The sequence below is a fragment of the Camellia sinensis genome, chromosome 1, assembly GCF_055761805.1.
Source record: "Camellia sinensis isolate YWXY chromosome 1, ASM5576180v1, whole genome shotgun sequence".
Taxonomy (NCBI): domain Eukaryota; kingdom Viridiplantae; phylum Streptophyta; class Magnoliopsida; order Ericales; family Theaceae; genus Camellia; species Camellia sinensis.
Window position 1 is genome coordinate 93,098,437 of NC_138961.1, and position 72,089 is coordinate 93,170,525.

General features: G+C 35.6%; 2 protein-coding genes across 8 annotated transcripts; both read right to left on the reverse strand.

The window, feature by feature from the left end:
* Positions 1-15,138: 15,138 nt before the first annotated feature.
* LOC114288779 (uncharacterized) lies at positions 15,139-19,683 on the reverse strand. The gene is made up of 4 exons (XM_028232367.2): positions 19,215-19,683; positions 19,034-19,140; positions 17,638-18,810; positions 15,139-16,221 (listed from the first exon to the last, which is right to left on the reverse strand). The coding sequence occupies exons 1-4, from the start codon at positions 19,441-19,443 to the stop codon at positions 15,451-15,453; spliced, it is 2,280 nt and encodes a 759-aa protein (XP_028088168.2). The 5' UTR covers positions 19,444-19,683; the 3' UTR covers positions 15,139-15,450.
* A 5,774-nt stretch (positions 19,684-25,457) lies between these two features.
* LOC145795919 (cytochrome c-type biogenesis ccda-like chloroplastic protein 2) lies at positions 25,458-34,035 on the reverse strand. Of its 7 annotated transcripts, XR_014336765.1 has the most exons (15): positions 33,844-34,035; positions 32,253-33,643; positions 32,030-32,130; positions 31,440-31,532; positions 31,076-31,122; positions 30,865-30,988; positions 30,720-30,760; positions 29,065-29,136; positions 28,847-28,951; positions 27,907-27,987; positions 27,189-27,256; positions 27,024-27,095; positions 26,848-26,919; positions 26,564-26,629; positions 25,458-25,826 (listed from the first exon to the last, which is right to left on the reverse strand). XR_014336765.1 is itself a non-coding variant. In XM_082880859.1 (14 exons), the coding sequence occupies exons 9-13, from the start codon at positions 27,949-27,951 to the stop codon at positions 26,605-26,607; spliced, it is 282 nt and encodes a 93-aa protein (XP_082736985.1). In that variant the 5' UTR covers positions 27,952-27,987; positions 28,847-28,951; positions 29,065-29,136; positions 30,720-30,760; positions 30,865-30,988; positions 31,076-31,122; positions 31,440-31,532; positions 32,030-32,130; positions 32,253-33,977; the 3' UTR covers positions 25,458-25,826; positions 26,564-26,604. The 7 variants fall into 6 exon arrangements, 6 of the variants coding, with proteins under 6 accessions (XP_082736985.1, XP_082736991.1, XP_082736997.1 ...); XM_082880859.1 differs by having other exon boundaries at positions 32,253-33,977; XM_082880871.1 differs by having other exon boundaries at positions 27,189-27,824; positions 32,253-33,977.
* Between the last annotated feature and the right edge of the window lie 38,054 nt (positions 34,036-72,089).

The following is a 72,089-nucleotide window of genomic DNA, read 5'->3' on the forward strand; positions in this document are numbered from 1 at the left end:
TGCAATGCAACAAGGGAAATAATGTGCAATGCACCAAACATGCAAAAACATGCAAACCATATACTCAATGGACTTAAACCGAAATGGGCAAACCTCAGTCATGCCAAAACAGTGGCCATAATGCTAAAATGAAGGCACCGAAAACACGTACAAGAATGGATGCCAATTGGCTCACCAACTAAGGCACTAAGGTGCAACTCTCAAGAACACTTAAAGAGTGAAAAGCATGGAAGTGTAGCAACACTAAGTGCACTGAAATTAGACAAGAAATGATGCCAAATCACTTAATCAACACAAGCATGGCATGCAATGGTCCTTAAAGCTTAAGACAAGCAAAGATGACTACACATGAGGCATGCAATACATGGCACAAATGCATGAACTAAGCATTGACAGAGCTCAAGTAGGTCAAAATAAGGACCTAAACATGCTGAGATAGGGACTCAAAGGCCTAAGCATGCAAGCATACGAGCTAAGGCATAAACTAGGCAACAATGCATAACACTCAAAGGAACTTAAAGCAAGATTGAGGTAGGAACATGGCAATGCGAAATGCTCTGAAATGTCATGTTAAGTGATGCCAAATCATGTACACAACACAAGTGAAGCATGCAATGGTGCTCAAAGCTTGAGGCAAGCAAGAGCATTTATACTACAAGTATACAAAACATGAAGCATGTGACCAAGGCAACCCAAAACAGTCCTAGAACATGTTAAAATAAGTCTAAAACATGCATGGAAGGAAACCAAAACAAGCTATGATGAAGGGCATAAGACATGATGCATACAAGGCAAATAAGGTGGATTACACTACACCTATTAAGACCAAGCATGGAATGACTTAACCAATAAAAATTAGCGTTATATCATAGCATAATAACCCCAAAAACACACTGAAATGAGAGCTCGCAAGCTATGGCATGAAGGCATACGCAATGGTTCATGTTAAGGCATAAAGGGGCCAACCCTCCAACGCATTGAATGAGTGACAAATGTGAATGCATGGTCATAAAACATGGACTGAAATTACATAATAAATGGTGCTAAATCATTGAATTAGTCCAAGTAATGCATGTTAGAGGACTCAACACACAAAGCTAACAAGCTAGGTTGGACCATAGCTATACAAAGCAAGTCATGCATGGCCAAGACAACACAAATCAGACCTTAAACATGCTAAAACATGAACAAAGTCTTCTCAGAGCTAAGCCAAAAGGATTCTAAAATGACATGTTACAACATGATGCACGTTAGGCTATTTCATGGAACTACACTACAAGTGTATGGAGCATACAAGGGCCAACCAAACCAAACCAAGACAGAGGTATGACCTTGTATAACATCACCTAAAACATGCTGAAATGGACTCAAATCAAGCTAGAATGACATGCTACCTCATGAAGCATACAAAGCTAGTTTAAGAGATTTACACTACAAGTGTATTAACGATGCATGGAGTGACCAAACTAAGCAAAAACAGTGGTATGCCTCAGCGAAATGACCACAGATAAATGCTAAGAACAAGCCAACACAAGCTTAACAAAGGTGCTCAAACATGAGGCATATGAAGCTAGTATACACAATACAAGGAGAGGGGATGACCCTCTCCTATTTAGAACCTCAAAACACCATCTCCATCACTGAAATACCTCTGGATTTCAGTGGTGAGAAGGCCAAAACAAGGTGGTCCCAAAGCTCACAAAAAGGGTACAAAAACAAGGCCAAACAAGGCCTAAGAGGGGGTAAACAACCCCAAACACAAAAGTGACCTTAAACAAAGATCAAAAGAATGCAAAAATAGAACTTTTATCAGTTAAGAGTTAAGCTTAAAACAGCATGCAAGATAGGATAAAAGCTTAAGCATGAAAGGAGGATTTAAGAGATAGAAACTCACACTTGAAGACCTTCTTAATAACTGCAACTCCAGCAGGTTTTCCAAGCTCAAAGCCACCCAAGAACACCAAAACTTGGCCCTAAGCACCTCAGTAGCAAAAAGGAGGTGTTTGAGTGTGTGTTTGTGTGTTAAAGTAAAACAAAACAACACTTTAAGGCACAAAAATGAAGCAAACAACGCAATATAGATACAAAGCTATATCTATCTCTCTAGCCTCAAGATTCTGAACCTGGAGGAGGGAGGAGGAGCCTTCCTCTTATAGAAGTGGAAAGGCAAAGCTTCTAGGAGAAGCTAAGCACCAAGGCAATCCCTCCATACATTTGAATAGAGGATGGCCCTATTGTCCTCCAACTGTGCTAGTTGGAGGAAAATATCTCCAAAAAGGTGTCAAAAAGCAGCCAACCACTTGAAGTGGTCGGCCTGCTACTTAAAGTGGTCGGCCGACCACTTCAAGTGGTCTCTGACAGCAAAAACTAGTCGGCCATGGTGAGAGAGAGTCCAGGGCATGAAAACAATGCAGTGGTGTGGTGGCCGACCAGAAAAGATGCCCCAAAGACCAAGAAAGCCAGTTGTCTGACCAGAAAACTGGCTGGCAGAGGAAGAAGTTGTTGGCCAGGAGAAATACTGGTCTCCCATCCTTGTACCACCTTCCGAACAAGGAAAACAAGGTGTGTACCAAAAACAAACCAAAATGGGTGCAAGACGAGAGATCGGGAGGCAAAGCACATGGCCGAAAGCCCCGAAAACTAGCTGATGAGCACCAAAAGTGGTATGCAACCACAAAAGTGGTCTCCCAGACCACAGTGTTCCTCTAGGAAGAGGCAACATGGTGTGGTTCAAAAACCAAGCCAAACGGAGAACGTTAAGCGGTCCTGAACCAAGGCGCACGGCCAAAGGCTCCAAAAACTAGAAACTAGTTTCCAAACGGAAAAAGTGGTCTACGACCACAAAGAGATGGTCTACAAGACCTCTCCCTCCCTCCGGGAAGAGCAAACAAAATTTGGTCCACAAACTGAGCTGAAGCACAAAAGAGTTCAGTGGCCCGGAGGCAAGGCTCTCAGCCAAAACTTCGGAGACTCTAAATGAGCACAACATGCACCATCACCGAGCACTCAATCGATGACGTCTGAGTCTTAAGGTCGGTCAAAAATGAAGCGTCTACAGTGCGCTGTTTTCAGTCGTAGGCTCAATACTCGGTCAAGAACTCTTTTTTCAATTTCAAATTGTTTTGTGCTCAGGAATGCTGTGCCATTCCCCATAATTGTGCAAAACAGGATTTGTTATTTCATAAAACTGTAGGGTTCAACCCAGGTCATGTGAGAACAGTAAAAACCAGGACCTATCTGAAGCTGTATAGGTTCCAAGCTGCAAAGCAAAAGAAAAGAGAGAAAATTTGGAGCATCTAATTTTGTTTCAACTTCTGCAAGTTCCGTCACTACATCCAGTATGTTCAGAATGAGCTGTACGTTCAAAGTGAGCAGTGTGTTGTATGAGCCATGTGCAGAATAAACTGAGTACTATGTTATGAGCTGTGTGTTCAGAGTGAGCAGTACCACGTGAGCTATGCGCCAAATAAACCAAGTATTGTGTTATGAGCTGTGCGTTCAGAATGAGCAGTGTACCGTACAAGCTGTGTATTCGAAGTGAATAGAATACTGTGTTGACTATTTTCATGCCAGAATGGCAATCAGAAGTGCTCTCCTGGAGTACCAATTCCTGCCAGAAGCATCTTGGTTGTGTTTGCAATGAGTTCCTAGGAGATCAATTGCGATGGTGGAGACTAGAGTTCGAATGGTTGTTGCCTAGAACACAAAGGTTTGGAATTTCCGAGACTAAAGTCTGGTTTGAATATCCAGGGGTATATCCCCAGCTTAAAATCTATATGGAAGCCCCATAGGTCGAGGTCGCGGGTATGCATCTCGATTCTGGATACTGATCCAACCTAGTCTGTCACCCCGTTGAAGAATAGGGAAAGTTGTGAGTATGATCAGGGAGAAAAGCGGCATCCATGGTTTCCCCAACAGATGTCGCTCCTTGTCAGCATTTCAGCACTTTTGTACTGTGAGTTGAAGATAAGTGTTCGAGGAACGCAAGGGGGGGATCCCCGTCAGAGTAGAGCGGTTTATCGCCACTCACCCCGTGAGGTGCTTGCTGAAGCGCCGCTTTGTTTGTTTATTGCATTCCTTAAACATCATGCATTGTGTTGCATTTTTACCTATCTAGTTTCTTTCCTGTTCTTGCACGGTATTGTATGTATTGTTCACCCAGGGACGTTCCGGTTTAGTTTAAGTGATACCTTTCTCCTCTCGTATTTGGCATGCGTTTGGACCTATCTTTCTCCTCTCGCATTTGACACGCGTTTGGATGACTGCGCTTTCTTGCGCAGTCTTTTCCTCTCTTGCGTGTGATACGCTGAGAGGTTTTCTCTTCCCTCTCTTGCGTTTGATACGCTGAAAGGTTTTCCTTCTTTCCGAAACACGGGGATATGTCCCTACGTTTCTCCTTCTTTCCGAAACATGGGGATGTCTCCCTATGTTTCTTGTTTTCTAGTTTAGAGCATTTGGAATACGTTCCAATGCCCGTACCATTCGGAAACATGGGGATATGTCCTTATGTTTCCTTCTTTTTCCGAAACAGCGGAGATATGTCCCTATGTTTCTCTCTGCCCCCTTTCCTTACACGTTTTCAGCGTGTTTGGAATTTATCTCAGGTTGCATTTTGAACACACCTGGGCAGGTTGTTTTGGACCTCCTCTCACGATTTCAACGTGGTTCGAGTGTCCCTTTCCTCACACGATTTCAGCATGTTTGGAATTTGACTCAGGTTGCGTTGTATACACGCCACATTGTTTGTTTTTCCTCCTCTCATGATTCTATCATGGTTGGAGTATGTCACCCTTTTTGTATCTACTATACTATCATTTCATCGCATTGTTTTGTGCACTTTACCTGCATTTTGCATGCACATCATTCGCGCTATTTTGCGCATCGCACTGTTTTGTGCACCTTACTTGCATTTTGCATGCATTGCATTTCATTCGCGCTATCTTGCGCACCTCATATGCACCTGTTAGTGCATTGCGTTTCATTCGCGCTATTTTGTGCATCGCGCTATTTTGCGCATCGCACTGTTTTGTGCACCTTACTTGCATTTTGCATGCATTGCATTTCATTCACGCTATTTTACGCATCGCGCTATCTTACGCACCTCATATGCACCTGTTAGTGCATTGCATTTCATTCGGGCTATTTTGCGCATCGCGCTATTTTGCGCACCTCATACGCACCTGTTAGTGCATTGCATTTTGCATCATTCGCGCTATTTTGCGCATCGTACTATTTTGTGCACCTTACTTGCATTTTGCATGCATTCCATTTCATTCGCGCTATCTTACGCATCGCACTATTTTGTGCATTGCATCGCGCTATTTTGCGCACCTCATCTGCACCTGTTAGTGCATTGCATTTCATTCGCGCTATTTTACATATCCCGCTATTTTGCGCACCTTTCCTGCACCTATTAGTGCATTGATTGCACTGTTTTGTGCACCTTACTTGCATTTTGCCCTTGCCCGCAGGCACATATCTTGCTATCTTGTATGCTTGTCTAAGTCTTTGGCCTTGTCAAAAATGGGTCATTTCTGGGCTTTGACATTCACTCCCATCATTTTTATAACTTTCGAGTTCTGTCAAAGAGGGGCAACTGTAGACACCCCATTTTTGACCGTCCTCAAGACTTGGACGTCATCGTTTGAACACTCGATGATCATCCATGCTCATGTTCGTTTTGAGTTCTTGGGGGTCTCAGTCGCGCACCTTGCCTCAAAATCTCTCAACCTGTCTATTTTGTGCTTGGTTGTGGACCAAGCACTTGTGTTTTTGCTTCTGAGGGAAGAGGGTGGCTTGTTGGCCATCCCCCCAACCCATCGGCCAAGGCATGAAGCCATCGGCCTTGCTTCTTGCCATCGGCCAAAAGTGTTGGCCGATCGGCACTTTTTTTGGTCGGTCGGCACTTATGTTGGTCGATCAGCCATATTTTCTGGCCGAGCCCTATTCATCTACTTTATGCAGATATTTTATGCCAACTGTCATAGCTGGCCTGCACAATTCACATCCTCCATACACGTGTATGGGGGGATTTGATTCAATTGCTTAGCTTGCTCAACAAGCTTAGGAATTGAACTTCTGTAAAGAGGGAGCTCCTTCTCCTTTTCCAGAGGTTCAGAAAATTAGGGTTAGAGTGATAGATGTAGTTTTGTATCTATCTTGCCTTGATTCTTCATTTTGTGCCTCAAAAGTGTCATTTTGTTTTACTATTGTACACAAACACACACTAGAACACCATCCTCTTGGAGCTAAGGTCCCTTGAGGGTGATTTTAGTGTTCTTGGGCTGGTTTTGATCAGAGAAGGCTGCTGGAGCATTGTTCTTGAAGGTGGTCTTCAAGGGTGAGTTCCTTGCTTTTAAACCCCCATTCTTGTTTTAGCTTTTAGACCTACTTTCTTATTGTTTTAAGCTTAACTCTTAACTGATAAAAGTTTTGTTTTTTTATGCTTTAGATCTTTGTTTAAGGTCATTTTGAGGTTGGGGGTGATCTACCCCCCTCTTAGGCCTTGTTAGGCCTTGCTTTAGGCCATCCCTTTTGGCCCTTGTTCTTGGCTTTGCATGACCTTTCTAACACTGAAATCTAGAGGATTTTTAGTGGTGGAAAGGTAGTTTTGAGGTCTTAAATAGAAGAGGGTCATCCCCTCTCCTTGTTGTTTTGTATGCTTGCATAAGGGGGTTATATTGGTAGCATGTTGGCTTAGCTTATTGTAGCTTCATTTCAGTATGTATTAGGCTTTGTTTTTCCATGATACAACACTATTTTTGCTTGGTTTTGTCATTCCATGCATACCTAATACACTTGTAGTATAAATCACACAAACTAGTCTTATATGCTTCGTGTTTGAGCATGTCTTTCTAGCTTATGTTGACTCCATTGCAGTGGGTTTTTGGTATTGTTTTAGCATGCCATGACTCTATTTTGGGTGGGTTTAGTTGGCTCTTACATGCTTCATGTACTTGTCTTGCAATCCTCTCATTTGCCTTAACATGCATCATACCTTAACATGTCATTCTAGCATGCTTTTGGCTTAACTTCAAGAAGCTTTTGTCCATGTTTTAGCATGATCTAGCTCTAATTTAAGTTGTTTTAGGCATGCATGACTTGCTTTGTATAGCCATGGTTCAATCTAACTTGTTAGCTTTGAGTATTGAGTCCTCTAGCATGCATTACTTGGCTCATTTCAATGATTTGGCATCATTTGTTATGTTATTTCAGTCCATGTTTCATGCTCATACACTTGCACTTATCACTCCTTTTATGTTTTAAAGAGTTGGTGTTTTATGCCTCATGAATGGACCATTGTGTATGCCTCCATGCTTAGGTCTTTGGGATGCCATCTAAGTGGGTTTTGGGGCTTATTTTGATATGCCATAACTTTATTTCTCATTGGATAATTCATGCCATGTTTGGTTTTGATAGGTGTAGTGTAACACCCCTTTGTAGCCTTGCATGCCTCATGCCTTTTGGAGTTGTATTCTAGCTTGTGTTGGCTAGTTTCGAGCATGTTTTTGGTCTTGTCTTGACCTGCCTTGGGACTGTTTTGAGTGCCCTTGGCCCTTTGGGGCTTGATTCTTGTGCCCATGGTTTGAGTCCCTTGGCTAGCCTTAAGCTTTGGACTTTCTTGTATGCTTTGCTTGCGTTGTTTGGTTGGTTTGACACCTTTCCATGCATGATTTCAGAGTTTATAATGTTTGTCACATGTCCATATTTGTCCCCTTTTAAGTGCTCTTGAAAGTTGCCCTCCTATGCCTAGGTGTTGGACCATTTACATGTGCATGATTGTTTTGCATTTTCATGCTTCCAATTCATAACTTTGGCCACTGATTTTGGGCATGGCTGAGGTCTGTCCATCTTTAGTTTGAGTCCATTTACCACGCTGTTCAAAGTTGCTACTTTACATCATGCTTGTTGCATGCTTGTCATATTGCATGTTATCACATGCTCGCTAATTGACATGTTGTTGCATGCTCATCTATCTTGCCTTGCATGTTGTCGCATGCTTGTTACATATTTAGTACATTACATGTTGTTGCATATTAGTTCCATTGCATGCTTGCTTGTATGCTTAGTTTGCATAGCATTATGTGTGCATTGCCTTGCCTCTTGATCACACATGATAGAGGTTAAGGTCCCTTATGTGTTTTGTGCATTTCATTTGATATTGAATTGCACACTTGACTCTTTTGGCCATCATGCATTGAAATACGCGATTGATGGTCCGAGGGTCGAGAAATACACTCCTTTGAGTCTTAAACATGATAAGGGGTGTAGTTGCAAACATTGTCATGTAAATGCATTGCCATACTCTGTTTGTCCTCTGCTGCAGCAAAAGAGCATTTTATAGGAAGGGATGGCCGATTGGCCATCTTCAGTGCCGGTCGGCTACAAGTGTTTGGCCGATGGCTTCATATTTGGTCGATGACCTGTTTATCTTAGCTGATGACCATGATTTTTGGCCAATGGCCTCCCACAGTGCCCATGGGGTGAATCAGAAGTGTGTTGGGAATTTTCACACTTTGCAAAGATACATAGCAATGCAAATAGAGGTAACATGAGGCATGGCAATGGATTTCAAAACGAAGCCGACCGAGCATGCATTTGTCCCTCTCCCCGAGGCCTCTTTACTGTTTTTTTTTTCGTAGCTTAATTAATTTGTTAAATATTTAAGTGTTGTAATAATTAGTTGTAGCTAGTTATTCATTTGGTTGTGTAATAATTAATTAGCTTGTTAGTTAGTTAATTAGATGGTTTGTATTATTCTTTCGGTCTCTCCCTCAAGAGAGCCAATTGGTGTAATAAGCGTGCGTGTGTGTGATGCATGTCTTTCAACCCCCATTTCTTTCTTCCTTTTACTTAACCGCTTACGATGGTTAGTTTTAGGGCATATTTTATTTAGCATACCTTATGCTCGCATGTTTGCATCCATTCATCTGTATTGCATGCACCAGGCTCGGCCCATCATACTAACTGCATTGTATTTCAATTCCTACTTGAATGCATGTATCAAATTGTCGCATCTCATATACCATCTTAGAATAGCCGAGCCTATTTCTAGTTACATTTTGCATGTGTTGCATTAGCCACCTTAAACATAGCTAGGATCACCCATGATTACTAACTAGCTATTGTTTTGGCTCGGAGTACTAGGTAAGTGTTTATACTTTAGCATCCTTGCATGTGTGTAAGTGTTTCCATGATAGCATGCTTGCCATGAGGCTATTTGATTATGTGATATAACTGCCTGAATGCTTGTGGATGAAGGTTAGATTGCTTGAATTGGAACAATTCATTGAATCATCGATTTAGCCTACTTGCGAGTAGCAAACTTCAAATTGTTTTTTGAACAACAAATATGCAGTGCTCTGTTCCAAATTAGGCGATCTAGTCTATACTTGTGTTTTGTGCGCATCACATAGTAATTCTAGCTTATAACTGGAATAAGAATGCACGCGTTTTCAAAAACAAGATATCATGCTTAGTAAAGGCCGATCTTTAATCGGGCGAGTAGGGGTGCTCATTGCATGACCTTCCCCTCTCGTACCTAAGTTCCCGAACCGAGGCAACTTTGGTGATGACAGACACGTGGCCTTAGGCACGAGTCAGGGTTTCCTAAATTTTGCCAAAATAAAATATTTAGGTGGCGACTCTGTATCTAGCAAAGCAGTCCATGTTTGGCACTTCTTTACAAAAATCAATTTTCCAAAACGATTTGCCAAATTTGGACTCTTTAGTGATTTATCGGTCTTGCATTGCACATTGCGAGATTAGATTCAGAACCGTGACATTGAGTCCGAATTGTAGTAGCTAGAGAACAAACGAGATTTTGCGCCTTCGCAAGCGCGGAGCTTCGGGAGTCCTCGGGGCGCGTCTACACGTGATTATTATATGGCTAAATAAGACTTAAAACATGTTGTTCTAATGGCATAGAAGAAACATGCATAAAAAGGGGCGAGAAATTTAATGAAATAATGGAACTACATGATAGAATGACGAACTAACAACCTAGCATGGATAAGAATTGAAAAATAAAACAAGAAAATATGGAAATACGGAAAGGTAAAGGAGTTTTACTTGCTGATTTGATTAAACTGAAGAACACACTAAGAAATAGCATGAAAAGTCAAGTTTCTTGTTTGCAAGCCTCTCTCAAGCTTAGGTTTCTGAAGTAGTTCAGGTTCTTCACACCTTAGGATGATTTTTAGAAGTTCAGAGCTACTGTGAATGGAGAAATTTTGTGTCTAAGGCTAAGGGAGAGGAGGGGAGTGTTTGGCTCTTAAAACTCTGTAAAAACTCAAGATTTCTTAACCCCTTGAAAGGGAGGGGGAAGGGCTTTATTTATAGGTAAATAGGAAGGTTCTAAAACCCCTTCTAGGGTTCCATCACTTTCTCACTTCGCCTCCCATAAAAAATGCACTAAGAATTAGGAGAATTGAAGCTATTTTCTTATCCATTGCATTGAGCATTGTTTTATATTTAATACATTTGAAAACATTGTTGTTTTGAGAAAAATGGGTGAATAACTTGGTGAATATGGGCAGGAGTGTAGTTGTGATATTAAGTTAGCATGTGTGTCCTTGGTAAAAGATCAGAAACCCACACGATTAGGTGATGAGCCTTTCGGTTAATACCGTAAAATGACAATTTGATAGTACTTGTAGCCTATTTGCAGACATGTCCTAGAGATTCACAGTGTTATATTCATTACCCTGTTTTCTTTTGTAAAGGAAATGATATCATGATTTGAGATATAAGCTTTGCATTGCACGGTTTTTGACAAAAGAAATGAGAACGTTTTGGCACGAGCATTGCATATACATTCATCTTATAACTTTGTTAAGATTCATAAACTGTGTTGTGGTATCTCTAATGGGTTTTGACTCACCTTATGTGGAAAACCATTTTCAGGTGCTGATGATATGTCTCCGCCAAGACAATAGTTTGGGAGGACTTGGAGCAAGAGCTTCATTTTGTTTACGTGTTGTAATTATTTTGTACAAGCCTAAGGCTTTACCTGTATTGAGTTTAAAACTCACTTTTGTTGTAACCAAGTATTGTCTTGGAAAGTTGTAAGCCTTTAGGGTATTTCTTATTAGTTTTAACTCTTATTTCATATCTTTAACTTGTATCACATTCTATAGATTTAGAGTTAGGACTTGTGAATATATAATTGCATGTGCTACCTTTTGTATCATGGAATCATATGAAATGGAAGGGATGTTGTATTCAGAATGGTATGATTATTTATTAATATTACGAATGGTTTATTGTCCCTGATTTCGGGGCGTTACATCAAGTGACTATGGTAAGAGTCAAAGTACTACAATATATATATATATATATATATATATAACCAATTAAGAGTTCATTGAATTATAATTAGCATAAAGATTCAATATATTCAAAATATTTAAAACAATTGCATACAATGCATTGACTGAAAGAAAAAACTATTTGACCCAAAAATGGCTTTAGTTAAAAAAATAATATCTTTTGTGCATACAATTCAAAGAAAATACTATTTAGTGCATACAATAGTATCTTTAGTTCAAAAATATCAAAAATGGCTTCCCATATCAAAAGTGTCAAGAAAATAATCATGACATGATAAAATGAGTAAAGCATAAGCAAATGTGAGCTGTTTGGTCACTAAAAAAGTAAAGGAAAATAAGAGAAATCTAAAGAGAAGATAGCGAATGGAGGAAAAGAGAATGAAAAAAAATAAATAAATGAAAATTTGCATTTCTCATTCTTCTTAAAAGTTGCTGGGTAGTGTTTGGCTTCACAAATAATCATGTTTGGAGTTGATTTTCGATATCCTAGGTTAGGTTTAATTTAGGGAGATGTTTGGCTCCATATATTGCTTGGGTTATTACACCCACTACCAACCACTACCAACCACTACCTCTGACACCACTGTCACTGCCTCCGACAACCAACCCGCATCTCCTGTCTCATTGACGACCACCCTCTCTGCTATGTTTGACCAATTCAACCTCATCATTTTCTTCTTATTCTTCTTCATTTTTCAAGCTCTTCTTCTCTTCTTCTTCTCTTCTTCTTTATTTTTTCCAAATCGATTTGCAGATCTAGACCAAATCTCTCTCTCACGCGCTCGTTTTCATAGTAGAGAGAGGCATTAACGTCGATGAATCTGATAAAACCCTAGAAGACAACTCTCTCTAACTCACTGATCTCCCTTGTCACACTCCACCTCCTTCGACTCTTACTCAGTCCGACGCTAGCTTCATCACGACCTTCCCGATACAATCCCTCACCAATCTTCTGATGATTCATCTCAACCCTCCGATCTACCTCCAAAATCCTCAAAAACGTTGTTTGAGTACTGGGACGAAGATGAATTCAAAGGCCTCCTTGGGTTTGAAAAGCGTAATAGGAGAGGGGACAAGGGACATGGCACGGTCAACAGGGCAGAAAATGAGAGAAAGGACAACCATGAGCAACCAGGGGAAGGGTTCGCTGTTTGAGGAATGAAAATCACCAATTGCTTTTGGCACCAGAGGTAATGGAAGTGACAAAGGGGCTCATCGAGGTCACAACTGCAGTTGTAGTGGTTGCCGGAGAGATTGGGCTAAAAAATTAGAATTAGGTCTTGAAGGTTGTTTTGTTAATTTTGGAAAGAGATAAAAGTGTAATGACGTTTTTCTTGAAAATTTGGGATGTAATGAGGTCTTTCAATTGTGTAAATATTAAAAAAAAAAAATTCTTGAAAAATCCAACACATACAACTATTACCAAAATATCTTTACTAACTAATTTAATATTTTAAACTTTAAAATAATATAACTTTTTATTTAGATGTCATTTTTTAATAAAATTAACATTTTTGGAATCATTTCGTTAAGAACTATCAAATAAGATTCATATTGGTTATGATTTTTTTTTTTGAAATAGTAAAATTTTTCTGGTTGAAATTTACATCAATCATAAAAGTTTACTCTATCTAACACTAAAAATTTTACTATGTCATTTTCACTAAAAATAGGCTCAATAATGGGATTTTGGCCAAATAATCCTATTATGTAATCCAATTTTTTTTTTTTTTCTAGGATATAAAAGGGAAATTACCCATAGGTCCCACAGGAAAGATGTGATCTCCATTTAATCCCATAACTTTTTCACTACACCCAAAAGTCCTTTCCTCTCTCTCTGCTTTTTGCTTCCCTTCCTCTCTCGTTTTTTTTTCTACATTTTTCTATCACCGTGTTTGTCATGGAAGAGGACCACCGGTGATCATATCTTTCTCCATTGATCGGGGTTCATTGATAACCACCAAGCATTGAAATCAACTCCGACGAAGAAGATGGTATATTTTCCGACGAAGAAGATGAATGGATCTACTTAGATCTGATATAGATCTACTCAGATCTACATCAGATCTGAGTAGATCTACACAGATTTGGTTAGACATCCGTCTTTCCCCTTCGATCTCTTTTTTTTTTTCTCTCTCTGCTATACACTTCTGTTTTTCTGTTCTAATGGAGAAAATTTTCGAATTCTGAACAAGCAATTTTCGAGTTTTAGTTACAGGCGGTGAAAACTGTAAAATTTTGTAGTTTCAATTTTTTTTTTTTTGGTGCTGGAATGAATCATGGTTTAAAACTGTAAAATTTTGCAGTTTTATAACATTCTTTAGAACTGTAAAATTTTACAGTTTCATAACATGTTTTTTAATTTTTTTTTCCCGGCAATATTCTAGACATTCCGGTGAGTCTCCGGCGACCGTTAAACGGAAGTCCTACGGTAGTAAGATGTGAACAGTGTCCATAAATTAAAAAAAAAAAAAAAGTTTTTTTGGTAACAATTAAAAATGTGTTGGACTAATTGGTGCAAGTATTTTGTTTTGGGATTAGTTGGGTTTTGAACTTGTTACATGGGACTTATCAGTAAGTTTCCCAATAAAAGTCAACGGGCCTAATGGGTGCAACTTGGGGCCATAGGTTTTACTCCATCCATATCTCAGGTTCAACTCCTACTAGGTGCTATCAACTCATTAGGACTATATCCGTAGGTTCTACTCAAGATTTGTTCAATCAACTTAGAGAGATCACTTCACGTGAATATCAAAATTAATCGAGTTATCCGTAAATTGACCTAAACACCCATCATAAGAAAAGCTAACCCAAGTTTTTATTGTTTCCATGTTTTTGGGTGCATTTGGACATGCACGATCATTATATTTCCTGCAAAGAGTAAACTATATATATGTTTGAATTTAGCCGGCCAGTCTGCCACTAAATACATCCATTCTGAGAAAAATACAAACAGAGCATTAATGACTGGTTGGTTTAACGGTATGAGATAAATCTTGAGAACCGAATGGAGACAAATCAAGAATCCTAGATTGGAACAATGCGTAACATTTTACCCACTCGATACAAGATTGTCAATTTTTTTAACAGTATTATTAATTTATTTAATAAAATTATAATTTTTTCATAATACTATTTTTTTTAAAAAAATTTAAAAACAATATTTGTGAGACTTACCTTATTTATTTATTTGTTTTCAATCTCAAGAGAAGTTATTTTAGTGTACCCTAAAACACATATTACACACACAGATCGTTTAGTAGCAAAACAAAATTACCAACGAGGTCATAGCGCTCTCAATTCTTAGCGCAGCCCAATGGTTATTAGAGCGAGTTCAGATTAAGAATTTAAGTGAAGAAACAAAAGAAAAAATGAAATGATTTATCAATTAGAATTTTTTTTTTTTTTAAAAAAAAATTATCTTCTCTTTTCACACCATAAATATTTGAGTATTGCTATTTAAATCCAAAAAAATTAAACCAACCTTTTAAATTCAATAAGGTGATAATTAAACTCTCTTCTCTTCCCCTCCCCTTTATTGATTGTTCCTTTGCTCCTCATTGTTATAATCCATAAAATTTTCTTTGCCGGTCAAAAAAATAAAAAATAAATAGAATATCTAAATCAACTTTCTGTTTCATATATTTTTTAATTATCAGTCAATTATTTCTTTTACATATCATTAAATTTAAAAAATAAATTTATATATCATCTTCTTAAACTTTTTTTATCAAATTTTTTATCCAAATGATGCCTAAAAATAAGATGATAGAAGGGTGATTAAAATAATCAAATGAGAAAAAGAGCATTGTCGGCCAAAGACTTCATATCTCATTAAAATTAAAAGTAAAATAAAATTAAAAACGAGTCCATTCTCTTTACAGAAGTCCCACGTGTAGGGCTGTAACCTGTCTTTACAAAGTTCCCAATCATTCTTGGGAAAAGTGGTCCAAACCCAAACCCACATCCACACCACCGACCGAATGGTATCTCATCACATGAACCACGCATGTGACCTCCGTCGGACCCTCTCTCTCCCTCTGTTCACACTATTTCCTGCTCTTCTCTCTCTCTCTCTCTCTCTCTCTCTCTCTCTCGCTCTTTTACACACACACATATCTCACCACCTCCCAAACACTACTTCCTCAGCCATTTCATGCACCAGCGTCTCCACAATCTCACGCTCCACCTCTGCTACTATCTCCTCCCCTTCCTCTTCAAACTCCACCAATCCCCTTAGTTGTTGCGATCCATACAAATCTTGATCGATCAACGCATCAATATCTTCCAGGACTCTGCAATCCGCCAAAGGAAAACTTTGAATTTTCGAGCACAGCGTGTCAATTAATTGTGATCCGCACATATCATATTGAAATGAAGAAGCTGCTGGAGATAGCCACGGCTTCAAATTTATGTGAGGTTTCAAAATTGGCACTAGAAGTTCATCGATTAGCTCGAATACCAGCTTTCTGTTGCAGCGATGGCTCAGTTCTTGCTGTTGTTGTGAGTCTTCGATGGCAGTGGCGGTGGCGGTGGCGGTGGCTGTGGCAGTGGCGGTGAGGAAGGAGAGTTCAAGGTGGTGGAAGATTGAAGGGTGGAGGGGGTGAGAAGGAGAGTAGCAGTAAGGGGTGAAGGAGGAGAGAGGGGTATTCAAGTGGATGCCACTACATTTTAGTATTTGTGTGATGTACTGAAATTGGGCACCACCACCACCAGCAGTACCTCCAGCGTTAGTGGTGGTGTGGTAGTAAAAGTAGCCATTTTGGACGGTCAGAGTTTGCGGATGAGACGGTTGTTGTTGCTGCTTGTGCTTGTGCTTGATGTACGGTTGGCTCCAACAACTAGATAACTGCGTGCTGCTTTTCGATAAAACAGCATCTGATACCTGTCCCTGTTTTTACCAATTACATCACACATACGATAACAAACATTATTGTAATATGTAAAATAAAATATCATATGAATTAAAAAATTTATATTGAAATTTCATCACGTCAATGATGTGATTTTTAGATCTGTTTCTTTTTTTCACATAAAGTTGAAACACAATGATGTGATTTTTTTTTCAACTTTTCATTTTAAATTAAAATATAATTATTTGTCACAGAAAACAAATGTTAGAATGAGTTTTATGTATTTATTAATTATTTTTTTATGAGAAGATAAATGGATACTAATTTTAAATATGAAAATGATTATAAAATTCTTTCAAAATGTTGTAATTTTTGAAATTACGCGTGATGATGATGAGTGTTTTTATATGAACAAAAAAAAAAAAAAAAAATAGACAACCTTATCATTTTGTGTAAAAAAAATAGTAGTTTATTTTTTAATGATATTTGTTAACTTCAAAGGATTAAAACATTATACATTCTTTAATGAATGTATTTTTATACAAAATGTATAGTTTTTTTGAGGGATTATATTTTCGCAAGTTGATCATTCAATTTCAGAGAGCATTGGGGTTTGGTGAGTCCATTTTGGGACCGACCTCGGTAATTTAAACCGTTCACTTGTTAGGACTTGTTGAGTGGAAATTCATGTAAAAAATTAAGATGATCAGACATTGATAGTTATATGTTTGAATCATATTTGTTTTTTGTTTTTTTTTTAAACAGAAGACTATTATAATTTCCAGAATAGTCATATATTTTTTTATAATACAAATGTTATTTACATATATAATTACTGATATCTGATCATTTAAATTATTTACATAAATATTCTAGTTAGCGAGTATTGAAAAGTGAATTGTTCGAATTATCGAAATCAACCCCAAAATAGGCTTACCAAGTCTGAACGCTCTCTCAGATTAAAAAGACCAACTTGACATAATCTAAATCATTTTTTTTTATATAAATATCTTAGCATATGTCTTTAAGAGTATGTATATTCATAAAATACCAATAAAATGAGATTGAGGAGACCAAGATCAAAAAAGAATATTTAAAAAGAAATTAAAAAAAATAATGGTATACAAATAATATTAAAAATTAGAATTTTTTATATAACATTTCAAGATTCAGTTCAATTTTTTTTTAAAATGTATCATAATAATTTGAAAATTTTAAAAATTGACATACCATTTTTTAATGACAATTCTGCATAAAAATTACAAGAATGCTATATAAACCCATAAATATTATTTAAAAATATTATTGTGTGACTCAAATTTATCTAACACATAGACTCCACAATATAGTAATTAATTTCAACCATAATCACGGTTCTAGGTAGATTTAGTGGCAATTTTTGTAGGTACTGGTTTTATACTAATGGGGCAAATGGAGAGGGCAATGTTGAATACCTGTTTTTGAGGCAATTTTGTTGTTGAAGATGAAGTATCTTTCTTGACTGGAAAAAGTGAACTTGGGACATTGATGTTGAGTAGCTCACTTGACAATGGCGTTTTCTTGCATTTCTTCTCCGAGTGGTTCACTCTATTTGTTGCAGATGATCGAACAAACGACTCCTCCTGCTTGTTCCGAAATACATCAGAAGTCAGCGGAGGCTTTTTGAGACGCGAACCGTAACGCTCGGTTTCAATTTTCTTGCATTTCTGGCTCGAATTCAGCTGCTGCTGCTGCTGTTTTTGCTCTTGCATTGGTGCTTGAGGCTTGGGCGGCTTCGAAGAAACTTTACCCGATTTTAGTTGAGTTTGAGTATTATCGACCGATGATGACAAGGGTGATGCTGACAATTTTGGAGACTGAACAAGCTGATGATTCTTGTTCTTGACTTCCAAGAACCTGACCCTCGGCGAACAAGAAGGCGTTGTTGATTGTTGATGTTTACTCGGGCTCGACTCATCACCAATTAAAACTAAACCCTTGGATGGTTTCTTTGCTTTGAGTAAAACAACTTGATCGTCTCTTCTTCCTTGCTCTCTGTTTCTGATTGTGTTGGTTATCTCCATACCAACTCTCCTGCTAACACTTTCTTTAACTTGTTTGGCAATCTGCCTTGCGTAGTGGCCTGGACTTTTGCTATCGTCTTCTTGCCTAATTTCTCTTCTTCGACCCATCTTGGTCGCTAAATAGCCTGAGAATTCGAATTCTTCGCCTCCAACAATATTTTCTTTGCTTATTTGAAGGGAAAGCCGGTGGTCCACATCTGACCTTCTGGCTGATGAAATTCTTGGAGTTTCTGGCAATGAACGACTACCGATGACATCGGTGTCAAAGAAACTTTTGTTGCCTGTTGACCGGCTTTGACTCAGATGTCGATGATGCCGGATTTCTTGTTTTAGATTTTGAAGTTGAGGATGTGGAAGTGGATGTAACTTTGATGTTGAGTGATTTGAGGAAGATGATGAGGGAGAGCAGCTATCAGGAAGAAGATCAAGACCCATTAGTCTGGCCACTAGATTTGGGGTCTTGGCTCCTGGAGAGCTACTAGTTTCTGAAGATAAATCATCTGTTCTTGCCTTTGGAGTTCCAACTTTTGATCCAACTACACTTGTTTTGATTTGAATACCCATCTGGATTTTCAAAACCAATAACAATACAGATTAATGATCCAACATATATATATATATATATATACATCATATCATATCATTATTATCATCATCATTACCTCCTTTATGAAAACAACTTTTTTATTTTTAAAATTTTTAAACTTGGGAAATATAAAAATACATATTATAAAAATTTTGAAAAAGAGAAATGATAGTAACTAACACACAACAACAAATATCTTACGGGAATATTTAAAGTTTCTTCCTCTTTCATTGTTGATGGAAATGAAGCAGCTTCCCTGAAATGCTCATCCTGATCCATCTCCAAGCTGTTCCTTGGTGCCTCTACCCCTGCATTTGCACAATACCCATAACTCAAATCTTCTTCTTCTTGCTCTTCAAGAGAGAGAGAGAGAGAGCCTTACCTTTGAGGAGAGTGGGTTCTTCAGGAAGAAAAGAGTCAACGTCAGGCTTAAAAGGGGGTACTTGTTGGTGCAATGCAAACTGAAACTGATGGAAATCAAAGAGTTGAAAAACAGCACTCATGCATCCAGACCCAGACGCTGTCTCTCTCTCTCCTCCTCCTCCTCCTAATCTTCCTCCCTTTGTGGATCTACCACTACCACCACCCCGGTACAACCACTCTTTGCCCATTATCTGGCTAGAGAGAGACAGAGAGAGAGAGAGTTTTCCTTTTGGTCTAGCTTTCTAATCAAGGAGACAAGTAGAGATGAGGGAAGAAAAGCTTGCAGCGACGGAAGAATCAGAATGAAAATGACAGAAGTAGCTGTAATAGTGTTAAACAGTCTGAGAAGTCTTTAGTTTAGCCCACTCAGAGAGAGAGAGAGAAAAAAAAAAAAAAAAAAGCGAGAGAGAGAGAGAGAGAGAGAGAGCGGGGGATTTGAGGTAATAGGAAAAGGAAAGCTCAAAAAGGCTGAGGAATGCTCTGATGGTGAGGGAGCGGAAAAAGCGGATCCATGAAGCATAATTCAGTCAAATTTTTTGATTTTTGGGAGATAATTTTTTAACTTGAACAAATGGTGAGCCAGTGACTGAGTATAGTAACAGTATAGTAGTTATCATATTTCTTTCTCTCTCTCTCTCACTATCTATCATCTCTACTATTTTATCATATTTTTTTAATCTGGAGTGTCTCTCTCACTCACTCCCAAGTTTCAACAGATCTAGGCCAGAGAACCCAACTCTGCACTGCCCTCTCTCTCTCTTTCTTTTTATCTCTCTCTCTCTCTCTGTATCTATTAGTTATTGGGAATTGATAAATGGGAAGAAATGCAGGAGACGACGATATGACCACGATACACACAAACACTCTCTTTCATCCTAATTGCTATATATGTATATATAGATTTGTATAAATCGCATATTAATATAAGAAATTTGATATAAAAAAATTGATAATTTTAAATAATTTATTAAATTTTTTATAGAAGTGTAAGACTCATATATATATATATATATATATATATATATATATATTTTTGTACAAATCACACATTAATATAAGAAATTTAATAAAAAAATTAATAAATTATTTAAAATTTATATATAAGGTGCTCGGGTCACGATGCAATGACGACCACATCACCTCTCCTCAGGGAAGGAAGAGAGGGTGGTGGTTTATTGGGGATCTCTGCATCTGCAATGTAACACCCCCACCCTTTTGTTTTAAATCATATGATGTATTTTATTCTCCACTCTTCTACTACTACTACTAACTAACTAATCATGGTTAACTATTACTGTGTTATTTGTAGACTGTAACTCGATTTGCAATTGCAAGTCACCCAACCCAACTCAAAATTTCTTACCTCAGTTAAATTAAAATTAAAAATCTAGGCTCCCAAAAACAAGAATTCGGCCAGAATTTGAAAGGAAGGGAATCCCTTTCGGTTTAGATTTTGGATTATATGGCACGTGGAGCTCATCAAGAATTTCGTTTTAATGATTCAAATCATTTATTTTGTTAAGTATTTTGTGTATTTTATCACACAATAATTAAGTCAATTCAATAACTGTAACTTGCTTAATTTATCACGTTTTTAACCAAAAATGTTTGTGTTTTTAAAAATAAATCATAAATTTTTTTTGGTTAAAAACATTTTAAATTGAACAAATTACAATTAGAGCTGCAAACGAGCTGAACCGAGCCAAATTTTAGTATGTTTGGGCTTATTTATTAAGATTTTAATGAGTTCAAGCTCAATAAAAATTTAACGAATTGAACTCGAGCTAAGTTCGCTTAGACTTGACTCGAACTCGAGCCTGTTCACGAGCTTTAATGAGTTAAAAATATATAAATTCGTACTTGCATATGATACTAAAGTTACAATTAAAATTTTGATTACATAATTATATATACAATATATATAAACATACTAAAAAACAGTCAATATTTGATCAAAATAATAACATCTATCACCACTATTATATAAATATAATATCTATAATTAACTATTATTTATATTTATAGTTTTTAAATATATAAATAACATACTTATCTTATTTTTTATACATATTTTAATATTATTTAATATATAAATAAAAAATATTAAACGAGTTAGCTAATGAGCTGAGCTTATGAACTGAGTTTTAGTATCTTTGGATTTGTTTATTAAAAATTTAACGTGCTCGAACTTGAACGAAAAAAAAAATTACGAACCGAGTTCGAGCGTGCTCTTACCGAGCCGAGTTTGAAGTTGTTCACGAACGGTTCTGTTCAATTGCAGCCCTAGTTACAGCTATTGAATCAGCTAAATTTTTTGTATGGATGAAATACACAAAATATCCGACAAAATAAACGGTTCATTTATTGAAACAGAGCTCATGCGTGGTGAGCCCCACGGACTTAAACAACATCGTCCAGTCGAAAATTTCGACTAAAGGCGATCCTCCTCCAATTTGAGAGTATGGCTAAGATTGAGTTGTTGTGATGTGAAATTTGTACATAGATGAATCTGGATCATATGTTGGATGTTTTTAGGTACAATTTTAGATAAAAATTTATGATTTTGTATTATTACTGGTAATAAAAATAATGGTTGGATTTTCTCAAGTTCAAATTTAGCTTTTTGTGCTCACCACGGTCCTGTTTCAGTCATCTATATCTTCTTTTTTTTCCTTTTCTTTATTTTTCTTTTTTATTTTTGTAAAATCCTTTGTGTATATCATCTATGAAAAAAAAAGTTGGTCGGATAATCATAATCTGCTACTTTTTATTGTGTTTGGTTTCAAGAAAATAAATTATCTATTTTAAAAAACATACTTTTCATTCATTTTTTTGAAATCACATGTGATAAAATAAAAATATTACGATTATTGAATCAAATTAATTTTTATCAAAAATGACATATATTAAAAGTCTTACAAAATAAATAATGCTAATAGTCAAAATGGAATATATGATAGGCCCCACTAGTCGGTCAGATTCTCTCACGTTCATATAACACCACCAAAAACTAATGCATCAACAATTCAGAATGAAAATATTATTTTCCATCTTATTTATTTTGTAGAAGAGATTTGAAACTCTTAAAATATGACTTTTAATCCATCATTGACTTGATTTGTTAGATTTAGTTCGATTGTTGTGCGCTGACATTAGACATGTTTTGATAATCTAAATTGTTCATATTATTTTAACCACAAACAATCTATTTATTTTTTCTATACAAAATATATTTTAATAAAATGACTATCAATACCTAATCAATTTAATTTTAATATAAATAATATTCTCAATAAGCTTCACAAATAAACAATTTGAACTGTTGAGAAGAGCGCAACGTACACCCACAATGGGCCACATCTTCGGTCAGATCAAAGACTGAATGGGAGCTGCTCTACTTTATCCATGTGGACTAATTAAATGTAAATTATTAATATTCACCCCAAAAAAAATGTAAATTATTAATTGGTTTGAAAATCAACTGTTTTAGACTATCATTTTTTAATTTAGAAGTCAAAAAATTATTTAAAAATTCAAAAAAAAACCAATAACGTATACTAAAACGTCAAATATTTTTATTTTTTTTTTACTTTTTGCACTTTTTTTCATAAAAAATTTAAAAATTATTCCAAACATATTAGTTTTTTGGATAAATTACACTTACACCCCCTGAGGTTTAGGTTTAATACATATCACCCCTGACATTTGAAAAATTACACTAACTCCCCTGTCATTGTAATTATTTAGACGGAATGAAAACATTGAACTCATACACTCTCTCTTTTCATGCTTTACTTTACTTCCTCGGTTTTTTTTTTCCCCTTTTCCTTTGCTTTACTTTTTTTGTCAATATAATTTTCTCTGTTTTTCTATTAAGAGTTGTTGTCTTTTATATAAGTAAGGGAGTTTGTGAAATGAGACAATTAACCACAAGGGTAGGAACGTAATTTCCAAAACGTCAAGGGGTGGAATGTAATTGGACCAAACCTCAGGAGGGGTCAGTGTAATTTACCCTAATTTTTTTTTACATCATATTATAATTTAGTGTAATATATTAGGTATGTTTTACGTCTAAAAAAAATTGAAAAGGCTCAAACTAACTTAAAATAAATTTACCCAATCAAAAATTGAAAGGCCCATTCAAAAAAATCAGTATTATTATCCATTGACAACAGACCCAAAAAAAGGCCCCCTCCTATTATAATTTAGTGTAATATATTAGGTATGTTTTAAGTCCAAAAAAAAAAATAAGGAAGAGCCAAACTAATTTAAAATAAATTGACTCATTAAAAAAATTGAAAGGCCCATTTAAAATAATTTGCATTGTTATCCATTGAAATGATTTTGCAAAAAAAAATTAGATTATGCAAGTATGATTAATTTATTTGCTTCTAAAAATGCAAGAAGAACGATAATCAAGCGATACTTATTAAATGTTGTAATGTAATGCTAAGTATTTTTTTTAATTTTGACACAAATCTTTTGCCCTGTACCTTCAAAAAAAAAAAAATTTCATTCAATGAAAAAAAAATGTAAAAGGCCCCAATAATTTATCAGTTGATTATCGGCTTTGAGTCCCGGAAATATCAGGACTGGGCCTGAGTAGCGGCAGCGGTAGTGATGGTGGTGGTGATAGTGATAGCATGGCGGTGGCATAATGGTGGTAGTAGTAATAGTGGTGGTGGCATGGTGGTAGTGATTGTGATAACAATAATAATGGTGATAGTGGTACTAGTGGAGGTGATGGTTGTGTTGGTAGCGATAGCGGTAGCGGTAGTGGTGGTGGTGGTGGTGGTGGTGATAGTGGTGGTGAATTTATAATAATATATATTGATTCTTATGTTTACTATTTATAAATTCAATCAGAATTAAGTAAGCTTTATATGACTTAAAATTATTTAAAATTTTAGCCTATATTTTAAAAGGTACTTAAATTTGTAAATGATATCACTTATGATTATTAAACGGACTTAATTAAATATCACTTAATCAATTCAATCTTAAGTACTGAATCATATTATCAAATACCCCTTTCTTAATTGAAATGATGAATTAAACTTTTAACCTCTTATTATTATGTCTACAACTATCACTCCACCAATATCACTCAACTACCATCACCAACACAACCAATACCACCACCATCAGCATCACTAATACAACCATCACTATCACATCAGTAAAGGTGTTCAATAAAATTGTCAAATTGCCAAACCAAACAAACTCAACTAAGGGTTTGAGAACGTGAGCGGTTTGGTTTAGGTTATCTGATAAAAATTGACGGGTTTAGTGGCTTGTGGATTACAAATTGACCCAATTAACCTATATGCATATGAAAAATTATATTGCACTTTTTTGTTTTTCATATTGCACTTGCCTACACATATTCTCTTCCTATCCCTAATATCATATAGCACTCACTCACCCCTCATTTTTGTTGCATTTTTTATTTTTTATTTTTAATTTGATAGCTTTGTATATTAATATGCCAAACATGAGTTTGAATGATATCATACATTTGATTAATTTATAAGTTTTGGGTCATATTTTAAAATAAATAATAACAAAATAAGTTGTATGTTTGTTGATTTTTTTTTTTTTCCCTTCCCTATTTCTGATCCGCTGAAATGTTGATTTGAAACTATTGAAGTATACAACTAACTTATCAGTTTTGAAGATAGAGGGGTTCACAAGAAGTTGCAAAATTCTCCATATGCAAAAGGTGATTTAATTTATGATTTTCTCTCAAAACCAACTAGTTCACACCTTAATTACCACCACCACACTCTAACACACCACCACCACCCACTGCTGGAAATTAGGTTTTTAGTGGCGTTTAAAAAACGCCGCTATAGCTATCAAAAACGCCGCTAATTGTTTTCGTGACGTTTAATACCAAACGTCGAAGATGCGGCCGTCGCTATAACTTTATGACGCTTTCAAAACGTCGCTATATTTAATATAGGCGGCGTTTTAAAAAACGCCGCTAAATATGCTGCATAACGGTACAATGACGTCATGCAATATTTAGCGACGTTTTGAAAACGTCGTAGTAGATCTTTTTTATTTTAAAAATGTTACCATTGACATCATCTATAGTGACGTTTTGAAAACGCCGTCATAGCTTCATTTTTTTTTTTTTTTTTTTTAAATTGTGCTAATTCTATGAAATTTAACGAAAACAAATTACCTGTAATAAAGATGAAAAATATTCAATATATTAACTAAATTTAGGTAAACATAATACTAGATCAATTTATGCTTCTCAATATACAAAAATATTTCAATTTCAAGATGAAATAAAGTTAAACTAGTGCCTAGTGATAAGTTGAAAGTTATTACAAAACAAATCAAACACAAAAAAAAAAAGATCAATCATGTACCCTTTACAGCTCGGCACAAAAAAAATCAAGATATTTAAATTGCATGGATGAATGTCTAGCATAAAAAGAAGGGGGAGGGGGGGGAATCAACTGTATGCTATACAACATAGTTGCAAGACCAATCATGTACTCTTTACAGCATTGGGAAGCAAGTTGAAGGCTTCATCCTCTTCTTCCAACTTCTTTTCCTGTTGACAAAAAAAAAATCCCAAGACTTAGTAAGTACTGATGGTGATAAAATAGTATCCAAATTCACATGTTTTGAGTTCCTATGCTGCCTTGAAAAATTCACACTGCAGCTATGATGTGGTCAAATAGCTATACCTCTGGATGATTTGTTATGACATCAATTGGTCCAACAGTTTAAAGTATAAAAATACTGAAGCTCAAATTCTAGCAAAGTTATAGTTTGCTTTTGAATTTGAGCCCTATCAAATTCTCGTCAGATCAATACAGCCAGTGCCTAGCCTTAACACTGAACAGATTTTAGGTAGGCATGCCAAACCAGCCATTTAACTAATTTATCTGAAAAGAAGAAAAATAGACATTCAAAGACTTTAATATATATATATATATATATATATCTAGAACTTATTACTTGTGTTAATTTTCAGTTCAATGAGTTAAGGAGGCAACCTGAATCAAAACCTATTATGTTCAAAAGTGAGTAGAAGATTACTTGAATGCGGCATCCAAAAAAAAGGTCAAACTACATGCTTACTTCAGGCAATTTTGCAGGTATAAAATAGTATTGCCAGCTAAACATAAATTCAATCCCACAATAGATACTGCTGCTGCCATTCACACAAATCTAGCACATCACAAAAGTGACCAAAATGGCAATTCGGCTTCATTGTTCAACGCCTACGCAAAATGCATTTACACCCAAAAGGTTGAAATAATGAACTAGCATAAATGACCTTACCTTTTCCTCAGCTGAGTGCTGCAAGATCTCCAGCATTGCATCTACATTGATAGTTGCTTGTCTTGACTGAAAAAGCAGAAAGAAGACTTGTTTTAGTATGCTAAGATTTTCAGCAGAATATTCAATCAACAAGCAGAAAGAAGATTGACTTTATTCCAGGAAAATCAATTCACTGTGATGGAAGCATACCTTCTCACAAATAAAACTCCATAAAGGTCCCCTCAAATAAATTCAATTTTGTGAAAAATACCAGATTGAGGAAACAGCAAAATTAAAGCACTTACAACACAGCAAGTGCCCGCATCAAGCCAATCACCGATGGGATTTGTCCTGAGAGTTGATTACCTTGCAAAGATCTAGCATGCAAAATAAAATTCAGAGCAATTTTTTAAGTAAATAAGTCATAAAAATGCCAATATGGAAAAGATAACTGAGAAAATGGAAGGAGAAGTGTACTCACAGATATTGCAAAACTTCATTCCAGTATATAAGCCTAGGTATTTCCCCACTCAGTGTATTCTGTGCAAGGTCTCTAGAATACATATATTGAAGCATATGCATCTCAGTCATCATTCTAAAATTAGATAGAAATTAAATGAGAAGAGAATGGAGAAAGAGGACTTACAAGAGTTTTAAATTTGGAATTTGGGACAAGGTTGAGGAGACCCAATTAACTGATTGTTTTTCAAAATTCTGGGGAGACCCATTCCAAAGAAGGGAAGAAAAAAATTATACAAGACAGAATTAGCGCCATAATCAAAGGTCTGAGTTGCTTTAATACTCGCTTGTCAGTTGTTCTTCGAGTTTGATTGAGAAGAATGAGTAGTGTAAAAAAATGAAAACTACTGAGTTATTAAAATATCAAGTAATCGACTCTAATCATCACTAGAAGAGTTTTGGTTAATTCATCCGTAATACTAGCTACTGAGTTTAATGTTGGTGGTGATTAGATTGTGGTGGTGTTGATAGAGGGTTTGGTGGTGGGTTGTTTTTGTGGTGGTAGCGTTGGAACAGTGGTTGGTGGTGGTGTTCGGCTGTTGGGAATAGACAATGAAGTGGAAAGAGGTGATAGTGTTTGGTGGTGAGGGTTGGGGTAGGCAGAGAAGGAGATGGTGCCGGAGGGGGATGTGGCTGTGGTTGATGCCAGGGGAAAGAGCAAGGCTAGGCAGATATGCCATGAGAAACACAGAATTATTAGGAGGGGGAAAATCATGAAAATCCTTGTAGTGGCATCTGCCTGTTTCTTGCCATCCTTCCACAGCTGTTACATGGTCCTTTATCATTATTAGGAGGGGGGAAAATCATGAAAATCATCCAAGTTAAAACCAAGTCCATAGATTTACCTGTATGGTAGGCATTTTCTGCACAAGTTTTGGAGTCCCCCACATGCATGAAAAGGAATAACAAAGTGTCAATCACCATTCCTGCAAATTTATCAATCCAGTATGGTTAAAGAAGGAAGGTCCAGCATGTTTACAACTAATTTCATCTGAGCATAATTAATTAGAAAGGAAATGTTATTTTTCCAGCATATATACTAACTAGAAATGTTCCCTCTCCTCCAACAACAGGAAACTATAAGCTCTGTAAAAACAGATTCTCTCACATATAAAACTAATCATAACAACAACACAGCAGCAGCATTAACTACACTCCTAGAATTTACATTGAAGTGTCTACAAACATGCCAAAGACAAGCCAAACAAAAAATAAAGAAAGACATGCCAAACACACCAGATCCTAGTGCAATGCAACCACTCATGCGGAACCATAGAATGTTGCTTCGCCATTGCAAACCATTCTAATGATTATTTTGATATAGATTCTTGAACATCACCCAAATTTCTATCAAAATGAAAATGTTGTGTCTATCACTACCCAGTCCACCAAGCAAGTTTGCACACAACCCATTAACCAGCATGAATTGGCTATGCAGATAAATAAATGTTTTAGGGTGCTCCTATAAGAAAATTGCCACGCAACTTTTAAGATGAGGCCCTAAGATCTTTCAGAAAACTAGTAATACTGTAAGCAAACAGTAGGCAACAATGAAGGATACAATAAAAACCATATATCAAGGCAAGTTCCACAATAAATTACCATTAAACTAAACATGAACTTGAATTGATTTCTTCAAGTAAAATGGGCTAAAAAAATATTTGAAACTCACTGGAGTGAGCTTGTTAAAAAGTGGCGCAATTAAAACGTCGTACACAGTCATCATCACAAGAGATAGTACAAGCTGCACATCAAATAGATAAAATAAAATTATCAATGATTTACCTCAACGTCTTCAGGTTCAGCTGGTTTGGATGTTTTTAACTGTCCAACAGCATCTCCTTTCTTATTGACACCTGATTTTACAGCCCCTCATTTCTTACTAGCAGGCTGAGAAAACATATAAACCCAATAATAGAACACAAAGATGCAAAAAAATGTTATCTAACACAATATGCATAAAACAGGACATGCTAAGAAAAAAATTATAAGAAAATACTCACAACAGCCTGAACAGGTTTCTTCCCACTAAGCATGCTTACTGCCGATTTTTTGACAAATGATCCTTCAGAAACCTGCAAAAAGATTAACGTGTACATCATATTGAAGCTAGATAAACATGTCGAAATGACTCCTTGGAGGCCTAAATTCATAAGATTTAAATTTCACATGCATTTATTCAAATATTAAATTGATTACTATGCCATGCTTCATTTTACCATCATGAAAATAGAATTGATGATACTACATGATGAAGATTTATAATCCATGAGATGAATAAAAAACCAAGGCATAGATCAAGGAAATGCCACGAAGCACAAACTTTAAGGGTCTAGCAACTGAATATTGAGCCTAAGGCTTGCAACACCATGAGACATAAAATTTGCATTAAGCTTTGATTTTGTCTTCTCTCATATATAGCACTAATAGCACATTATATTTCTTTTCCCAAAAAAGAGACAAATTTTACTATGAAAACCGAAGGAATCTACCTTGACCATGGATAATAGTTCAGTTCAAGGCAACTCTGGCATCATGGTTAATAAATCAGGATATGAGAATGGTGAGAGAGTCTAGTAGATTGAATCATATCGGATCAAGAATCATAAGATTATACTTTTATAACAATGAAAAAAGGTAAAAATACCAACAAGGATGATGCATAATAAAGATGAGGTGAAAAATCACCAACCCAAAGATCCTAACTGCAATCCTACAAGATCCTACTTACAATCCAGCTATAATATACCAATTTTACAACAATTTGGATCTTTTTGACCATTTAGGGTCATAAGATTCTACAAGCCTACAATCCAGATCGCAATTGTTATTATCATGCCAAGCATATACATGAGAACTCGAGTTTTAGGCCCTTGGAGCATTTGGATCCATTCTCATCCTTAAATGCACACATTAGATGGGTCCCTAGATCAACAAATAAGACAAAAAATGTTGGCTAAAAAAGGGAACATCTTAGTCACTTCCTATGACAGGTCATTTTTAACCTCCATAAAATTTCAATTGGATCTGAAAAGAGTGTGGGCTTTGTTTTGCATTTGGTCATATAGATTTGTTAGTCCTATGCTTCGGTTTTGATGACGTCTTTGGATGCTTTGGGTGGTTGTGTTTCATTGTGATATATGCTTGACATCCCTAACACAAAATTAGTACCTTGAATTTGATAAACTTGTGCATACTCTCTCATAATTATCCTATTATCTTGCTTTAATACTTGGTATATTGATCTCAAATCATTTGGCATTTGAGCACACACTCGTTCTTGCATTCTAAAACTTGGTCTTTACTATGGGTAATATACATCACTATTTTATTCCATGGGTTGGGTAACAAGCTTCTTATTGTCTTGAAGCACCCCTTTTTCACTTCTTTTTTTTTTAATCTCATCCATCCATTGTATCTTCTTTTCTCTAATGAAAATTCCATGGATCCCTATCTTTTGGAGAAGAGATGAAGGAGGTAAGTAATTGAAAAAGCAGAACCCTTTTGAGTAAGCCAAAAATGGAATTTTCATTAGAAGTTCCATCCACCAAAATTCTAGTGTCAAGATTACTTCATGAAGCCCTAAAATTTCTATTAGTTCATAGGTAAAAAGTATACAAAGCATGGCCATTAATTTGAAAGGCAAGAATAAACTCACCGCTGCAGAAGAAATGCTTCCACTAGAAGTTTGAACTGTACCTGGCATATCATGATTATTATCAGCATAGAGAAAACCTCAAAGAATGTATCATTTTTTCAGGAGAAAAATTGTAACAAATTTAAAACAATAAAATAATTCAAACCCGAGATTGAACCAACTGAACCAGCTCCAGAACCCCCGATCATTTCTGAAAGCTTCTTTTTTCTAACGTCATGTGTATGAGCGACAACCACACTCGAAGGAACATAATTGTCAACATCTAACCACTAATGAAGATGAACATTGAAGAGTAGATGCAAAAAAGGAACCTCAAGCACAACTTATCCTAATGCCAAAAAATGGGGAGAAAATACCTCATTGGGTTGATCCATGCTAAGAATTTGCAGAATGAAAGCAGGCTCTACAGACAATGTGTTAGAAATTGCCCAAGATACAAACGAACAATAAAAATTAGACAAACAAAAAGTGTAGGAGTAAGAACGAAACAGAGTGGCAAATAGTTTATCAGTGATGACACGGGCATAGTCCCATTGTCTCCCTAGTAGGCCCTGCCAAATCATTGGCTAAGTACACTAAGCCATTGGAACAATCATAATTTTGGCCCTGGCCCACAATGCACTATCTATATATACCTCGGAAAGGAGGGGAAAAGCAGCAGTAAATTATGCACATCAAGAGTTCACATACAAGATTTTACATAGTGAAAAAAGAGTATACCTGCAATGCTCCTGCAAAAGAAGCAGCTAGAAGTAGAGGAGCAACATAGCCAGTTGTGTATGTCAACAGTAAGCTGCCACCTATTACTGGATCCTGTTAGGAGTTTCACATTAGTTATTTATTTATGACTGCATTTTTTGTCTCAATATTGGAACTGAGGATCGAATTAAATAATCAACCAGTAAGCATTATGCAAACTATCAACTCAAAAGATGGATCTAGGGGTGGGCCTATGTTTGGATGAAGGGGGGCCATGGCCCCTCCTGAGTCTCAAAATTTCACATGGGTAGACTTCTTGCAAACTGGGTTTCCTATAAAATTATAAATATTGGCCCCACCAATATTGTGCCAATTTTGCTCCCTCAACTGTGAAATAAATGCAGTCATACTAAGTTGACCTGCTTGTTATGTAATTAAATAATAGGTTTAGAAGCTCAAATGCAATGTATAGCATATATGATGCATCCAAACATGAGACATAGAGATAAGAGTGCTAAGCCATCATTATAGGCCCAGAACGATCAGTATCAAGCAGTCTGAAAAGGTAATAATTCAGATGGAAATTGAAATCAATAAACATTTAAAAGTACCTTGGATGCAGCTACATATCCAAGCAGGGTTCCCAGCACAGGAGTGCTGCAAGGTGAAACGGCTAATGCAAATGTAAGCCCAGCCAAATATGCTTGCACACCTGACATGTCCAATTTTAAAAAATGTTATTTGCACTTTCAAGCTGTAAGCACATCCGAGAGCCAGCTAAACAACAGTGATGAATTCTTGAGAATCTGATGGTAAAATTAGAAAGTACATTACCTGAAGGGAAATTAGCAACAGCAGCACGAGGATCAAAGTTGTTGAAAAATGAAGGAAGCTGTAACTCAATTATCTGCAATATCTACCAAGGGCTATATGCTCGATTAAATTAAATAAATTAATATCTTTTTTAACTACCGCATCCCTTGTCAGCTTAGGTCTTCCCCTCCACATCTTCTCCATTAGAATAATTAAAGAGTTAAATATTGGAATCTTGTATTAGTTATATTTTAAAAATCATATTCAATACTCCATTGTATTACACTTAATAGATTATTATAGGCTATGTTTGAATCATGAATTCGGATAGAAATTTGCGAAAAGAAACCCTTCACTTTTCCTTTCCCTTCACAAATCCCTTCCACAATCCATGATCCAAACACAACAAAAAGTATTTTTGATCAATTCCATCTTGACACTTTCAAAGTCTGTAAATGATGAAGTGTTGCACATGTTTCATATTAATAATACTAATGTTGGTATTAATATATTTTAAAATGGAAGTTTAATTGTGAGAAAATGTTAAAGTTCAAAATTAGATCAATAAATGTTTAAAATTAGAACATTTATATAATTAGATTGAGGGATTAAATTTTTCACAAATATATGAAAAAGGTCTAAGCATAAAGTATATCTTTTCTCTTATTGAATCTTTTGTTAGTAGCATGGATATAGATTATGATATTTAGTTATTTCAATTTGTTAGAGTAGAGGCCTTTTCAGGCTAGGCTAAAAAATGAGCATTCAGATTTGTACACAGGTTCTTCTTTGCTTTTATTTTGTTTACACATACACAAACATATAATTATAAGGGAAATTTGGCCAAAACCCCTCCATTTCACCCTTATTTGGTGAAAATGATAACTTAATTTATTTAATATCAACTTTAAAACATATTTCATCCCAAAAGGCTCAATCATCTTTTAGCAAATAAAAACCTTAAAAAGAGGAAACACAGAGAGTGAGAGAAAATATATAAATCTTCTAAGCTACCTATTTGTAGAACAAACAATAAAACTATTTGAATAAAATACAGTTACAGATCAAAACCATTGAAGCTGACTACCTGAGAGAACTAAAACAAATAAAAGAGCTATAGATCCGATACCTAAGAAAAACAAAAACATAGATCGAAATCAAAATCATCCAAAACAAGCTTGAGTCAGACCAATAAAAGAGAAGAGCACCTAGATCAACAATGGAAATCGAAATCCTAAGCAACCGTTTCAGTCAATCGAATGAAATCAAACTAATAGAATGTAAATCAAAACAGATCTAGATTGTTACTGTGCAGTCATGAAAATCTCTGAATCTCGAGTGCACACCGCGAGATTGAAAAGCCCTTTCAAAAAGATCCACTGCATTTTTTCAGCGCCGTGTAGAATGAAACCCTAGATAAATGAAAATCAAGGGAGATCGAACAATCTTGAAGAAAATTGGTCAAATCAAGGGAGATCGAACAATATCGAAGAGAGATCGAATAATCTCGAAAAAAATTAGTCAAATCGAGTGCACAAAACAAGATTTCAAAATAAAAAAAATAATGAAAAACGATTGAGAGATTTAAGGTTTTGATCTACAATAGACTTACTTGAAATCTTCATCATCAGTTGCTTCATCAATATCTACAAAGAGAGCTTCATTCATGCCATTTTAGACAGAGAATAATGTTGGAGAAGGAGAAAGAGAGGGGAGAGGGTAATGAATCTGTGTGACTCTGATGTTGGAAATAAAAGTTGTATTCTATTAGGTTTGAGTATCAGAGGTTTGTTTCTTTTTCCTTTTTTTAACTCATTAATTAATTGGCAAGGTTAAGCATCAGCGAAGGCACGCGTCTTGGAAACGAGAAATGAAGACGTTTTTCAAAAAACGTCTTTTTCTAAGCGCCGTGACATTGAATTTTTCTTGTAGTGACCACCACCAACACAACAGCTACCACCACACCATGATCACCATCATATCATCACCACCGCCACCATCACCACCACACCACCATCATCACCGTCGGGTTTTGTTTGACAACATGAGTTGTAATTAAAAAGTCACTCTAAATTATCATATTATTAACTTTATAAATTATATATATATATATATATATTTGTAAAAAGTTAATTAAAATAATTAATAGTTAATTCTCAATCAAGACATCACTGCACAACTAGCAGCCACCCACCATGACAAATATGAAGAGCTTAAGAAATTTTTTAAAATAATAATAAATTATATATTTATGCTTCTTGGTACATATCAAAAAAAATTATTAAATTCAACACTTAAATTTCAATAACTTCCAAACAACTTTTAAATTAAAAAATTCAATATTCAATTTTATGTACTTAATTATCAGATTTTATTTTATCAAACAACACAACTTAGCATACAATAATAGATGACAAATGTGAATCTTCACCACTCTTAACACACCACCACCACACCATGATCACCATCAGATCATCACCACCGCCACCGCCACCACCATCACCATCACCATCACCATCAAGTTTCATTTGGCAAAATGAGTTTGTAGTTAAAAAGTTACTATAAGTTATCACATCACTCATTCTATAAATTACACTTTTTTTTCTTTTTTTTTTTCTTTTTTTTGTAAAGAGTCAATTAAAATAATTAATAGTTAATTCCCAAACGAGACCTCATTGCACAACCAGCAGCCACCCACCACAGACAAAAATGAAGAGTTTAAGAAATTTTTTTAAACAATAATAAATTATATATTTATGCTTCTTGATACATATCAAAATTTTTTATTAAATTCAACACTTAAATTTCAATGACTTCCAAACAACTTTTAAATTAAAAAATTCAATATATTCAATTTTATGTACTCAATTATCAGTTTTTATTTTATCAAACAACACAACTTAGCATACAACAATAGATGACAAATGTGAATCTTCATTTTTCTTATATATTATGAACCAAAACAATAAAATTTAATTAGCTACATTGTTAAAGTGTATCAAACTAGAATTTGGCAAATGGAACAATTTATAATGCCAATTAAAAAGGAAAAAAAAAAACATTTTATTTTATTTTGGACATTCTTATTCACCCCATGAACAGACGTTTTATCTCAAAATCCCAAGGAATACAATATTCCGATGGGATGAGCTCAATTATATATCATATCTTTGGTAAGCCACATCAAGAGATGAATATTTTTTCCCATAAATAACTTGCAATAGACGTGATCAATGGTATTTTTGTAATTTACGGACCTTATCTACCCTCCTCCAAATCCCAAGAACACCATTTCCTTTTGAACAAGTAATTATTTGATCTTTTTTGAAAAATTTAGAAATCTCCTAAATATTGATTTGTGATTATATATTAATTTTAAATAATAAATAACAATCTCAATCAAACAATCAAGACAAATTGACACAACAATTTTAACGTGAAAAAATCACAATTGAAGTGCCTCCAATTGTGATAAAGAAAATCACGAACCAAAGTCACAAAACAATCCACTAAGAAGACAAAAGGAATTACACAAGTATATTCTCAATTACCTAGCGAATCCACGCCCGAATTGAACCGACCCCTATATATCTCTTTCATCACGGTCTTCACCTCAGAATTGTCTTGCCAATGTTGAATCCACAACGTCAATGTCAAATCCACGACGATAAGCCACTCCAGAATCTACCAAAACTTCAGGCCCAAATTCCACGGAATCCACCGAAGAACAACTCTCTCTTTTGTATTGAATAAATAAAACAAACAAACCCTTTGATATAATCTACTCAATTCATGATTAAACTCTTACAGGTATCAAAGGAAACAAGCAAAGAAGCCTCAGATGAAAACCCTAATACCCAAGAAGAAGATCTGGAAACTGTCACCCTAAAAAGAGATGAAACCACATATTTATAGAAAACTAATCGGCGATCTCCGCTCGAACGCAAGAATGACAGCTCGAGTGGACAGACGTTCGAGAGCAGGAAGTTTCGCTCGAGTGCAAAAACACAACTTTTCAGTACTTTTACAGACAGTTCAAACTTCTAAAACCAAAAATTTTCCGCTCAAGCGAACAAGCAACTTCGCCAACATTTTTACTTTTTGCTTCGGGGGCGCTGCCTCAGACCCGCTAAGGGGCTCTGCCCCCTAGACCTCCGCAAGCTGACTGGCCAGCTCGATCCCCGACATAGTCAGCGAAGTGGCAAATATGAAAGAGTTAACATCACAAACTTCTCTGCAATGGTACAATTTGGGTTGAATTCACATCTAAACCTCACAGTCTCATTGAAATAAAATATCAAATAAAATTACAACTGAAAAGAATTTTGTCAAACGAGATTGCCAAGAATAAAAGCCTAACATTTTTAAAACACCATATTAATCGTATCTCCTTCCAATAAAAAATTGTGTATTTATATGATAGAAAAATAAAATTAATAGTAAGTAAATCATGAGCCACCATTGATAAAGAAATAAGATCACATAGTGGGAAATTTTGTTTTCATACACCAAATTCTCTCAATGCATATCATTTCTTAAGGCACACACCTAATGAATTTGAAATCCCATCTTCTACTCAATACACAACTTATCATATAAAAAATGCCCTCATCTCCATCATTTTTCAAACCTTGATCCTAACCCTAACTCACCATTCTTCAATCACTGTCTGCCAGCCAACCACTACTTCCTCTATTGAAAACTTACACTGTCACCGCCACTCTCATCCCTCTACCATCACCAGTCACCATTACCATCCCATCCCACACCATTCCAACCTATTCCCTCATTAGCCTCTACTCTCACTGCCCACCCCATTCTTCTTCTGTTGATTTTTGCTTCAAATGTAAGATTAAAGTAAAACTTTTAACGTGAAAGTTCTTGTTGCAAAAAGCCTTGATCAAATTTGTTTTGTCTAACTACATTGGATTTCATATTACAATGATGTTTTCCCTTCTTTTCTGATGAAATTTTTTGCCGTCGTCTGTCTTTCACATTTGATAATCCTATTCTAGTTTATCTTCAAGTTACGAAAAAATTATAGAATAGATCAACTACCTTGCACCTTGACCTATCAATCCACATTTTGAAATATATGCGATGTTCATCCGGCATTGAATGAATTAAGTTCCTAATTATTTTGTTGAACAAAATGATACTGTTCTTTGTGAGAAAATTTATCTTTTGTCTTATTTATTAGTTTAATGGCACACCTTCACAATGTGGAGAGCATGGCTAGGGTGGTCGAGGAGGAGGCTGATAACGGCAGACAACAATTGCGTTTTGATTTGAGAATTAGAGTTTCGATTTGAAAGATGAGGGTTTTTTATTTTAAGATAAAAATATAATATATAAAAATTCATTAAATGAGCAAATTGAGGAGATTTGGTGCGTGAATAGAATTACGCTCACGTAATCTAGTTTTAAATGTAAAAATTCCTGCCTCCGCACCCCACCACATTATCCTATGTTTCGTGGGATAAGTAGGGCAAATTATTGTCCAAACCAGACAAATTATTCAGGCCTGCATCTGGTGCCTCCAAACATGAGATATGTCTTATTTCACCAGTTTTATTCCCCAAACCAAAGAGACAAAAGCCCAGAAAAGTAATCATAATATTATTCAGAATTTTAAATTATTAGTGTATATTTAATTTTATTATTGTGAGATCAATTCACGAATAAATCTCAGCCTGTGATTTTATTTTTTTATATTTTAATCTTTTTTTTAATATTTTTTTATTGTAGATGTACCTAATCTATATAGGACCTGGCTACTCTCCACTTACCCAAGAAGCTGTTCGGCATTGGTGGGCTCTAATCCAAGTCCATGTCGATAATTCAAACCATTTAATATATAGAATGCATCGAGTACATCATTTTTGTAAAAAAAAAAAAAAAAATCACGTTAATTGGATATCAATAATCACTTGATCAAATCACATTCCTGACGCAATTTGCTTCAAAATTATTTTAAAATTTTGATTTGATCAAGTGATTATCGATATTTAATTAGCATGATTTTTTTATAGAAATGACATACTCGATGGGTTCTATGCATTAAACGATTTGAATTATCAACACGGGTTTGGTTTAGGACTCACCAATGCCAAACAATTACTAAAGAGGAGCCTGGTCCATCTACATATACTTAAAAAGTGAATCATTATTGAGAATTTAATTTTCTTTTTACTAATTTATATATATACAAAAAAAAAAGAAATAAATTTCATTTTAAAAAAATTCACAAATATTTCATTTTCTAAGTAAATTTCGATTTAGTGAATCTAAAAAATAAAAAGTTTGATTAAAATATCATTAAAAAATAAAATATGAAAAGCCAAAAATTCAAGAATAGAGTTGAGTTTTAAAACCAAACAGAATTTATAAATATGAAGTCAATAAATGTGAAAAAGTTTATAAAATTTGTATGTTTGTTAATTGGCGTTAAGTAAAAGAAAACAAAAAGGGAGGGGGGGGGGGGTCCATTTATTTAAAAGTAACCAAGTCATGTGAGTACTATGTGTGTCGTATTGTTACCAAACAGAGCACCCCCAAATACTGTTGCAAAATCCCACTTGGGATGCCCTTTCGTTTCTCTCATGATTGCCCCAAACCTGTAGCAAAATATCTCTCGTTGATCTGTTTAGTATAGCTTATTTGAGCTGTGTATATATATTTTTTATTTTGAAAGCTTGTGTCCATCTAGTTCGTATTTATAATTTATTAAACATAAATAGCTTAAGATTATATTTGGATTATGAATTTTGATAAAAATTTAGAGAAGGGAAAGAAAAAAAAAAGACAGGTAAATGTAAATAAAATAGGAAAAATTGGTGTAGGGTCCCTCTCCCACTTTTCATAATGGAAGAGATCCACAAAATTATTTTTTGATGTCTGAAGTCCCTCCCATCTATCACAGAGAAATTCAGCCCCCTTCCCCTTCTTCAATCACGTGTGAAGCTTGTTGAAGAAGAAACAAGAGTCTCAGTGGGGGCTAGAGTAGAGACCGAGGAGTTGGAAGAGAGAAAAGGAGGTCTTGGAATCAAAGGAGAAGATCTCGATGAGCGAGGGTTGATCACGATGCCTGGCCTTTCCCACCTCCACGAGATGGGCGTTTCCGGCCGTCTGATCCACGAAGCATATGTCAAGGTGCCCTGTCTTGACGAACTGTCCTCCATCCTTTTAGAGAGAGAGAGAGAGTTCCTAGAGTTGAAAATGGTGGTGTTGAAATATTATATCAATGTTCAGTATTATTTCTTGCCTTATGGTATTGTCCGGTGTCTTTTACCAAACTTCTGCCAATGCTCCGACGATCAGCAAAGTTGAATCCACTGCTTTTGGAAACTTTACCTGAGCGAGCTATCTAACTGCTTTAGATGCGGCGTCTTGGAATTGCATGACTTGCTTGAGAGTTGAATCGGAATGTGGATTCTATTCAAATGGTGCTAACCCAGTAAGTTTTTTTTTTTTTGCTTAGTTTGCAAACCAGAGAAATTTGTGCAATCCAGAGAAATTTGCAAACCAGAGAAATATGGGCAAACTAGATGGCACAGTGTTTGATTCTAACCCAAGTGTTGAGATTTGTGTAGCTAATCAAATTGTTGTTCCAAGAACAAATGCCAGCAAATTTTAATGCTTGAAAATGCAGTTGATGTGTTTCTGCAGGCTAAGAAAATTGGGTTAAACCCTAGTATTTTTTCATGCAATTTCTTGCAGTTGATGTGTTTCTGCAGGCTAAGAAAATTGGGTTAAACCCTAGTATTTTTTCATGCAATTTCTTGCTTAAATGTTTGGCAGAAGCAAATAGAGTGGAATATCTTGCAAGTTTATTTGAAGAAATAAAGAAGTCTGGACCATTGCCTAATGTACGCACCTATACCATTATGATGAACTTTTACTACAAAGGACATCATGCAGTAGATATTAGACAAGCTACTGGAATTCTAGAAGAAATGGAGGAGAGTTAGGAAAGCCCAACTATTGTAACATACAACACGTACATTCATGGGCTTTGTAGAGTTGGATGTGTTGAATTTGCTTTGAACCTCATTTGAAAATTGAGGCAAAAAAAAATCAGCCTGCCAAAAGTTACTATTATAATGCGGTTATTGATGGATTTTGCAAAAGAGGCGAAGAGGATGAAGCTTTGAGGGTTATGGGAGAAATGAAGAGTTGTGGAATTTCACCAGATGTGTGTAGTTATTGGACATCCAAAGTTAAAGTTACAGTGTTTAGTTGATATCTGGACCTGTAGTAGGGATTTTCTCTGATCCGCAATATTATTTCTTTGGGTTAGAAGGAATTTTCTCTGAGTTGATCACAAGTTGTTTCCACAAGTTGAAGAGGTGTTTCAAGACAGAGCGAAAAATTCCCCTACAACTGTTTCACTTTTTTATTTCAAATTTCAAATCTTTATAGCTTCTTCACTCAAACACGGAAAATTCAAATTTCTTTGGGTTCATTTTGACCAATTTTCTCTGGATTTTTCAAATTTCTCTGGTTTTTAACTGAATTTTCTCTGGGTTAAAACCAGAGAAATTCTCTGGTTTTTGAACTAAATTTTCTCTGGGTTGGTCCAGAGAAATTCTTCCCAGAATTTCTCTGGACCAATTTTCTCTGGGACTGAAATTTCTCTAGATTGATGTTGAGGGACCTTAGACATCATGAAAATATTTGATGTCCTTTCTACTATAAAATCATAATATCAGGGACCTTAAAAAAAATACCCCAATAAAATATTACTGTTACATATCACCTTTTTTATTTTTTTTGTGTCAAATTCCTACTCAAATCCATAATCAAAACATAACTTGAATAAGTTGAAAATTGTTAATTGTCTAAGAAGTGGAAAAAAATATTTTAAATTTCTATTTTCTATTATACATTTCTAACTTACAACAAACGGTACCAAACAATCTCTCTCTTCTCTCTATCTCTATGATGTGTTTGTTGAAAAAATATGGTTTTATAGACTTATTTTGGACTAACTTTGAGCTCAAATTTAGATGGGACCTACACATTTTTTGGGGTGGGTCTGAAAAGGTGACGTGTTCCTTGCTGCATGGCAAGTCACACAGTAAAGACGGTTCGTTAAAACTATTTATAAGTGAATGAAAAGTTGACGTCGTTTTTGGATTCGTGAAATGGACAACTAAAAAATAAAATGTGGATTTCCTTGTAAGGCTTGTCCCACATTGAAAACTTAAGAGAACTTATGTATATATATAAGTTTTAGGTGGCACCTCAAGGGGCATCTCAAGTTTGTAGAAGGGAGGAGTTATGGACAAAGTAAACATTGGCTCAAACCACCACACAAGCGCACCGCCGCCCCGTTCGTCCGACAGGCCAAGCGTGAGTGTGGGTTGTAGGTCGAGTCAGTTCTAACATTAATTTTTTGGACAAAAGTTATTTGAATTTTTTCAATTTCTTGCGGGGAAGTTAATTTAAATTTTGTGCCAATTTTTCTGTCCAAACGGTGCTCATTTTCAGTCCATTTCTAGAGGTTCAACAGGTTCAAACTATTCAAACAGATTGAAAAACAGTCCAGCAATTTCGGACAAGTTTAAAACTGCCTAGCAGTTATGAACAGATATGAAACTATTGCAGGTATCTGTTCAAAATTTGAACTACACGTGTTCATTTCTTTCATACCTGTTCGGACATATTTGAAGGGTCACATTTTTTGCCTATAAAAAGATATCATTTCCAGCAGATTTATACATCCTAAAAAAATCTGAAATTCCCTTGGTTCCCTCCCGGTTTTGCTCCTTTGCATAAATTCTCTTCATACTAGTTTTTTAGGAAAAAATTAAGAAAGTATAGAACACAGGTTTTCTTCGTCGTACAAATTGCTTGGAGTGCTACTACAATTTGTGAAGATTATAGTATCTTGAGAGATAGACACCTTTTATCCGTAAGCACCATAGCGGGGCGAATATGTCTTAAGGACAGAGTGTCACACACTCGACTTGATCGGTTTTATTATTTTTCATTTTGGTAAAATAAATTTTGTAAGTAATTTTTTTTTAAAATTTGTTTCAAGTTATTTATTTTATACAGAAGATTGTTCCAACAATCTTAAGATAGACTCAAATTATTCTGTTTATACAAAATTTTTCGTTTGTTTTCTTTTCTTTTTCTTCTTCTTATAGAAATTATTTTCTGTGGTTTTACAAAATAATTTTCTGGTTGAAAAAACAAATAGTAGTAATATACTGTTTATTTTCTTTGACAATTAGTAGTAATATACTGGTGTTATTAACAATTCAGAATATTTATTTCTAAAGTTGGTCAGAAATTAATTTTGATTTTCAGAAATAATTTCTGAGTTTTCATTAATTAAAATTATGTTTCAATATTTTAATTTTTGAAGTGTTACAGAAATTTAATTTTCTATGTGGAATTAATTTGTTAATAAAATTTTATTTTATTTTCAAATTAAGTGGAAATGAAAGTTACAATTCTTCTTTTTTTTATTTTTTACAAAATTTAATTATGTGATTTTGGTTTATATTTTATGTGTAGTATAAAATTCTAATTCTAATTTTGTTTTATAATTTAGAATTCATGGCTACTGAAACTGGACAAACTAATGCTCAAACAAGTACGAGTATGGTGGCTGCAATTGCGCCAACCCCTCTTCTTGTTGTGACTATGCCAGTCAATCATGGTGAGAAGCTAGGGAAATTCTCAGGAACTGATTTTAAAAGATGGCAACAGAAAATGTTGTTCTATTTTACAACTCTAAACCTGGCTCGTTTTCTCCATAAAAATGCTCCTACTCTGAATGAAGATAAAATCGACCGACAAGTGGTTATTGCGGTTGATGCTTAGAAACATGTTGATTTCCTTTATCAAAACTACATCTTGAACGGACTTGACAACACACTATACAACGTTTGCAGCCCTATAAAGACGGCAAAGGAACTATGGTAGTCTTGGAGAAAAAGTACAAAATAGAAGATGTTGGCTCAAAGAAATTTGTGGTTGGCAAATTCTTCTTGGATTTTGTGATGGTTTGATTCTAAGACTGTGATCAGCCAAGTTCAAGATCTCAACTCATTCTGAATGACATTCATGCAGAAAGCATGTCTTTCAGTGAATCCTTCCAAGTTGTTGCCTTAATTGAAAAATTACCACAAGGCTGAAAGGAATTCAAGAATTACCTCAAACACAAGCGCAAAGAAATGACTTTAGAGGAATTGATTGTGCGTTTGAGGATTAAAGAAGACAACCGCAATTCTGAGAAGCGGACTGGTAAGCATCCAATAGAGTCCAAGGCAAATGTAGTGGAATATGTTCCAAAAGCAAAGAAACGAAAGTTTTCTGAAGAAAGTTCCGCACAAGGCTCCAAAGGAGGGAAAACTAAAAAGTACAAGTTCAATGGCAAGTGTTACATCTGTGGCAAAGAGGGACATCGTGCCAAAGATTAGCGTAGCAAATGCAAAGGCAAAGGAAGATCAAGCAAGAAGCCTGCTCAAGCGAATATGACCGAAGTGGACAAAATTTCTAATGGTGTTGATGACATAAATCTTTTTACAGTTGTTTCCGAGGAAAACCTTGTCAGAAATCCTAAAGAATGGTGGGTGAACACTGGTGCTATTCGCTATATTTGTGCCGACAAAAATCTTATTCTGTGGTGGACAATAGTGAGCAACTTTTTATGGGCAACTTCTCGACTTCTAAAGTTGAAGGACAAGGAAAGGTTATTCTGAAGATGACATCTTGAAAGGAACTCACTCTCAACAATGTGCTGCATGTACCGGACATTCGCAAAAATCTAGTCTCCGGATCTTTGTTGAGTAAAAATGGGCTTAGGCTAATTTTTAAAAGTGACAAATTTGTACTTACCAAAAATAAGATGTATGTAAGAAAAGGTTACATGTCTAATGGCATTTTCAAAATGAATGTAATGACTGTTATACCCTCTATTATTAATAATAATGCATCTTCTTCTTACTTGCTTGAGTCTTCAAATTTTTGGCATGGTAGACTAGGACATGTTAATTATGGATCTTTGCGTAGATTAATTAATATGGAATGTTTACCTAAATTTGACATTGATTTAAATCATAAATGTGAAATTTGTGTTGAAGCAAAATTATCCAAAACTTCTTTTCATACAATTGAAAGAAGTACAGAACCACTTGAATTAATTCATAGTGACATTTGTGATTTTAAATCAATTCAAACTAGAGGTGGAAAAAAATATTTTATCACTTTTATAAATGACTATACTAGATATAGTTATGTTTATTTAATTCGAACCAATGATGAAGTTTTAGAAACTTTCATTCAATACAAGAATGAAGTTGAAAATTAACTTAGTAAGAAAATTAAGAAACTTAGAAGTGATAGAGGTGGTGAATATGAATCACCTTTTGGTGAATTTTGTAAAGAACATGGAATAATTCATCAAACCACCGCTCCTTACTCACCTCAGCAAAATAGAATTGCTGAAAGGAAAAATAGGATTTTAAAAGAAATTATGAATGCCATGTTAATAAGTTCTGGATTACCACAGAACTTGTGGGGGAAAGTAATACTTTCTGCTAATTATATACTTAACAAAGTACCTCGGAAGAGAATAAATCAAACACCATATAAAATGTGGTATGGGAGAGTACCATCCTACAAATACTTAAAAGTGTGGGGGTGTTTGGATAAAGTGGCTATTTCTAGTCCTAAAAAGATTAAGATAGGTTCTAAAACTGTTGATTAATGTTCATTGGTTATGCCATGAATAGAAGTGCATTGATTTTTGATTCATAAGTCAGAACATTCCGAAATTCATGTTAATACTATTATTGAATCTCGGAATGCGTCTTTCTTTGAACATGTGTTTCCAAATAAAACTGGACAAGAGACTAGTACTAACAAAAAATCTTATGATGCTTTTATTAGTCAAAATCAAGAACATGATCAAGAGCAAGAGATAGATCAAAATAATAAAAAGGAACCTAGGCGTAGTAAACGTGCTAGAACCTCAAAATCTTTTGGTCCAGATTTTCTAACATTTTTATTAGAAAATGAGCCTTTAACTTTTAAAGAAGCTATGTACAGTCCTAAGGCTCCTTTATGGAAAGAAGCTGTAAACAGTGAAGTTGAATCCATTTTGCAAAATCACACTTGGGGATTGGTAGATTTGCCACCAGGTTGTAAACCTCTTGGGTACAAGTAGATTTTCAAAAGAAAAATGAAAGCGGATTGATCAATTGACAAATACAAGGCAAGACTTGTGATCAAAGGGTACAGACAAAAAAAAGGTCTTGACTACTTTGACACATACTCACCAGTTACTAAAATAACATCCATTAGAATGTTAATTGCCATTGCATCTTTGTACAATCTAGAAATTCAACAAATGGATGTGAAAGTCGTTTTCTTAAATGGTAAGTTAGATGAAGAAATTTACATGAAACAACTAGAAGGATTTTTTGTTTCAGGAAAAGAAAAGAAAGTGTGTAAATTGGTTAAATTATTATATGGTTTAAAATAAGTGCCAAAGCAATGGCATGAGAAATTTGACAAGGCTATGATGTCAAATGGATTCAAAATTAATGAATGTGACAAATATGTTTCTATTAAAAACACAAACAACGATTGTGTTATAGTATGTCTTTATGTGGATGATATGCTCATCATATGTAGTAATAATGACATCATTAAAACTACCAAGAAAATGTTAAATAAACTTTTTGACATGAAAGACATGGAGATTGCTGATGTAATACTCAGTATAAAAATTACCAAAACATCAGAAGGTTATGCTTCGTCACAATCATATTACATTGAGAAAATACTTGACAAATTTAGCAAAGATGATGATCATCTTGCTAGAACACCTGTGGATGTTAATTTGTTTCTTTCTAAGAATGTACAGGAAAGTATTTCTCAATTAGAGTATGCCCAAATTATTGGAAGCTTAATGTACTCGATGAACTGCAGTAAGTAAATTAAGTAGATATACAAGTAACCTATATGAGTGTGAACTGAACCGGTTTATGAGATTTGTGAAAGGCTGCAATTCTCTAGAGCACTCATGAAAGACCAGGTTGTTCAAGGTCACAATGAACACAATAGTGAGAACTAAACTGTATCTGGTGATATACTGTCTGAGTTCTATTGTCTTGATTTACATAAATGGCTGAACAGTTCAAGATATCATGTTCATTGATTAGCTAGTAAATTTGATAGTGTCTCACAAGGAAAGGCTTAAAGCCAAAAGCTATCTATCATTTGCAGAACATATCTAATTTCTGTACTCTCTGTAATTAGATCATGTTGTTGCATTTTCTTTCCTTCAAATTCTATTCATGTGGGGGATTGTTGGAAAAATATGGTTTTATAGGCTTATTTTGGGCTAACTTTGAGCTCAAATTTGGATGGAGCCCACACGTCTTTCGGGGTGAGTCTGAAGAGGTGACGTGTTCCTTACTGTATGGCAAGTTACATGGTGAAGACGGTTCGTGAAAACCTTTTATCAGTGAATGGGAAATTGACGTCGTTTTCGGGTTCATAGAATGGACAATTAAAGAATAAAATGTGGGTTTCCTTATAAGGCTTGTTCCACATTGGAAACTTAAGAGAACTTATGTGTGTATATAAGTTCTAGGTGGCAACACTTGGGTTGGGCCCCAAGGGGCAACCCAAGTTAAAGAAGGGAGGAGTTATGGACAAAGTGAACCTTGGCTCAAACCACCACACACGCGCGCACGCGCTGCCGCCACCATCTGTCCGACCGGGCGATCGCGGGACGCAAGTGTGGGTTGTGGGTCGGGTCGATTCTAACATTAATTTTTTGGACAAATTTTTTTTGAATTTTTTCAATTTTTTGCGAGAAAATTAATTTAAATTTTGTGCCAATTTTTTCTGTTCAAACAGTGCTCATTTTCAGTCCATTTTCCAGAGGTTCAACAAGTTCAAACTGTTCAAACAGATTGAAAAACAGTCCAGCAGTTTCGGACATGTTTGAAATTGCCCAGCAGTTATGAACATATGTGAAACTGCTGCAGTTATCTATTCAAAATCTGGACTGCGCCTGTTCATTTCTTTCATACCTGTTCGGACAGATTTGAAGGGTCACTTTCTTGCCTATAAAAAGAGATCATTTCCAGTAGATTTATACATCCTAACAGAAAATCTAAAATTCTTTTGGTTCCCACCCGGTTTTGCTCCTTTGCATAAATTTTCTTCATATTAGTTTTTTAGGAAAAAAATTAAAAAAGTATAGAACACAAGTTTTGTTCGCCGAAGAAATTGTTTGGAGTGCTACTACAATTTGTAAAGATCATTGTATCTTGAGAGATAAACGCTTTTTATCCGTAAGTACCGTAGCGGGACGAATCTGTCTAAAGGATAGAGTGTCACACACTCGACTTGATCGGTTTTATTATTTTTCATTTTGGAAAAATAAATTATGCAAGTAATTTTTTTTATTTAATTTGTTTCAAATTATTTAGTTTACACATAAAATTGTTCCAATGGTGTTATGACATTGGCCGTTGTCCCCGTGCCAGCCAAGGGGGCTAGCAATCGACAGGGTTCACTGCCTTTAAGTGTTTCTGTTTTTTATTTTTTGTTTTTGCCTACAAACAAGGTCATGTAGCTTATGGACAATAACATTAATTTAGATGTGTCCTGTCTTTCGATGTTTGTCCTTTTTGGTTTGCATAGCGTCAACAAGATAATAATAGCAATAATGCATAGGGTAAAAAACACACCAAGTTGGATGTGTTTTTTAACGATTTTGAAAAGAAAAAAAAATAATAAAAAATAGACAATGGAACCACTCAAGTGAATTGATTTTTTCCACCCATCCATTCTTAAAATTGATGAATTAATTGAATTTTTTTCAGCAAATTATAAATGGTTGGAATAGTTATAATATAATTGCAATATATATGAAATTTTTTTTGGATGCAACTCTAACTCACAAAACGTCTTGCACCAAGCACATGCAGTGCATGGACAAATCTTAGATTTGAGCCTGCCGCATGTAACTTTTTATTGAAAAGAATTATTATAAAATTTAAACTTTTGATTTATACCAACACAAATAAATAAATAAATAAATAAACAAATAAATAAATTTGAATAAAATTACTATTAATCGGACATTCTTTATCAACATAATTGACAACAAAAATATAATTGAACATATTTCTAATTTGGATTAAGTTAGCAAAATATTAACTATTACTATGTCTCCATCTAGTAAAGTTAACTATTTGAAAATGTAATTGCTACTTTTTATAATATATATAAAAACGTCTATGATAAATTCGATATCAAAACATTAATTAATATCTTTCTCAATAATATAATCAAGTAACTTGTTACAAAATCATCTTTCATCTTATTACGAAGTTTAGTTTTGAAAAAATTTATAATTGAAAATGTATGTTTTTATGAGTGTAATGATAATCCATTTCAATAAACGGTATTAAATTTTATTAACTTATTTTAAAAATGTCATAGAAAATAATTTTATTTATAGAAAATATTTTTATTTTCAAAAAATATTCCTATTGCTAAAGAATGAACAAACAATAATCAATGCAAAATACGAGGCATAAAGAAAATTAAACTGTGATATATATATATATATATATAAATGATATATGAATAGAAAGCAAGATTAGTAACAGACAGAAGCAAATAAAAGAACACAAGTGATTTTAAACAATATAGAAATATAATAAATAATACAAATAACAAATAGAATATATCAATATCTGATAAAACTTAATTTAGAAAATATTTTTAAAAATTTGAAATGTAAATAATTTAGAAGGTGCAAACTATTGAAATTTTGAAGGTGCGAAATAATTGTTGGAAAAATAACTTTGTTTGGTTAGAGTTTTCCAAAAATATTTTTCAGAAAATTTTACTTTCTTGTTTTTCGTATTTTTTTTATTTACTGAATTTTTTTAATATGTTAAGCAATTTTTAAAATTTTTAGACATACCTAACATAAATATACCTAAAAAGTAAAAAAATTGTGAAAAAAAACCTTTTAAAAATTCACTAAATACCAAAAATATTAAAAAAAATACGAGAATTCAGTACATTTTTTGTATTTTTATATATTTATTAAAATTTTAAAATATTTTTTCACAATTTTTTTTATTTTTTAGACACATCTAAGTAAAATGCATCTAAAAAAGTAAAAAAAAATGTTTAAAATTTAAAAAATATTCACTAAAAAAAAACACGAAAATTAAAAAACTCAGTTTTCAAAAACTTAATCCAGAAAACTCAAATCAAACACACTGTAGTTTTTTAGTGACTTTAATGCAATATTAAAGTGGGTGCCAATCCTCAATTGAGGTGGAGCAAAGTAGGTTTAGATTCTTTATAATGAAATCTTTATATCACAAAAAAAAATAACCAAAAATCATTAAGGTTTGAATAAGAAATTGACTCATTAAGTTGGCCTCATGAAAGAGGTGTTGGGAAAGGTGTAAAACCTAGAGGAGAGCATTGATGGGTATTTAAATCCCATTTTTTGCATAAGAGTGTAAGCCCTTTGGGGCATCCAGATTTTCCGAAGGAAGAGAGTTATGGATGCTTGAAGAATAGACTTGGGGCAAGACTATGGTCCAAGTTGGTTATGCAAAAATTGTCACCCGCGCGTGCACCGCTCGCCCCGCTCGGGTTGGGTCCGAGTTCGTGATCCGTGGATCTTGGGACTTGGGCTTAGGCTTGTCTCATCCATTTTAATCTTTTTGAGCCAAGCCAGACGTGTGGGCTACAAGAATGTATACACAAAACCTATGTGTATATAATAGAGTTGGTAACTCCTTTATTCATGATGGATTTATTCTATCAATTTTGCAGATTAATACAAAATTAATTTCTGCATTTGTGAGGGGCTCTAATTGTTGGAACTTTTTCCTCTCTCCTTCCATGTGTATAAGAGGAGACTCTTCTCATTCATTCTTTGGACTCAGAAGATTTGTTCTTATCTTCAAAAGTTTTTCTCATTTTATATTCAGTGAGAGTGTGCTGTCATAATTTTGTTCGCTGAAGCTACTTCGTTGGTGCATTGCTATAGCTGGTTCGATCGTCGTATCTTGAGAGACAAATGTGGAACAACCTCCAGCATTCAATCGGTGAGGCGACAAATCTATTTTAAGAACACTGTATAGTACAGGCTTCGATTTGCTTCCTTTTGCTAGTTTTATTTTATTATGAATTTTTGTAAATTTCACCATATTCTTGTTCTGAAATTTAAATTGCTTGTTCAATATAAATCTATTTATTTTATGTTATCACACAATTTATACAATAATAATTAAATTTAAAATTATCTTATTAATTACTAATATAATATAAATAATTTTTAAAAATTTTGAGGGTGCAACCGCCCTGCCCCACACTCCTAAACCCCACACTCCTAAATCCATCATTGAGCACATGAATCGACTCAAACCACACACAGTAAACTTGTATCACCATTAAGAGGAAACTATTTTTCTACAGCTCCATTGAAATGCGGTTTTTCCTTTATTTTTTATTTTTATTTCTACTATTTCATACCTAGCGGGCTGGGAATAATGATTAAGGAGACATAAGAGGATATAAAACTTTAACTTTTTTACAATCGTCCGATTGGTCAGAATTCGTGTATTAATTTCCGAGGTCAGTAATTCGGATTTTTCTACCTATGTGTAAGTTTTGTTTTCCGTATATTAATTTCCGACCTTCTTTCCCACTTTGCGAGTTCTCTTTATTGAAAAAAAAAAAAAAATTATGTAGTATTTGATTTTTATTACTATGAGTATAGTTCATTAAATTTCATTATAATATCTTATATAAATCAAATCTTTAAAAAAATTAAATAATTTAAATTTTAAAAACTAATTTCTGCCTTTTTAAAGATAAAGTTATATAAAATTTATAAGTATTTTTTATTTTTTCACCAAATTAATGTTTAATTTACAAAAAAAAAAAATCTCTCAAAACAAAATTTGAAAATCAAATCAAATAATTGAATAAGCAAATTGCACTCAAAATAAATTAAAATCACATAATAATATTTCTATCTACATAAATATTGACAATACCCTGTCATATATTCTCGAATCTCTTACGGAAATTTCACTTTTCTACACTTTCTTTTTTAAGCATTGTTACATATAATTCTATTTTTTATCTCATTTTCTTGACACAAAATAACGAGATTCACATTTATAAATATATATGAGATTCGCTCATTTGTATCTTGGAGTGAGAAAATGAAATAAGAAATATGATTACATGTTATATTTTTCTTACTTTTTTTTTTTTTTCATGATTCAATATTAAATTCTAATTATTGCAATGCAGTTGAAAATTTGTATGTTATAATTTCTTTTAATTTTTTAATTTATTTTGAATTGAATAAAAAAAAATAAATTAAAGCTCATATTATGCCAATATGGGCCCAGCCCAATTCAAATCCCATATTTTAAGCCCATATTTCGGTCTGGACTTTTGAAGGATCGTTCTATTTACACTAAAAAAATCATTAAAATCATTAAGTACGTCATAAAATTATTTAGAGTTATAATTTATTCTCAATGCATTCTAATTTTTTTTTTCCAAATTATCCTTAAAGGGTCACCTAAATAATAAATTAATTAAAAATCCTAAATTACAAATTTGTTGATTGCATCATGAATATTGGTTGTTCTATTAATTTTTTTTTGTTTGTTCTGTTTCATTCATCGAATGAGATCTATTATAATATTTGTTACCAACCAATTTCTTAATTGGAAGAAATTAGGCTGAGAGAGTAGATAATTCCATTCGAGTCCCGCTCTTTCTTCTTGTCCAATCCGTAAATCATTGCTCTCTTTCTTCTTTGTTGCTTCTTCTTCTTTCATCTATGTATCATGTTATAGACAATTAATTCGATTGTAGTACTTTCGATTTACTTCCCTCACGTCTCCGTTCCGATTCACTTCCATCAACATGTCCAAAAGAAAACTTCATTATAACCATGAAAAAAAAAAGGATGCTCCCTAGATTTTACATCTAATTGAATGACAACCACCAATGCAGCAACCTCAAGATTTACTTTGCCAAAATAGAAAATCAGTTTTGTGGTATTTTTCTTAGTTAATTCGTTATAGATTGTGAGCAAATCTGCATAATTTTCATCATTTGTTTTATTCATAAAACAATGATGTTGAAGATAATGGTGGGTTTTAGTGGGATGGATTGAAATTTTAGAATGAGAAAGAAAATGAAGAGAAAATAATTTGAACTTAGGAAGGACAAAAAAATAATATTTTATTTTAAGATTTAATGTATATTGTCGTTATTAGTCAAATTATATTAAGATATAATAAGAATTAAAATTTTAAAATTTTAATTGAATGTACTAAATTATTATTTGGGTGTAAATAGAATCACCGGCTTTAGAAAAATCATATGGGCTAGATTGAGTCTGGCTCATTAACTGGCCAAAGCCCATAACTTTGGCTAGGCCTTTAAGTCTTAAATTTTAGGACCGGACCGATCCATTGCCGAGGTTTACTTGAACGGGAGTGGGGTTACCAACCACTACCTCAAAAGGCACAATAACCTTGCTCAACACCTGCCACTGAAGTAGTGGCCTTAGGCCCCACTTTAAAAAGGCCCCAAATTTTGTTTTGTCCAAATATTATTTTGTCTAAAATAAAGCATACTAATAAAAATCTCCTTTTCATTTCAGCATATCCAACCAAAAAAAAATTAATTTGTCCCAATTGGAAAAGATGCGGGTAATCATATTACCTGAAGTGAAAATAGACTGGATTGAAATACTTAAATTACGAGTCTCGTTAGGAAAACCCTTCGTCATTAATTGTGAAGTTATCAGAGTTTCTTAATATATTATCCACATTAATCCCTAAGTTCTACAATGATGACCCAACCTAAGAGGGAAGAACAAAGAGATAAATATTTTGGAGAGATTTTTTAGGTAAACTCCCACAGTAATAATACGTATATTATTTTCTTTATATCAGATATATAGAGATTCTCTTATCCGACCCAATTTCTAACATCACTCACTCGTCTATATCATTGGTTATATTCACAACAGTCATTTCTCAATCTCTCATTCAATCCACTCCTCGTATAGAAAAATGGAGCATGCGACCTGCCGAGAAGGTATAAAGGTAGGAGTGCTATATTAAGTCACCATAAACTAATATAACACATTACTCGAAATATCTTGTCTACACCCCAGATTCATTGGTTCATACTAGATCAAACGTTTTAAATCCCTCGTGAGTCATAACTCATAAACATGGTTGACCTCAACACTGTATAGGTACTCATGATTATATTGGCAATGAGCTATAATACAAGGGTAGGATTTCCAACAATCTTCCCTAGCCACTCATGTCAATTCACTCAAACTTGACCGCTTTCCTAGATATGGTCCTTTGGATTCATCATGACCCTTGGATAACATGTTAAAGTAGCGACATCAAGTCATCATTTCATGACATATTCCAGGTTTAAGGGTATAGAGTAGGCCTATTTTTTTTGGCCTAACAAGGCTCACACAGTGCTAGAACAGGGATCCGTCTAGCCACTCCCTTAAGTGGTCGACGGTAACACATACAGTATGATATGTATGCTATGGTGAAGCTCTCACTACATTGGATCTGTCACTCTCTAATGCCATACAAATCTTAGTATAGTTGCTATACAAGCGCCTAACCTAAGTTTCTTAGCATATTCACTCATTAAGCGCCTATCTAAGACCTCACATTTGACTATATTCAGGCTTCATGAAGCTGTGGATGACTTCATGTTCGACTTTTTGGAAAGTATGTAACAAAGTATCTAACAAAGTCAATGAGGTATCCAAAATATATCAAATCCTACGAAGTCCTAAAGTCCTAATATGAGTTTGGAAAGAATTTCTAGCGGTGGATCAGACACCATCCTACTAGTGGATATATGTTGTAGGACTACCTCCCCTTGTGCAATCACACCTCGAATAAAGTGAAATGAATGTCGATGTGTTTGGTCCTACCAAAACACGTAAGATCCCTAGAATATGCCAAAGCTGCCATGCTATCAATATAGATCATAACGGCTTCATCTGCAATAGCCATGATCCCAAGGCACTATTGGAATCTCATCAACCAAACAGCCTCTAGTATTGTTGCTAAACAAGCAACGTACTCTAACTCTATCATGGACAAAGATGGTGAAAAAATCCTCTTCACCGAGTTACTCTAGTAACGACCGACCACACCCAGTGCAAAACATATGTCTGGCCAAGTACACGTCATAGCGTACATCAGACAACCAACTGCACTCACATAGGGAACCTTTGCCATTTGTTTCTTTTCCTCATCTATTCTTACGCCAGAGTCAATGTTCAGATTACGTCCCTTCTCAATCGAATTATCAACAGGTTTGGAATAGTGCATCCGAGACTATTCTAAGATTCTCTCAATGTAAGTCTCTTGAGACAAATAGAGAAGTCTCTTAGAGTGATCTCCCAGGATATTAACTATGAGCACATGATTTGCCTCTCCTATGTCCTTTATTTCAAAAGTAAAGGACAACCACTTTTGAGTGGGAACAATCATCTCCATGTCATTTCTAGCTAACAATATGTCATCAACATACAATGACACAATGCTCATCCTGTCACACCCTAAACCCGCCCCTAAAAGTTTGGGCATGACTCCTTCAGAAACGGACACTTAACTCGATGTGCATAAGATATGGGGCCTGAACGGAAGCATTATATATATAAAATATCAAGTAAGAAGATACAAAACATCCATTGAGCTATCCCTACTATGCCAGGATCACAAACCAAACATAAAGCAAATAAACATATAGTGACATGCATCTGAGAATCTAGCTATGTACATATACATATACAGACCCAGCCTTTAAGATTGGGCTCATAATAAAAATATTGAAGGGAATAAGGATCATATACACTTGAACCTAAGACAGACAATCAGGGTACAAAACCCAAGCTTAGCATACTCCATAATGAGCTGCCTTCATTTAGGTGCCTGGACACTCTGAGGTTGACACAAGAGGACTGGATGCCATGGGTTAAGATTGACCCCCAAGTTGCGTGCCTACAGAAACAGACATAATATAAAGTGAGCCAAGCTCAGTGAATAATAGTGCATAACCATTTCAATGCTCAGCTTGAATTATGATACATATTCATGCATTTATAAATAAAGAGATCATATAATTAATTCGTTTCTGTACCAATTTCGGAATGGCCTTGGGCCCAATCTTAAACAGAGTTGCATGAAGCCCTTAACAGAATGGCATGAAGCCCTTAACAGAATGGCATGAAGCCTTTATCAGAAAGGCATGAAGCCCTTATCAGAATGGCAGGAAGCCCTTAACAGAATGGCATGAAGCCCTTAACAGAATGGCACAAAGCCCTTAAACATGGTGGCGTTAAGCCCTTGAACATGGTGGCACGAGGCCCTTGAATAAGTTGGCATTAAGCCCTTGAATCAATTGGCATTAAGCCCTCAAACATGCTTGTATGAATTCAAGAGGTGTCTCACACGGATTCTAGAGGTGGCTCACAAGGTAGCACTTAGTTCCGTGCAGCACTTTGTTTCATACGAATAGATCATACAAAATGGCCATAGGCCCAGATGTCACAGAACGGCCATAGGCCTCATAACTTTCACTTTCATATGTGTATGGACTCAAAAGGTGACTCGTACGGATTCTAGAGGTGGCTTGCATTGTAGTACTTAGTTTGATATAGCACTTTGTTCCATACCAGAAATCTTTAGATCTTAAAGACCGATCGAATCAAATCATGTCATAACATAGCATAAACGAAACGGTTAAACAGAAACAAATTCATATCTATTCTTAATTATACTTGAATCATAAACAGAAATCAGCGTTCATGTTTGACTATACAGAAATCAGAGTTTGTGCTTGATTATGCATGTTACATCCAACGGCGCTAACAAATTCATATATAGCATACTTGTTAGTTCCATAACGGAACCTTCGGTACCAGGAACTTGCAACATACTTGAACCACGGTATTATTACACCCGGGTAAGGGCCTTGTGCTAAGGATGCAATGGATACTTTTACATATATGGACAATCATTCATTAGTTCAAAACGTAACATATCAGAAAATAGAGCATTTCTCATTATATCATATCATTACATGACACTTAATAAAGACAGAACAACTTACATCATAATGTGAGTTACATGACAATATCGTTGATAGCTAATTCTGTCTTCAGGTTGAGTCATTCGTAAGTCAATCGATGTTTATCGTAATTCTTGGCAGTTATTAACGTATAAAACAATCCGTGGTCTTACCTCATTACTCATTCTGATGATCCACTCTGGGTAGATATCTATGCCATAAAACATGTGTTGAACAAAATAAAACTGTAGAAAAGGTGTGATTACAGTACTACTACTCACAGTGATCAGCTCCCGGTAGTAATGGGATGATGTCCTCGTCTCGACCTACAAGTACAGTGCACAACACATAATATGAGATTATACTCGATCCTTTACTTATTCTCTTTGATCATTCAATCAATTAGCCATGGTGGTACCAAGCTCATTATTCCTTAATAAGTTATAATCCATGTCTCAGAAAAATAGGAGAAATCGATGGGAAATGGTTTAGGTGAAGAAATGGTACAAAACTGGTTGACAGAAAGTGAATAGTTGTCACTAATTTGGGCATAACTATTTCTGTATTTAGAATTTGGGAGTGAGACCACTACCATTGGAAACTATACTTCTGGGGCTTGATTTTAGGCTCAAGAATCATACAAAACGGAGTCCGGATGCAAAAGATATGCTTATTCAAAGTTACCTAGTACATGTTGAAACAGGGGTGGCCGCTCGTGCGGCCCAAATTTGCTCGAGCGGAGAAACCGGCTGCTCGAGTGCCCAAAGAGAAAAATGAAACCCTTCTTTTTTCTTCATGCTCCGCTCGTGCGGTGCCCGTGGCCATTCGTGCGGTCTGGGCAGAATCAAACAATCCGAAAATGGTTTTTGCTCCAACACTCGATTTTTCCTTTTTTTAAGCTTGATTTCAAGTCTAATTACTCAAAAACATGTAGAATTGACCCACAAGGTGATAAACTATCAACATTCAAGTGTAACCCCATCTTAAACAAATCAATCTTTGCCTCAAATTAAAAATTCAAGTCCCATCTTTCTATATAATCAAACTTCCAAAATATATACTCCAAAATCATAAAAATACATCTTACATATGGTTGATTTCACACCAAAGCTTGTTATTCCACGAATCATTCTTAAGATTGGACCCAAATCAAACAAATTTAAGGAAAGCAAAGTTCAATTCCTTGAATTCAATCCATTTCATCCAAACTCCCAAAACACTAGTTCATTTACATTTTAAACTTCCAAGTTAATCCTTGATTTCATGTAGTAATTGAATTATTTACAAAGATAATAGTTAAAACCACATATCTTAACCCAAATCCTTGAATTTGCCTTTTAAAGCTCTTCAATCTCCAAGCTTTCCTTCCTTTTCTCTTTGAGTTCTCTCAAGAACTCTCTCTTTCACGTTGCTTTCCCTTTCTCTAGATATTTTTGGTTCAAAGAGTTGAGTTCCATAACTCATAAAGCTTTTATGTATATAAATATACATACACACACAAGATTAACACAAGGGAGAGCCAAACGTGGCCTTATGAATCGTACGAAATTAAATTTCAATTAAACTTTTTAGATGATTCTAAAAATTACGTTGATCATGAATATGTCCTCTATTCCGGTTTCTGAAGCCTCTAAGGCCTTCAATTTGCAGTATAAAATTAACCACCCAAATGTGCATTAACGAATTAGACAAATTAGAATTCCAATTAATTTTTCCAAATAGTTCTAAAAATTCCCATTAACATACCCAAGTACTCAATTTTAATTTCTGAACCCATAAAGGTCGGTAATTCAATTTTAAATCCGTAACTCAATAGATAATGCTTCAATTCGAATAGATATAATTAAAGGAAAACACATCATCTTATAGTTAAATAAAGATGACTTCTTATATGCATTTTGGGGTCATTACACATCCTTTATCATCTCAAACACAGTCAAAAAGATGGCTTTAATGGAATTTAAAATACCATTATCTAGACGATTGCTTTAGGCAATATATTACTTGTTTGCCACAACATGCTTTATGCTCTTGTCCATTGACCTCAAAGCTTACTAGTTGATCCCTATAGATCTCCTCATCTAGTTCTCTATTGAGAAATGCAGTCGTAACATCCATTTGGAAAAGTTCTAAATCCATGCGTGATAATAGCTAGAGTTAGGCAAATGAGGGAAAATCTCACCACCGGGAGAATGTCTATACCCTCGCTTTGGGTATAGCTCTTCGCCATGAGACGGACTTTTGACCTATCAGCCTTGCACTTAACTTTTAAGACGCACTTGTTGCCAATGATCTTGAGCCGGGTGGAAAGTCAACCAACTCCCAAACTTGGTTCCGAGTTATAGAACTCATTTCATTCTTCATAGCAGCCATCCATTCACTAGCATTTAGTGAAACTAACATTTCTTCATAGGAAGTAGGCTCATCAAGATCCAATGAAGCCCACATGAAAGATTTCCCCTTAATCTCATAAGACGATGAGGAATGATTCTACATTTACCTCTATGTAACTAGGATCCTTGTTGAGTCATTTTCTAGTGAAACACTCCCACTAGAAGGTAGATCACTCCCACTATCTTTGGCGATTTCAAGATAAGTCTCTAATTCTCCACCCTTGCTAAAAGATGATGTGCCTTCTTCAGACTCTTGCAACTCAAATAGCACAAGATCTTTCTTTACTTCACTAATACTAGAAAATCCACTCTTAATGAAATTGGCATCTCGCGACTCACTTTCAGTCATTCCACTGTAAGGATGTTCACTATACTTTACATAACCCTTTGAGCATTCTGAGTATCTAACAAACACTTGTTTATTTGCTCTAAGGCCTAAGAGCATCTCCAATGATTTTCTAAAAGAGCTGTCAAAGCCATAATATGGTAGGTTTGGAAAAAATGGTTCTCCGATGGCATGGTATAGCAGTTGCCAAATTTGGCCTTTGCCAAACCATGTGTCAAATTTGGCAACAGTTTTGCCAAATCTGCCAGCTTACCCAAAACCAATGGCTTTCCTTCATTCCCTCCCTCCCTTTCTCATCCTTTCCCAAAAAAACCTCCCAAAAATAGATCAATTTTTTTTTTATAAAAAAAAAAACAAAATTCACCTAATTTTAAATAAAAAAAAAAAAAACAGAAATCACCAAAATTTTTACGATTTGGTAATTGGTAAATTTTTTTGTTTCGAAATTCACCAACTTTTTTTTCTAAACAGAATTAGTCGACAACAACAACAATCAAGCAATTTCAATCAAATTTGAAGCAATCTGGGCTTCAAGAACCAGTCTTTCAACTACTTGAGCTTCAAGAATTGGTCTTTCAACTTCCTTCTAGCAATGGGAGGCAAAAATTTGTCTTGGAAGGCGTTGACAAAGGCCTCCGTAGTCACCCTAATGTACCATCGCGGATACTTCCACCATTGACCTGTATCTCCCTTCAGTTGGAAAGATGCTAAGGTCACCATCAACCCGTTGTCCTCGATGGCAAGCATCTCGAACGTCTTCATTATCTACTCTAGCCACTCATCAACCTTTAATGGCTCCTTAGGATCTCCAATAAACATATCTGGATTGGACCAGAAGAACTCCCTCTTTAGAAAAGACGGCTCTGTCTCAGCAATATGGGCCTGGACTTGACTCTCAGCCCTGAGAATGTCCATAAATTCTCGCAAAGCTCCAGGCATTTCACGAGCCAAAGCACCCATGGCTTGCTAACCTGCTGGCTTGGCCAAGTTAGCCTGACCAACTCCCTCCTCTTACGCCAGAATATCATCCAGTAACGGCACCTCCTGCCGCTTAGGCCTGTCACGCCTACCACCACCACGTCTACGTCCTGACATCCTAATAAAGGTAACACAATAGATTAGCACATTTACAAATGTGCCAAAACTAATTCGCTCACGTCCTAATACAGTGGACAATAAATAATTCACTCCATATAAGCACCTAATTACATAAGCACAAACAAATTTCCTTTCTAGATAATGATCGTTCCGTAACGTTGACAGAATTCCAGTTAGAAATAGCAGTGATCAAGTACTTTTCCAATAGAACTTCTATAAACTTGTAGACCCAATCAATATCTTAAAAATTAAATCGCATACTTATCTAGTCACATAAACATGTTATCACATAGTATACCAGGTCTACTTCTAATTTCATCTAGCCAGATAAACCCATTAAAAATCACATCCTACGATCCCAAAGTATTCAAACCCAATAGTTCTGATACCAAGTCGTAATGCCCCAAAATAATAATAACAACCATCCATCTCATAATATTCAATAGTAACATCACATGCGAAATAATAACCTTTCATTCATATTCTTTTACCGTACAAAAGATGACATATGCGAGTACACATTCATAAATCCTAAATCTTGAGTCTGTACATATGCCACATATGAGTAATTTGAAGTAAAAGGTCATACAGATAAGTTAATGCCCTAATGGCTACATGTAGACACCCCATTTTTGACCGTCCTCAAGACTTGGACGTCACCGTTTGAACACTCGATGATTATCCATGTTTGTGTTTGTTTGGAGTTCCCGGAGGTCCCGGCTCGCACGTCCTACCTCAGGATCTCCGAACTCGACCGTTTAGTGTCTGGTTTCATACCGAACACTTGTGCTTTGCCTTGGAAGGGCAGGGAATGCCTTGTGAGGCATCCCCACACACCACCGGCAGTGGCCAGAGGCCACCGGCTGGTCTTTTTCTGCCACCGGCACTATTTGTTGCCGGTCGGCACATTTTATTGCCGGTCGGCATAGTTTGTTGCCGGTCGGCACTCTTTTTTGTCGAAATAACTTTTTTGGGCAGACGACCACTGTTCATCCACTTTATGGAGATATTTTGTGCCAGCTGTGATAGCTGGCACCAACTCTGCCTCCCTCCATAGGGATCTCCCTCTAAGCAAGCTTGTTGTATAAGCTTTGCAAGAGGGAGTCTTATAAGAGGAAGGGCCTTCCTCTTTGATCTAGGTTAGAAAGTTAGAAGCAAAAACCAGAGCTTAGAGATATAGATATATCCTATCTCTATATCTCCCTCTCTCTCCTCTTTTGTGTGTGATTTTTGGCCCAAAAGTGTGTTTTTACCTTACTTTTGCACCATTACACACACTATTACACCTAGCTCCGAGATTGAGGGACTTGGGGGGTTGATTCTTGAGTTTTTGGACTGATTTTGATCAAAAGAAGAGGGCTGGACCATTTGTTCTTCAAATGTTCTTCAAGGGTGAGCATCTTGCTTTATATTCCCCAAACTTGCAATAGTCTTTTACCTATCTTGCTTGTTGATTTAGCTTTTGTATATAACATGAAAAAGGCTTGTATTCTCATGCTTTAGAACTTTCATTAAGGTTATTTTGTGGTTTGAGTGCTAACTCACCTCATTAGGCTTTATTTGGCCTCTTTTGTGCCTCTTTTGAGAGGCCTTGTTTGCTTGAGTGTGTTGGTCTTTTCATCACTAAAAACCAGTTGATTTTCAGTATTAAAAAAGGTGGTTTGAAGTCTTGCATAGGAGAGGGACACCCCTCTCCCTTCATTGTCTTGTTTCCTTACATTTTGGCCTAAAAAGGTAGCATGTATGTTTGATCATCTTGAGCCTTATTTCAGAAGATTTTTGGATGTTTTAGGTCATATGTAACCTCTGTTTTTGGCCGGATTTGTGCCTCCTTGTATGCTTGTAGTACTTGCTTTGTATTGCTCCATTTGGCCTAGAAATGTCCCTTGCGTTTAGACCATGATTTTTGCATGTGTTGGCTTGGTTCCATGAAGAGGTTAGCATTATTTTTCCATGCTTAAAGTCTGTTGGTTATCCATTTGGTCATGTTTGACATGTTTGATATGGTTGCTATGCATTTTGGCTTGTGAGCCCTCAAGTATATGAGTCACAAGCATGCCTTAGTTGGTCCACTTTAATGAGTTGAAGTTGTTTGCCATGCTATTTCAGTCCCTAAATCATGTTTGCATGCTTGCATTTATGATCTCTTTTGTGTCTTGAGGGTGTGCCCTTTTATGCCTACATTTGAGCCTTGGTGCATACACTCCTTTGGAGTCATTTTAGCTGCCATGTTAGGAGGCTTTGGAGTCCCATTTTGCATGTAAAAGGTCTGTCTTTACTTGTCTTAGTCATGCCATGAGTAATCATGTTGGTGGGGGTGAAATGCCTTCTTTTTATGCCTTAGCCTTGGGACCATTGGATTGCTTGTTGGCACAGTTTTTTTGTCCACCCTTTTAGGCACTTTTGGCCACTGTTTTGGGGTGGTTTAAGGTCTGCCCCTTTATGGTTCTAGGCCCCATTGCATGCTTGTTTCATGTTTGTTGCATGGTTACTTCATTAAGCCTTGTAGTATATTAATCCCATTGTCAAATTGGTCCATGTTTGCATCACATTTTGCACCTTGCATGCTTAGCATTGCATATTTGTCATGGTAGTTGCATAACATTTGCTATGTCTTGCATGATTGGTGTCATGTTGCATTTGAGCCATGTTTGCATAACATGCATTGCATTACTTGGTTTGGGGTGTCAAACCAAGTGTGGGGATCAAGGGACATTCATACTTCAAGTGATGCAATGTACCTTGATTCTCGGTCACCGGAGCCTTTGACTTCGACATGATAAGGCTTCGGATCTCATTTGTATGTTGCATGCATCTTTACATTAAGTGGCAAATTTGATCCCCTGGGCTATCATGCACCATTGATGGCTCGAGGATTGAAGATCATGCTTCCTTGAGTTCAAAACATGATAGGAAGCATGACCATGCTCACATGTGCTTGAAAACCCCATGCCATGCATTGTCTGTTCTCTGTTTGCTGTCAAAACTGTTTTCTGCAGGAAGTTTCTGCCGACCGGCAGAATTTAGTGCCGACCGGCAATCACTGAAGTGCCGATGAGTCCAAGAACAGCCGGTGGAAATTGTAGAGTGCCGGTGGGAATTCTGTCTGGCCGGTGGTGCTCTGCAGTGTGTAAGGAACTTGCTCCAGGACTTTGGCAATTTTCAGAGAGACAAGGCAGTACAAACAGAGGTGGCAGGGGTACGGTACGGGTTTTTCGGGCGAGCCAAGTTCCGAGCATGCATCATCTGCGCATCCCGAGGTAGAGGCTGTGGCCACCCTCTTCTTTCTTTTGCATCCTTTCTTTTAATTAATTAGAAATTCTGTAATAATTTTATTTATTTATTATTTGGGACTGTAATATTTATTTGGGCCCTTCGAGTGAGGGCAAATCTATAATAAGTGTGCGTGAGTGTGTGTATGTCTTCCAACCTCACGTCTTTCTTCCCTTTTATTTACCTGCTTACGATGGTAGATTAGGGCATGTTTAATTTAGCATACCTTATGTTATGCATGCGTGCATTCATGCATTTGTACTGCATGCATTAGGCTCGGTACATCACGCTAACTGCATTTGTACTTCAATTTACAAATCAAATATGTGATAATTGATCGCATTACATATGCCATGCTTAGGTTAACCGAGCCTATCTAAATTGCATCTTGTATGCGTTGCATTAGGCAATTTAACATGAACTAGGACACGCACGTTTTGCTAACTAGTTTACTGTTTTGGCACGGAGTACGATGTAAGTATTTATGCTTTAGCATCTCGCATGTGTGTGAATGTTAACATGATAGTATGCTTGCCATGCGGCTAAATGCTTATGTGTTAAACTGTTGGATGCCTGTGGGTGGAGGTTGGATTGTTTGAGTTGGAAAAACTCATTGAAATCCGTGTTTTAGCCTACTTACGAGTAGCAAAATCTAAAGTATTTCCAAAGCAAACGGATATGCAATGTTTATTCCCAAGTTAGGCAATCTAGTCTATACTTGTTTGCTGTGCGCATAACATAGTAATTCTAGGCTAATAAATGGAGTAAGAACACATAAACATTTTCAAAACAGAATATCACGGTTAGTAGAGGCCGGTCTTTTGACCGGGCGAGAGGGGGTGCTCATAGCTGACCTTCCCCGATCGTACCCAAGCTCCCGAGCCGAGACAACTCCGGTGATGACGGACATGTGGCCTTCGGCACCGAGTCAGGGTTTCCTAAATTTCCCCATTTTAAAAATATTTAGGTGGCGACTCTGTATCTGGCAAAGCAGTCCATGTTTGGCACTTCTTTCAAAAATCTGTTTTCTCAAAACGATTTGCCGGATTTGGACTCTTTGGTTCAGATTAAGAACCGCGACAACACAAATCGAGTCCGAGCTGTAGTGAGGTCCCCCGCGGACTTGTTACACTACATCTTTCCAAGACAATGGTTGGTTACAACAAAAGTGAGTTCTATTCAATACAATTAAAGCCCAAAACTTGTACAAAATAATTACAACAAGAAATCAAAAATGAGCCTCTGGCTCTACGGTCCTCCCAAGCTAAGTCCTTGGTAGAGGCATATCATTAGCACCTGAAAGTTGTTTTCTACATATGGTAAGCCAAAGCCCAATAAAGATGCATTAACACAGTGTATGAATCCTAACGAAGTCATAAGGTGAATGCATATGCATGCCATTTATCAAATGTTTCACATTTCCATCTCAAAACAATGCAATGTCAGATTGTATATCAATTTATGAAAAATATCCTTTTATTTCATAAAACAGGGTAGTGGATACAAAACAATGTGAATCTCTAGATACATATCTGTCAGTAGGCTATACAAGCACTACCAAAGCCATTTTACCGGTACTAAACAGAATGATCGGCACCTAACTGCGCGGGATTTTGGACTTTCACCAAGGATACACAGGCCAACATAATAACCACAACCACACCTTCTAACCAAATTCACCAAGTTATTCACCCCATTTTCTCAAAACAATACATTTTCAATGTTAGGTATGAAGCCATGCTCAATGCAAGATGTATGAGTATATAGTTTCAATTCACCTAATCCTCATGCAATTCTACAATAATCAAAGCTATCCTCCACCGATAGCCCAAAATAGATATTTCTATTCAACAGATAATTTCTATCAAAAGATATAATCTCATCATTTTTCAAAATAGGAGTGATACTACATATCCAACTTTGCCCTTATCATCAACAGATATAATCATTAGATTCTTTCAAAACCGCACATCTTTTCCCTTTCCTTCCATAAACCAAATATCAATAATTTTTTTAACAAAACCTCATTTACTTTCAAAATCTCATTTAAGTAAAGAAATTCCAGATTTCAACATATCTCAACCATAAACACATCCCCACAATCTTTCTCAAGAACCCATTTGGAAACCCTTATTTTACATTTCAAATATCAAACCCTATATTTAACCTAAAATCCCTAAATCACTAGATCTTTTCAATGAGCAAATAAATAAACTAAAAATCATACCAAAGGTTGAAGAAATTCCTACCTTAGAAGTAAAGGAGAAAGAGAGTAGGAGTGAAACTTTGATGAAGCTAAAAATGAGTTCCTCTTCAATTAGAATGAACTTTCAACGAGCTCTACATTTTTCTCCAAGGAGTAATGATGGAGAAATCAATGGATAATGGAGTATTTGAGGTTTTAAGCAAGAACTAGAGAGAGTGTGTGTGGAGGAATTAGGGTTCAAGAGGTTTTAGAGAGAGAGAGAGAGAGAGGGAATGAAAAAGTGAATCAAAAACCCCTTTTCCCGAACTAATATACGTACAGACCGCTCGAGCAACCAAAACACCGCTCGAGCGTCATACATGATTAGTGACACCGCTTGAGCGACCATAACACTGCTTGAGTGCATAATGACCCCCTCCAAAAGTTTAGACCTGTAAAAGACCGCTCAAGCGCAATAAACATTGCTCAAGTGAAGGTACCATACTTCTAGAAGTTTTGTAGACCTGTAAAAATGCTGGGAGATTTTGAAGACCGCTCAAGCCACCAAAACACTGCTCGAGTGAACAAGAAGAAAACTTGACAGCAAATTTTTTGAAAAACTAACCCCTAACCTGTTCCAAACATAATAATAACTCCCAAACAACCAAACTCAACTAGCAACAAGATGAAAATCGCGTGAACAACAATTAAGGACATGGATTTCCGGATTCAAAAGCAAAAAATAGGTCGGGTCTAAACCGGAACCATTATAGATGTGAGATCAAGTAGACATAATTAAACCATGAATAGTCATCAACAAATATAAGTAAATAAGAAGTGCCATGGCATGACTCTATAGTTATAGGTCCGCAAATGTCAAAGTGGACTAACTCTAAAGGATATAAAGTCCTAGGTGTCTTTCCAAAAGGCTTCCTATAGGCCTTTCCTGCCAAACAAGGCTCACACACATGCATACTTACATTAGCAAGATACCCCAACATGCCTTCTTTAGTTAGTCTAGTCATTCTATCTTTTCTTATGTGTCCAAGTCTAGCATGCCAATTAACAAATTTTAATGTATCATTATCACAAGAAACATAAGAATATGAAGAAAAATCCAAATCTGGCATAAATTAAACCGTTGGAAAGAAAACCTTGGCCATACAACCCCTTATTTAAATAGGAATCCAACTAACTACCACTAAACCAAAACCTAGCAAAGCAATATTGATAAAAGGTTATATTAGATACTAGGTGCATAAAGTGCATCATGGAGGAGTAAAGTGCGCCTTGGACGCGTCTTGTGCTAATAAGAACCAACTTCAAGGACATCCTCTCGAGTTCCATTACCCAAAGTAACGTACTGCTTGCCCACAAGTATCCTTTTGTAATCTACGAACTCAACTCTATCTTTGACTATGTGGCATGTTGCTTCTGAGTTCTACAATCCAACAAAGGAGAGAATTAGAAACACATACATGTGAATAAACACAAGTATTTAAAGAGTTAAATAAAAATGGCTACCTTTTTTGCATCAAGGCATTCTCGAGCAAAGTGACATCGCTTCCTACAGTATAACACTTGACTTCGGTCTTGTTTCTGTTTCTAGCGTGCTTGCCTCGACGACGCTTTCCCACATTACCTTTCTTAGGACCAAGGTTACCAGTTGCATCACCACATTTTTCGCTTAGGCCTGAATGCCTGACGCTGCCCTACTTGGGCGACAAGGACAGTGTTGTGGTATGATCCTAGGTGCTCCGCTTCAAGCCCAAATTCATCAAATTTCAAAACACAAAAAAATAAAATAAAAAAAGAGCATGCAACTCGGTTGCAAGTGTGGTCCCATAGGTAATATTTAGTTGATTCCACATGTCATGAGCAATGGGTTTGTTTCAAACTCCCCTATAAGACCATTGTGCATGTTGCTAAGCTAAATATAGCGCTCGCATTGATCTCCCTTCACCCAATTCTGATAGGTGTCTGTATCACGGCGATATTGGGCAGTGGTCTTTTCTTCAGATCGGACCTTAAAGGTGGTCAATTTTTCTATGACTTCTTGTTCATTAAACAAATATTAGATTTCATCTTTGATGAGGCCAGTAACAACATTCTTAGAGGCCATTTCATTACATTGATTGCACAGGGTTTGACATTAACACACTTTTAAAAAGTTTATTCCCAAAAACACATTTGGCACACAATATTTCCACTTATATAGAGAGATCAAAAATTTTTCTAAGCTCATAATCATCTCCCTCTATGTGATCTAAAATATGACACCCAATTAACTTTGAATAAAATTATGTAAGTGGAAAAACCATCTCTTACTTCCACAACATCAAATCATGCATAATATATATATATATATATATATATATATATATATATATATATAAGTTCAAAAATGCGCCATACAATTTTGCAGGTGGGCTCTACTTGAAGCCCTGTTAGCAATATGGTGCAGCATGTTAAGGCGACGTTGAAATGTATTGGTGACAGTGAAACATATCCCCTTACATGGCTATGAAAAAATACATCAAAAAATAAATAATTACAACCCAAAAGAATCCTAATACATTGATTCTAATAAAAAATAATAATAATAACATGGAGATGCCACTTCACTGATACATTTGTAGGGTTTACCTCTAACAATACAAAAATAAACATGTGCATAAAAAACTACTAACATACTGTAGGCACCTCATTTTTGACGGCCTTTAAGACTTGGGCACCACTGATTGATCACTCAATGACGAATGTGTACGCTTGTCAAATGCTTGACTTCCTCAACAGGAAACCTCAGTTTTGAATCTACAAACCTTGTGCCTTGTTTTGGACCAAAACAATGATTTTTCAAGCCTGAGCATCCTGGGACCTGTAGACCCACTAGTGTGGCATGCCGCCCACTAATGTCGCCTGCAGGCCACTAGTGCAAAAAAACCAGATATTTTCTGCCAGCTGCCTCCACAGATACGTGCATATTTCTAGCTGTATTTGTAAGAATATTTTCGAGGATCTCTCATATATTTCTATATATAGATGACTCTCTCTTATGTTTTAGAGGTTAGAAAAAATTTTGAATTTAGAAAATTTTGGAGAGCAAAACTTTGAAAAATTTCTCTCTCTACATTTCTCTCTCTACATTTCTCTCTCTCTCTCTCTTGTAACTTACATAACCTTTGCCTCAGTATTCTAAACCAAACCTAGAGAGTTCCTTACTGAGGTGATTTGAGCTTGCATTTTAGCTCTTGAGGCACTTGAGAGTGTGAAATAGTGGTTTGGAAATTCAAGGGATCATTCATCTTCAAGAGGTATACATTCTAGTTCTTTAGTACCATCTTCTTCTCATCTTTTCTTGCTATTTTTGAGCTATTTATTACCTATATTTTTTGGCTGAAACTTGTGGTTTAAGGCCATTAAAGGTAGACGGGTTGACAACCCTTCTTTGAACCTTGGTTCTAAGGCATTTTCCTTTGTGTTTCCCATCTTCTCATCAACTATTTTTGAGCTTTCTTACACCCTAATTTTAGAGTTTTTCAGAGGCTTAAATCATGTTTTGAAGTCCTAAAAGTGGAGGGGTTAGCCTCCCCTCCTTATGCTTGTGTGCTAGTTTTAATCCCTCAATATTTTAGCTTGTTGTTGTAGTTGTTTTTGTCTTAATTTCAGCACTTTTTTGGACTATTTTAGGATTGTTTTTATGAGTTAGCTTCATTCATGCTTTGTATAGTATGCTTGTAGTGTAATGGTCCTCATAGGCTTGGTGGTTTAAGCCTTAGCCACCAACTTATTTGAGTTAATAGCCTTTATTTCTTACTTTCCATACTTGTGTTCACCTCTAAGAATCTCTTCAACCTCTCTCATTTCTTGGCTTTTTCTCTTTGTTTTGAGAGTCATTCCAAAAGGAGTGTTGTTTAAGCTTGAAGGGACCAACGACATGATCTCTCTCTCATGCCTAAAACCACATTTGGTTTGTACTTCTCTCCATTAGTGGACTTAAAGCTCATTATTAGACTCAATTGAATAATGAATGGAAGGTAATTAAAATGGAGTAATAAAATTGGGAGTTAAAATGAAACAAGATAATAAAATGATTTGGTATTCAATTAGACGTTAATTAAACACATGGAGACTTGGCTCATTTCATACTTGTTAGTGATGAAATGGTCCAAGTTTCCAAGGTCAACCACTTCCCTTGATCAATCTATATTAGGGAGGAGGTTTTGTTGGTCTTTCCTTACCATTTATTGAAATTGTATCCCTCGGTTCATAAGTCATCACACAATGAAATTGCGTCGATTGGTGGCTTATGAATCAAGCCTACCCCTCCTTTGACCTGTTTGTTGATAAGGAGAGGCATGGTGGACAAACATCCCCTGAGAATACTCTGGTTCGTGCTCTGTTTGTTCTCTGTTGCTGCAGGAAAGAACCATCATTAGTGGCCGACATGCCACTTTTACTGGGCGGCAGGCCGCTACTTCTGGGTTGCCGGCCACTTTTTCAAGCCAGGAAGTGTCATTTTTCCAGTAGAGCAGAGCAGAGGCTGAAGTGGAAAAACAGTGCAATTTTCTAACTGTGCAATAGAGGCATTCTGGCAACAAAACAGGGAACTTTTTCGGGTGGAAATCCGTGTTCATGCATGAGCCATCCCTAGTATTTCGGCTCGGGACCCGTTACATTTATGTTGTTAGTATGTTGTACTTAAAGTGGTGAACTTGTAATAGTTAATTACTTAGTTAGTTCAATTCCCAATTTGTAATAATTAGCTAGTGTGGTTAATTTATTCCATTTGGTTTGTAATAGTGTTAATTCGTAGTAATTAGGTAGGGCATAAATTGTAATAAGTGTGTATGTCTTCCAACCTTATGTCTTTCTCTCTTTTATTTATCCGCTTGTGATGGGTAGCATAGAACATCATGTTCTTTTAGCATTTCCCATGTTTGCATCCATTTGTCTTGCATGCATAAGGTTTAGCTTATTATTCTAACAATGCATTGTATTTATTACTTTTTTGAAGATGTGTTTAAACCGCATGCTATCAAATTGATTCACATATCATATTAGTAGCCGAGTATATTAATTGCATCTTGTATGTGTTGCATTAATCGTATTACGCTAATTAGGGGCATGCATGTTTTCTAATTATTTTGCTTGTTTTGGCTCTCCTCGGAGTACTAGGTGAGTATTTCTGTGCTTTAGCATATTGCATGAATGTGATTATTGCCATGTCGAGCATAATTACCATGAGGCTAAGTGCTTAATTGATATAACTTTTGAATGCCTGTGGATGATGGCTAGTTGCTCAAATTGGGATGATTTGATCAATGTGCATATGAGATCACTTTTTCAAGTGGTACATATTCAAACACTTTTCAAAACAAACAAAAATCAAAGTGTTCCAATTTTTTTCAAATTAGTCTACACTTGTGTGCGCATCACATAGTAACAACAGCGTAATAAGCAGAACAAGATCTTTGATCGGGCGAATGGAGTGCTCAATTCAGGATGTTCCCCTCTCGTACCTAAGTTCCTAAGCCGAGACACTTTGGTGATGACGAATAAGTGGCCTTTGGCACAACTCCCGAGTTTCCTAAATTTCCCAAAATAAAATATTTAGGTGACGACTCTGTATCTGGCAAACCAGTCCATTTTGGCATTTTGATTTAAAATCGGTTTTTCAAAAGAATTGTCAGATTTGGACTCTTTTGTGTTTATATATTTGGCATTGCACTTGTGAGATCAGATTCAAAACCACAGGAGTCCAAACTGTAGGGTTAATCATATTTGAAAGGAGCACGAAAAGTCGAGCTACAGTTTCTGGCGATTCTGTTGGGGAAAGATAGAGAACTTGACTCGAACTTCATCATTTGAATTTTTATCTACATCTATATGTACTTTGCATTGAATTTGCATTGGTGCGCTTAAGTCACTGTGTTTGCCATCTGCTATTCCTGAACGGTTTGCTGGAGGCTTGCCCAAAAGCTTGCCAAAAGGTTGACCAGTCATGGGCTCTGCCATGATGGGAACGCAACCCTTGGATCTGGACTACCGCTGTACTGTTTGATCCTCCTTTCACTTCTCGGTGTTAGGTGCAAGCGGTATATTAGGTAGTCTTGTTGAGGTACCCCCTTTGACCATTTGGCCTAGTTGCATATAGAAAAGCCATAGTGACTGATCCAAACTAGGACAAGATGCTCACCCAAAATACAGGATTACGTGAAACTGCTTGATTGAAACAGTGAAACCTAGTTCATGACAAAACTAGGACATGGTAACCTTACCCTCTTATAGGGGTGTTTTGGCTCTCTCTTAATTGGTATATGCTTTATAGTGAAACCGTACAGGAATGTGCATACCAGTTGCAAATTAGGTATCTATTTTGGGGGCAAAATTCA

Coding starts and splice junctions, on each gene's coding strand:
- LOC114288779 (XM_028232367.2), bottom strand. CDS start 19,443: ATGGGCAAAGAGTGGTTGTACCGGGGTGGTGGTAGTGGTAGATCCACA. Junction 19,141..19,214: donor AGAACCCACTCTCCTCAAAG/GTAAGGCTCTCT, acceptor GTGCAAATGCAG/GGGTAGAGGCACCAAGGAAC. Junction 16,222..17,637: donor CAAAATTGCCTCAAAAACAG/GTATTCAACATT, acceptor TGGTAAAAACAG/GGACAGGTATCAGATGCTGT.
- LOC145795919 (XM_082880859.1), bottom strand. CDS start 27,951: ATGTGGGGGACTCCAAAACTTGTGCAGAAAATGCCTACCATACAG. Junction 27,257..27,906: donor AGAAAATGCCTACCATACAG/GTAAATCTATGG, acceptor GGGTCTCCCCAG/AATTTTGAAAAACAATCAGT. Junction 26,630..26,847: donor ATGCGGGCACTTGCTGTGTT/GTAAGTGCTTTA, acceptor CTGCTTTTTCAG/TCAAGACAAGCAACTATCAA.